This window comes from Macaca mulatta, chromosome 7, assembly GCF_049350105.2.
Source record: "Macaca mulatta isolate MMU2019108-1 chromosome 7, T2T-MMU8v2.0, whole genome shotgun sequence".
Classification (NCBI taxonomy): domain Eukaryota; kingdom Metazoa; phylum Chordata; class Mammalia; order Primates; family Cercopithecidae; genus Macaca; species Macaca mulatta.
The window spans coordinates 85,805,986-85,878,074 of NC_133412.1; the positions used below are offsets into that span (position 1 = coordinate 85,805,986).

At 37.7% G+C, this 72,089-nt stretch overlaps 1 long non-coding RNA gene across 1 annotated transcript; it reads right to left on the reverse strand.

Moving 5' to 3' along the window:
• Positions 1–4,933: 4,933 nt before the first annotated feature.
• Positions 4,934–56,084, reverse strand: LOC144329657 (uncharacterized). Its single transcript, XR_013395267.1, has 3 exons — positions 55,946–56,084; positions 54,771–54,853; positions 4,934–4,944 (listed from the first exon to the last, which is right to left on the reverse strand). It is a non-coding gene; the product is annotated as an uncharacterized LOC144329657 (long non-coding RNA).
• Positions 56,085–72,089: the final 16,005 nt, after the last annotated feature.

Consider the following 72,089-nt stretch of genomic DNA (forward strand, 5'->3'; position numbering starts at 1 on the left):
CCTGAGAGGCGGAGGTTGCAGTGAGCTGAGATCATGCCTTTGCACTCCAGCCTGGGCAACAAGAGCAAAACTCTGTTTAAAAACAAGCAAACAACAAAAACAATCCCATCAAATCACAAAGGCCTCACACTCCTGTAGCCCTAATTGTCTTCCAAAAGGTTCTAGCTCCAATCCCATCACACTGAAGGTTAGGTTAGGAATTTTTGAACATATGAATTTTTAAGGGGACGGGAGTCACAAACATCCAGTCCATAACAGTGTGATTGACATTTGTACCCGAGTATGCAGCACAAAGTACAGTGGCTGACACATGGCAGACATCTGGTAACTTATCATGGATAAACACAGGGACAAGTAAATAAGCAACATAATTCTAATGAAGAAGGTGAAGTAACAGAATCCTACAAAGGGGAGGGAAATGTCCCTATCATCTCAGTAGGCAATAGCATGGAGTATTAATTGGCAAATAAATCCATTTAAGAGGCCTGGAGCAGAAGGAGGTTCGAAGACCAAGTGCTGGGGAACCTGAAAGTGACCAGAAATATGTCTCTCTTGGATGTCAGAAGCGATGACAAAAAATGGCTTTATTGGACATCATGGATTTATCTATCAGTGCAGTGGGGTTGATATACTGTGTTGACTTTATATACTTTTAGAATATCAGTGCAAATATTTTTGGCTTTCTCTCTCTTAAAAGGAAACAAAAAGATGTTAGGCAGTGAGCAAATGTCTTCAAGGAAGACACTTTCTACCAATCCAGTTTTAGGACTGAAATTTACTAAGTCTATCTACTGGATAAATTCTTTCGAAAGAATTATTTGGGCTTGACAAATTCAAGAGATGTAGAAAATGAATTCCTTTAAAATCATTGGAGAAAAATATGTCTCCATAGGGCATCTAGAGAATGTGAGTTAAATGTCATTCATTTAATACATATTAGTTGAGTGTTTAAAATATGACACTCTCTTTGATACTAGGCACTGGGAACAGGGCAATGAGCAAAGTCTCTGCTGCAGAATAAGCTGTTTGTCTCTCAGTAACTCCAGAGATGATCCTTACCAATTAAAGAGGCTGGCGTCCATTTGTTACCTCCTTAAATGGCTGAAGGAGCTGTTGATTGCAGGCTACTTTGCTCAGGGAACCACCATATTTGCAAACACAAATGCATATTTACACTCTGATGAATAATGAAGGTTATGTATTGCATGTGCTTGAAATAATGGTTGATTTTAGAGTGCCATTCATAAAACCCACATCAAGAAGTGTGTCATGGACTGACGTTTTCATTGCAGTTCAAGTAAAATAGTCCTTGGAAATTGTCTTGCTACCAAATTGCAATCATAAAGGCAGGGGTTCAGACTGGGAGAATCACGTTATAGTATTGTGAACTTCTGGATAATATATACCATAACGAGTTTAATTGAATCATTCAGTTGGGTTTTTGCCCAGAAAAGTGAGAATTTAAATGCTGATACAGCTTCAGCTTCCAATGACACCAGTCAGCACTCCTTAGATTGGATGTAAATAATCCTATTTGCGGGTATGCAATATGGTAAGGGGATGGTTGTCTGTAAACTTGCTAGCAAAGGTAATTAAATAATTCCATCATGTCTTAATACATATGAAAAAAAATCATTGGTCTCAAAGATTTGAAATGCATTTTCCTTCTAACTACTACAAGAAGGAACACTGAAATTTTAGCAACCATTATCTTACCTTGGAACTGCAGAAGCAAGATAGAGAACATACCACATACACACATGCACACACACACACACACACACAGACTAAAAGCTCAGAAGTTACCATAGCAACAGTAGCATCTGCTCCTGACCCATGTTTGGAAAAGTTTGCAACAAACACAGTCCAATCTGATTGGGCTCTGTAATTCTTCTTTCCTGGGATTAGAGATTCAAATTTGGTTCAAATTATACACTTTAATAAAGTTCATCTTGATTTAAATTTTGAACTTCTCAAGTCCTATTTCCTGGGCTCCAGCCTTATCATAGCATTCACAGGAAAATAAATCAGCTACAGGGTCACTTAGACCATTGCAATGGAGTCCCACACAACAGGAATGAAATGCATCTCCAAACAAGGAGATTTTTGGTTAGCTATTTTTGGTTAGCTTGTGGAAAATAAGAGTTCTTGATGTGTTCACAATGGGCCCTGTACGTGTGGCTAAACACAAAATCAATTTACAGACAAAAAAATTCTCATGGAAAGAAAAGAAGAGTACCCTTTCCTCTGGAAATTCACCTCCCTGCTATGATACAGGATAGTAATATGAAGCATTGTATTTTGGTATCACAGCTGACCCTCACTCTTGATTCTTCACCTTCTCTTTGATTATTCCTTCTCAGTCTCTGTTTTTTCCTTCCTCATCTTTTCAAAATTTGTACATTGGTGTTCAAAGGAGCCCTATCCAGCCCCTTTCTCTTCTCACTGAGTATTCTTTTTCCCAAGTGAGGTTAGTCACTGTACAACTTACAATTCCCTGCCATCCATCTCACCCAAGACCTTATCTCTAGCCAAGACCTTATCATCTCTAGAGCATTCTCCCAAACCCCACACTGTTTCAGAGTTGATTACCTCCACCCAATGTCTGCTCAATACCTAAAACTTACCATTGTTCTCCTCAGATGGGCTTCTCCATCTCTATTAGTTGCTCCTTGTTCATTTCTGCAGTTCAGCTAAGATATTTGAAGTTACATAAAACTTTTCCTTACAGTGCAGTAGAAATTTGTATTTGTTCTACTTCAATAACATGTTCAGAACCCAGAACCTCTTCATTATCCGCTGATACTGCCTTTAGTCTATTCTTCATCACCCTTGAGGCTATTTTGAATGGTTTCTTAGCCAGACACCCTGTCCCCTCTGCTATGCTATTCCCGAGTTGTATCATGCTTAGTCCTTTAGGAGTTCCCTTTACCGGCACCGTGAGGGCTTTTACCTTGATCTGTCATCCACTCAACCCCCTCACTCAGCTCTATACTACCCTCAAACATGGGGTCTCCCTGTCCTTCCTTACCCCATGTCTTATAGCAAGGATCATAACCTAGACTGTCTCCTGGGTACTTGAGCAGTTTTAAGCTGATAGAGAGTCCTGGGGACTGTGATAAGCTAGAGAGCATGTACAATCTGAAGCAACTAAACATTGTTTTAAATACATTGTGCTAGGCAATTAGAACTCTTCTCTGGGCTGGATGCAGCTTTTGGGAAGCTGTGGCAACCTCTGTATGTACTCTGACCACACTCAAATATTCTGTGAATGAACAAAGATCTCTCAAGGCTCTGAGCTTTTTCACATGCAATTTCCTCTAGAGTCTTTGCTGAGTGTCTATAAAGGTACAATCTCCCTCCTATACAGGACTATTTCTCTCACCCTGTCCTTTAGATAAATTCATTAATACACGGGGCCAACCAAACTCTTTCCTACCCAAAGCCTCTGTCACTCTGGGGCCCTGACTATGCCAAGACAGAGATTAAGCAAGGTGGCGAAGGCAGTGTTTTGTTTCTTTATGAACTTGTAAATCATAACAATGAAGTTTAACATATGTATGGAACTTGGCAGCCTCCTAAGCACTTTCATACTTTTGATATGTCTGGAAAGAAGAACTTTAAAAGGCATGAAGAAAGCAACAAGGAGGGGAAGAAAACTTATTTCCAAGCCAGGGATGGATCATTGTGGTGTTGGTATGATTTTTCGAAAACAAAACTAAACAGAAATTAAACCATCGGTCTCTGTTATGGAGGCTTCTAGAATCACTTCCGACTTTCAAACATGTGAATGATTACCCAAAATCCACTTTATAGATCGACTGCAGGTACAATGTGCCCTCCATTTGGTTTTTCAAAAGCACATACTAAGTTTTCTTTAATTATAGCTATATCATGCTTCCATGAAGGTTTCATATTTGAATTTATGGAATGGTTATATTGAAACGGAATTGTGCTACACCTTTAAACCTCAAGTGGCTACTAATATTTTATTAAATACAGCTGCCACTAGGCAATAAAAATCTCTAAGGGGCAAAAAAAAAAAAAAAAAAAAAAGAGTACAGTGTTTTTCATATCTGCTTTCTTCTTGCAGAAGCCATATGCTAGTAATACATATATGCTGTCTGGTATTCAATATATACTCCAGCTTTGTATATAGTTAGCCTAGAGCATTACACACCACCTGCATAATTTCAAAACACTGAACACTAGATGTCACAAAACAAAAGCCCTGTGCTGTGCTCTCAAGCACAAATGCATTTACAGTTGGTTAATGAGATATACAGAAAGCTGCTGCAAAGCCAAAGAAGTTAATTTCATTATACAAGTTTAGGAAATAATGGTGAACTTTTGAGGACAGATATTCCACAGTCATAATTAGCTTTAAGATAAATCCATTTGGTATGCATTTGATTTTTCATTAGGACATGCCTTTTCCCTCCCATGTGCAATGTTTGAAAGGTTTACATTACATAAAATTAGGGCTGTATAAACTGTGTGCTTCATCTCTTTCTCTAATGTGATTGCGCCTTCCCTTGAACACAGTAGCCTGAGTGATAGCCCCCATGGTATGCAATGCACGTCAATAAATACCGAACATGAATGTGAATCAATATTGTGTTAGTATTGGGATTAAGCAAGCTCTTTTCTCCTCCTTTTTTTTTTTTCTTCTGGGGAGATGAATATGAGTAAATAAAATGAGTGTTTGTCTGAAACTGTGTTGGGGGATTAGGCTTTGTGTTTTCCTTTTGAGGAGCAGCATGCCAACTGGCAAGCCTTGGCTGGCTACCTGGGCCGAGCACAGAAAAAGAGATGCTCACCCTTGTGGCAGCGAGGCCTGCTGCTTTGAAGGACGCAGGGAGGCGAGCCTCCTCTCACCCCGAAAAGCCAGGTGCCGTTTCTGCTGCAGAGAAAGGTTATGCTTCATATGACTTCGTTTTCTCTCTGCAAATTAAGGGACAATTTATGAGTGTATAGACAGGAATTAATCGGAATAATATTGGCTGCTTTTGACCCGAGAGTGCTATTACAATAAAGTATATACAACACAAATATAGGACAAAATCATTTATATAGCCTATTATCATGCCAGCATCCAGAGGCACCTTACGATAATAAAATGATTTACAAAAGAAAACACTAACAAAAACATATCTCAGACGATAAATGGCTTTGAAAAGCAAACTTAATCTGTTCCTGAAGTTATAGTTAAGAGAGAGAGAGTCTCTGTAAGTGCTTATGCGATAAGGAGATTTTAAATGATGGTAAAATAATAAAACAAACGGCTGGTGGAGAACCACAGATCTAAGACAAGTAGTTTCTATGATTTATACAAAGTGAGTAAGTGAGAATCTTCCAAAATCCCTGTAAGTACTAAACCTGGAGAATATATGTTCAAATCTAAATGTACTAAATGCCTGTCAAATGGAAACAGAAATCTTGTACATAAAACAAAAACCAAGAAAATGCTAGCTTTCTCTGTGAAAAAAATATGAAATTCAGAAAAATTTAAAAGTTGCCATATCGATACAAATAAAAAGTATTATTTTTCAAAAATTTTTTAAAATCTTGTTTGTAAATTTGCTGACTGAACGTAGGAAACATTTACAGAATTAATTCTTAAAGACAACAATTTAAACCGTCTGATTCATGATACATCACCTGATCTCATTGTCTGTTTTCTGAATTTGGGTAGTTTATGGAATAAAAACAAACGGTTTTTCTTTAACCTTTTATTTGGTAGAATATAACTGTTTTTATTCAATATGAAAAAAATACTATGTTGTACATTTTGTTATTTTAAAATAACTTTTCTCAATTATCAGTTGTTTAACACAAATTCATTGCACAGAACTTTTAAAATACGTAAAAGTATCAGGAAGAAAACAAAAATCACACATAATCTCCATTTCCAGAAGTAACCACAGTTAATGTCTTGCTGTATCTTTCCTAAAATGATAGTTTTTCCAAATTAACTTGAAATTCATGCTAGTCACATTTTAAACTGGAAAAATGAGCTATTTCTATAAAAACACAACCACATCAAGTAGAGGTAAGAATTACGGCCACTCATGGACCAGTTTCATTCTCCCCAATGTTTTCTCTACCTTGATAATTGTTGCATGGCTATTTCAACTGGATTATCATAGTTTCCACATTGCAATTTAAAAAAGAAAACAAAGCTACCTTTTAAAAATCAAATGCCAGTATTATTTATATTTATAAAAAACTGTAACTCTTAATTTGAAGCAGTAAAATATTTATCCTGCTACTTTCTTTTTTGCTTTAGTAATAAGTAAATTAATACATTTAATCTCTTATTGATGCAAATATACATACATCTATACAGGTACATATTACAGGGATCACACATATAAATTGGCTTCTTCCTATTTCTTTTCCTTATGGTAAGAGCAGGAGTGTTTCTACTTTATCAAAAAAGACAAAACAGGACAGAAGACAGGGGGCTACATTTCTGTCTTTGTTCAGGTGGTCCAGCTCTGAATGGGTTTAATCAGTTCAGAGCATGATGTAAAGGCAGGGTGCCCTGGCTCGTGCCACTGAGGGTTGGCTCTCTGGCCTGGGTAGTGACACCCTGGGCCTTATTTTGATGTGGATTATTTCAAACAGTTCAACTGTGAATTGCTGTTCTAGCAAAAGAAATATCCAGGGCAAAATCTTCACAAAGAACATACAGCGCAAACATAATGTGACTACCGTCAGATAAAGGGCTCTTAATTTGAACTTTTATCTATCCCTTATTGTTTCCTTGCCCCTTAAACTTGTGAATCCATCCTTCATGATTGGACAAAATCTCATCTCTCCACCCCCAGCACAGTTTTCCCTCTGTCTCATCTCCTTGACTATATGACTGCCAGATTGAATTCAATAGGCCCTCAAAATCATCTTGCTTTTTCTTTTCCTGTCCCATACAGCCACAAACCCAAATTTAAGGGCAGTTTTATTTTATCATATATATTTTTGTTTATTTATTTCTTAATTTATTTTACTATTTCATTTCTCCTGATGGTGTTGATTTCCATTCCATGGGCCCTTTAAGAAAATTAAATATAGAATTTGGATCAGCATTTAAAGTCGTATTGGACAAATAGACATATTCACTCTTGTGATCATCTGAACCTTGATCTGGTTTTTTGAGGACTTTAGGACTAGAAAGAAAACCTCACATTAGCTCATTCTGCCGGTAATGTCAGCAGTTGTTCCACTTGAAGGAACTTCTAGCACTTCCTAGTGACTTGGAAAAAGTCATTTTATTTCTTCTTCCTGCAAACATGGCTAACCTTTCTTAAGTTTATGAATTATTGTAAGTTCCTTGTTACAGCTTCCTTGCCCCTCCCCAAATACAGCTAGAAATTACAGGAAGGGCCAGGCGTGGTGGCTCACGCTTATAATCCCGAAACTTTTGGAAGCCTGGACAGGAGAATAGCTTGAGGCCAGGAGTTGGAGAACAGACTGGTCAACACAGTGATATTCCCATCTGTACAAAAAAATAGTAATTAAAGAAATTAGCTGACTGTAAACTAGTTCAACCATTGTGGAAGACAGTGTGGCGATTCCTCAAGGATCTAGAACTAGAAATGCCATTTGACCCAGCCATCCCATTACTGGGTATATACCCAAAGGGTTATAAATCATGCTGCTATAAAGACACATGCACATGTATGTTTATTGTGGCACTATTCACAACAGCAAAGACTTGGAAGCAACCCAAATGTCCATCAATGACAGACTGGATTAAGAAAATGTGGCATATACACACCATGGAATACTATGCAGTCATAAAAAAGGATGAGTTCATGTCCTTTGTAGGGACATGGATGCAGCTGGAAACCATCATTCTCAGCAAACTATTGCAAGAACAGAAAACCAAACACAGCATGTTCTCACTCATAGGTGGGAATTGAACAATGAGAACACTTGGACACAGGAAGGGGAACATCACACACCGAGGCCTGTTGTGGGGTTGTGGGATGGAGGGAGGGATAGCATTAGGAGATATACCTAATGCAAATGACGAGTTAATGGGTGCAGCACACCAACATAGCACATGTATACATATGTAACAAACCTGCATGTTGTGCACATGTACCCTAGAACTTAAAGTATAATAAAAAGGATGAAAGAAATTAGCTGGGTATAGTGGCACACCAGTGGCTGGTGGTCCTAGCTACTTCGGAGGCTGAGTTGGGAGGATTGCTCTCATCCAGGGGTTCGAGGCTGCAGCGAGCTATGATCACACCATTGCATTCTAGCCTGAGTGACAGAGTGAGACCTTGTCTCCAAAAACAAGGAAAGAAAAGAAATATACCAGCTTCACACAGAATCCCAAAGAGTAATTGTGAGGAGACAGTTCTAGTTAAAAGCTCTTGGAACTGAACTTCAGTGAGAACCCTTAATACATCAAAACTAAAAAAAAAAAAAAAAGTGTCATTCTCTTCTTCCAACAGTTCTGGCTGTTGGCAATGAATTTTGAAAATGTATAAGTGATTATGTTTCCTACTAGATGAGATAATTTAATTGAAAGAATTCTGTGTTTGCTTATTTGTTTGTTCTAATGAACTATTAAATTGTTGGGGTTTTATGTAGTATTTTTCCCCCTCACTAACTTTTGTCTTTCTCAGCTTTTACTGATATGGGTTCTCATTTCCTAATATGGGTTATTTGCCAAAGGAGAGAGGCCGTCCTGCCCACATGCAGGTGCTATGGAGTCACTGTACACATGCTGGGGGTATATTCTAAATGGGCTCCCAGAACAGGTAGTTGAAGAGAACAGCCCAGAGCTCACAGTGATGACTCTTCAGAGGCAACATTGCATGCTGGTTAATGGGCTGAGCCCTAGAGTCAGATGGTAACCACTGAGTGGAGTGCACCAGCTATGTGAGCTTGGGCACATGGTTTAATGGTGCCTTAACCCATAAAATAGGGACGATGTATAGTAGCATCTATTATTAAGATGTCTACCTGTATTTAAGGAACTTCAGATTGCACCTGTAGTTTGGTGCTCAACAAATGCTAGTACATATTAGTAATTCTTTTTAAGTCATGTTCACACATTTCTTTACACAGGTTTTTCTATCATTGGGAAAAAGTGACTCTTTTCAGAAAAAAAAAAAAAAAAAGGAAAAAGGAAAAAGGCCAGGGGCAGTGGCTCATGCCTGTAATCCCAGCACTTTGGGAGGCTGAGGCAGGTGGCTCACCTGAGGTCAGGAGTTGGAGACTAGCCTGGCCAAATTGGTGAAACCTCGTCTCTACTAAAAATACAAAAAAGTTAACCAGGCATAGTGGTGCACTCCTGTAGTTCCAGCTACTCGGGAAGCTGAAGCAGGAGAATGGCTTGTACCTGGGAGGCAGAGATTGCAGTGAGCTGAGATCATGCCACTGCACTCCAGCCTGGACAAGAGCAAAACTCCATCTCAAACAAACAAAACCCTGGAATTATTGTCAGAACTACATAAATTGGAATTCCAATTATGCCCTTGACTGAATATGATGTGACCTTGAACCCAGGAACTTAGCTCTTTGAGACTAGGAGTTGGAGACTAGCATGGTCATCATAGTGACACCCCATCTCTACAAAAAATAACAAAAATTAGCTGGGCAGGGTGGCACACACATATGGTCCTAGTTACTTGGAAGACTGATGCAGGAGGATTACTTGAGCTAAGTTTTCTTGGAGCTAAGTTTTCTGATGTGTAGCAAAGCCTAATGCCTCCCTATCCAGGATTTTGAGAATTAAATGAGATGATATAAGAAAAGCTCCTGGTAATTAACAAATGTTGATTTGAATTGAAATCTGCTTCATGTTTGTCTGTATGTAAAGCTAAATGCTGTACTCGCTATTTACATGCACAGTTTTTTCAGGTTTATTTTTTGTTAACCTAGAAAATCAACCAAACATTGTGTCCTCAAATTATCTCTAAGCCATTGTTATACACATTGCTAATTACACAAGCAACATCCAACATTCACTTCCTCTCCTGATCACCTTTTCCAGTATTATGGCCATGGTACGTAGGCCATTGACAAGTTAACCTGACTGTATCACAACAATCTTGTTAATTTCTTTAATGTCACTGCAACTAGAGGTGGGCAAGTATTAATACACAAGGGAAACTCTGTTACAGTACTCATGGGAAAGATTTTGCCAACTGATAAAAGAAAAAGAAACTCTTTATATGTGGCCCTCACATTCTGCCTTGAATACACTTGGAAAAGGTTGAGCTGCCTGGATCTGCGGCAGCGACATTGCAAGCAAGAGGCAATACTGAGAAAGGTGGAACAAAGTACTGGAAAGTCCTTAATAACATCACAGAGCCACTGCACTAACAATAGAATCATTTCTCTAGACTTTCTGGATGGAAAGATTATTAAGCATTTTTATTGTTCAAGCCACTGTTAACCGACTCCTGTTTGCTTAATCTAGCTCTCTCACTTCTTATTCCTGCTGGCTAAATGATGCCACAAACATAGATATAGACATAGATACGGATATGGATACAAATATGGATATAGGTATACATATCTGCTGTGTATATATTTGCACAGGGATTCTACACAACCAGCAAAAGGAAATAAGAGGAATTAAGATATAGGAGGATGTTTCCAGGGTCGGGTGAGAGATTACATTTACATAAATATTCCTTCAGCTTCCTGGGTGAGTAGGAATAATGTTAATAACAATAAAAATGAAAGTTACCAGTTATTGCACTTTCTGTCTTGCCATACTTGTTATTAAACATTATATGCATTATTTCACTTCACCCTCAAATTAGTCCTCAGAGGTAGACATTTTTATCTCCATTTTACAGATGAAAACCCTGAGCTTTAAAAAATCAAAGCTGTCCAACTTATCCTACTAAATTCAAATATACCATTTCACCCTCTAACCTTCTTCATGTCAGCCTCACGAATCCTTTCCCATCCTGCAGGTCTGAACTGAAACCTCACTTTCTTGGAAAAGCCTTTCATGACCCCAGGCTAGATTAGATTATTGGAGATAAACATGCTGTTAGCATCGTGTACATCTTCCTCACAGTTTTTCACACATTTGCAATCATTTAATTGCCTGTAGTTATTACCTTCTTTTCCCCCTGCTTATGTTTCTTGGGAGGAGTGTCCATGTCTATCCTGCTCGTCACTGTAGCCGCGGGGTTTGGCCCTCTGCTTAGCTTATAAAACAAGTCGTTCACAATGTTTTTGTGCCCTTGGTACTGTTTAGAATTTTAGAACTTTTCACAGAACTTAAAAAGGAAAACAAAAGATTCAAAGACTCGTGAGAATGTCTGATCACATCCATAAAGCATTCAGCATCATCCCTGTAGTTGCTTGCGTAACCTTCCGTCTGTGTACTTAGCTGCTCCAGGAAGTTCCCATTGCTCCACTTACGGATTCACGAGGCGAAGTTCCACCATCAGCCTGACACATTAGTCCAAAGGTGGAGCAATTGTGCCCAGCACACCTTGCACCACATCAGCCATTCAGCTCAGTACTACACCCTGTAGGCATCACCGTAACAGTATCGTGATTAAGGCTGCTAATTGCCATCCAGTCACTAGGCTTCCATTTTTCTTTTTAATAATAGAACCCTGCCCCCTAGACCCTGAGCTTTAGCTAGGAAGTAGCCATCCAACTGAAAGCTGCATTTCTCAGACTTGCTTGCATCTTGTTTTGCTCATGTGCACCTTCTTGTCAATGCAATGGAAGCAAAATAATGTGATGTGTGTAATTCCCTCTTTACTTCCTTGCTCTCCACGACTTTGATTTCCTCCTTCCTGTGGAAAATGTGTAACACAGGCATGAATCTTGTGGGTCAAGTTTGGCCATGTATCCAACAAAGTTCAACTTTAGGGAATTGCTGAGTTGCAAGAGTTCACTGCAGAAGCAGCTAGGGTTCTACAGCCACTTGTAGCAGAGTCGACTACTGCCCCAGGCCTCCCACATACTTTGGACTATTCTGTGGCTGATAGTAACTTGTATCTCGTCATTGTGTTTTTGTTTTCTTTTTATTAGTAAAGCTTAGACCAAACACCAACAAATGCAGATATGTATATGCGGTTATAAAGAAGAGAAACTTTACAAATCTAAAAAGCCTGATGGAACTTCCTGAGAGTTTACAGTGTATCAGTGTGCTGTATGTCATGGCCTAGGGGTCTAGAGCCAGTACTTTGCATTACCTAATATCGTAGAATATGTTGATCTTATCAGCTATCCCTTGGAACTGTAACCCTCAAGGGACATGCCCACAGCTACTCCCAACCCTCCAAGGTAGTTGGATGAGAAAGCAACACAGTTGAGCAAAGAGAGAGTTGAGGCATCCCCTCTAGCATTGGGCTGTCTAAACATTGGTGAGAATGGGTGAATTTGACTGTCAATTCTGCAATGATGTTCATTTTGTCTTGTGTCTGGATTTTCTGATAGATTCTGCCAACTCCCAGGGAGAGGTGGCAGCATTCACTGAAAAAAAAAATTGTAAAATAAATCTGTTTTAAAGTAACAAAGAGACAAGGTCCCTGATTGTTCTACCTAATAGTAAAGGTTGTATTTTGCTTGGTATTTTTCTCTGCCAAAATGGTGATGGTCATATGGGTGACCAAGTGCATGAAGATGACAGTAATGAAAGAAATGATCTCATGAGACCATGACTAGCCTTAGATTCAACCATGTCCTCAGCAGAGACCAGGAGCAAATAGAAAGTGGAGGAGCAAAGTAGATAATATAGAGAACAAATGTGGCCCCTGGAAATGAAAGAGGGATGAACAGAACTAACCTGTAATAGACGAACGATTCCAATCATTATGGTTAAGGATTCTGAACCTGGCTAGGCCTCTGCCTGAATCAGGGAAGTGCTTGAATTAGGGGTGAGAAGCCCATACCGGTTGCTTTTGAGAGTCTTTCATTGACATTTTTATTGTTATCCTCACCCATTTGATTATATTTCATGCAGAATAGTATGAGCTGAGAAACCTGGACCACATTTCTAAAATATAAATATCTACATGCAAAGCGAGTCTTCTTTATTTATCATAGAGGTCTGCCTGGGAATCATAATAAACAATTATATAGTTTGCAGTGGGGGCAGGCTCAAGACTGTCCCCCTCCAGCAATGAAGAAAAACACTCTGGGGTCAGGTCAAGCTCCTCTGGGGATCTTTTTCAGAGAATAACTAACTAGACAGACATACTTTAGTCTCAAAGTGTATTTCAGAATTACACGACGGTCCAAGTCAATGTTTAGGGATTTCAAGTTGATACAAATATTCTGATGTTTGTGTTTCCAACCTAGCATATGTGGAACATCAAGAGCTGGCTGTTTACCAAAGAAATAATTCAAATTGGTGGACAAAAAATTGGGAAAAATGTCTCAGAATATGCAACGCTATTAACCAAATCTGAGTGTGAAGCAAATAAAAATCACGAAGTCTAAGGAATTTGGAGAGATAGGAACAGCTAGTCACAACGTTCCTTCAAAAGGCAAATTGAGTGAGGAACACACATACAATAGTTATTTTTAAAGTATGGAAAACAATGTTACGCCCATTTGTGTTCCTTTACTTGTGGTTTTATGCGTATGTTATCTTTATGTAAGTATCTTGTAAGCTCTTTGGAGACAGAGACATGACTTACACGTCTTTCACAGTTCATGGCCACTAGTAAGTGAAGCAGCATCTCAGAAGTGAGATGGACACCTAGAGGAACGTGTGGGGCATAAATGTGTATATGAGTTACACAGGAGAGTGAAGTAAGGCTGAAGGGTGAGGGATGGTGGTCAATTATGAGAGACTCAAAGCATCTTTTTTGTATAATTTTCTCAGTTTGTAGTTTGAGAATAGAAGGTTTGGCATGTCAGAATACTGAATGCATTGTTGTTTGTGTCCACTGTTCCTTAAATACTTGCCAATGGAGGTGTTTAATCATGATATGGGTAGCAACCAGGTGCAGTGGCTCATGCCTATAATCCCAGCACTTTGAGAGGTCAAGGCGGGCAGATCATCTGAGGTCAGGAGTTCAAGACCAGCCTGGTCAACGTGGTGAAACCCCGTCTCTACCAAAAATACAAAAATTAGCTGAGCTTGGCAGCGGGCACCTGTAATCCCAGCTACTTGGGAGGCTGAGGCAGGAGAATCTCTTGAACCCGGGAGGCAGAGGTTGCAGTGAGAAAAGATCGTGCCACTGCACTTCGGCCTGGGAAACAAGAGCGAAACTCCATCTCAAAAAAAAAAAAAATTATATGGGTAGCTTTTCCATGGAAATATGAAATATATACTTGGTTATGAAGAACAGAGTAAGGGTACATATAGTTTGTTACATATTAGGGGCTCAATAACTAGTAATAAAGAGAACCTACAGCCTTGGAATATAGAGGGCCTACCATCTGCCAGAGAACATTTACACATTGTCACAAGTTATCTCTGTTAGCCTTCACAATTATGCTGGGCAATAAAAGCTATATTAACCCCTGTCACAGATGAAGAAACTAACACACAGAGACTTGCCCAAGGTCACATGGATCATTAAGGGTCGGGCTGGAATTCAAACCAAGTCCAGTTCCAGAGTGTGGAACAGGATTCTATGTAGAGCAGCATCTGCCTAGACTCTTTCAGTGATCTTCTGAAATGTTAGCAGGCTTCAAACACAAATGATGAATAAATAATTTAAATTTAACGAAAGGCTAACATTCCAATAATATTCAACAATACTACAAAGTTTATTTATTTAAAAAAAATTTAAAAATCTTATTTTCTCATCTGAAAACAGAAGCTCATGCCATCTTTCAAAATTTTTCATGAGATGACTATAAATTTTGATGTCACATAAGGTGAAATGTTGAATTATTGAAAGAAATTCAGAAGCTTAGACTAACTTCCACAGTTTATAACAGTGAAAGGGAAGTTGAACTGTGGTTTAGTCATCCAGTTGATCTTAACTCGAAGGTGTAAAGGAAACACATCATTCAAACTCACGATGCATGAATTAACATCTCTCTGTCACCAACCTCTTCTTCCCTATTCATTGGGTCAAGGGCCCCATGGCCTCTCCTTTCCTCTCAGGGGAACATTGAAAAATACTTTTTTTGAAACATGGCTCCTGTGCTGCTAGTACCTGTATTTTGTCTCAATCAAAATACTGTTTGTTCAGAAAACAAATTTCTGTTTGTTCAGAAAATATTTCTTTAAGAAGTTGACTCAAGCCTGTAATCCCAGCACTTTGGGAGGCCGAGACGGGTGGATCACGAGGTCAGGAGATCGAGACCATCCTGGCTAACATGGTGAAACCCCGTCTCTACTAAAAAATACACACACAAAAAAAAAGGTGGCGTGCACCTGTAGTCCCAGTTACTCGGGAGGCTGAGACAGGAGAATGGCGTAAACCCGGGAGGCGGAGCTTAGAGTGAGGTGAGATCCGGCCACTGCACTCCAGCCTGGGCGACAGAGTGAGACTCAAAAAAAAAAAGAAGAAGTTGAGAATAATTTTGGTGCTCACCAGTTAAGAATCTAAACTTGATCAGGAGAAAACTGATCAGGTAATTTATTGTCCAAATCTAGATTCTTTTGAGAATGAAATGGGGTGCTAAAAAGAATTACACTGGGACAACAGGCATAAACCTGTTGCTGGAAAGTGAAAACTATAAGTCTTATGGGCCAAGTTAGGAATTTTTATCCTTATGTTCAGAACAATTGAAAGCCACTATAATTTTTAAGTGAAGTGAAATAATGAAACATGTGTTTGAAAATATAGAACAGAGACATCCCTAATGTGTGGAGAAGAGATATGAGAGGCCACGAGTGACTACAGATGAAAACAGGTAGGCCATAAGATATGATGATAGCCAAGACTGCAGGGGATAATGGAAATGGATAGAAGAGTTAAGATCTGAGGGATCCATTGAGAATATCAATCCAGTGAATATAGAGATGGTTTGAATGGGGCTAGTGGATCAGGACGAGAGATGACTCAAGGATCACTTTTTTTATGATTTATCAAACTAGGTTGGATAATAATGCCATTCATTGAATGCCAAGGGTTCAAGAGTGGCAGAGGGCTAAGATGGTGGGGGGGAATCTGCAAGACTGGCTCCTTCATTTTCTTCAGTTCTTTATGCAAATAACACCTTCTTAGGAAGCTTTTCCGGAGCACCCTTTGAAAATATTACCACTTCCTGCACCCTTTCTCACTCCCTTCCAACACCCCCTACCCACATTCCCTATCATCTTATCAAAGTGTTTTTTTAACACTTGCATCATCTAGTACACTTTACATCACACACACACACTCATGACCTGTATATACATATATAGATATTGACTTTAAAATGATCTTGCTTATACTCCTCACTAGAATATAAACTCCATTAGAAAGAGTTTTATTGTCATTCCTGTCAGAATCCCAGATTCTTTGAACTGCACCTCTACCTATAGTAGGAGCCTGGTAAGTATTTAATAAAATGAAAAAAATGTGGAGTGAATCAATAATCAACTAAAATACACCCTATTACCATGTCAGACATTTCAAGAATTTGTGTAATGCAGCTTTATGTTAAAAAACAAACCTGTTTAGTATTCCCAGATTGAGGGTTGGGCAGGGAATGGTGTTATAAACTTTCTCTGGTGGACCAATTTGAACCTACCCATGCATTATGGCTAAGAACTGATGTTGGATTCTCTTGGCCACTTAGTTTTCCAGGCTGTGTGCACTCTGCCTACCCCACTCATGTCTGGACACTCGCCTTGTACCACCATCCCTGTCCTGTGCTAGGTCTCACTAGTGATCACCATCCACAAATGTAATTTGGATGTGCAGCACACAGTAGACATCCCCTAGAGACATAGCTTAACCCAACAAGAACAGAAGGAGGGAAAAGAGAGAGAGACAACACAGGAACCACGGCTACTGAGAGTTCAAGCTTGAAAGAGGGAAGAGAGGATAACAACCAAAAGAGTGAAAGCAACCTCTGTCTCCTGGATTTTCCTCCAGGGAGTGTTACATACTCCTGTGGTCTCTATGAGTCTCTAAAAAACCCAACAAGAGTCTCCCCTGGGTAGGTTTTCTCCATGTGACTTCCTCTCTAGGTATTTTTAGTTACTCCACTTCTTTGGCAGAAATATTTTAAAAATTGGGACACCAGAGTTCAATCTGCTTATTCATTTACTTATAATTTCAGAAGTATATATGCAGCCCATACCACATAGTACCTATATGATTGGCGTGGTGGATTCACCAGTGAAAAACCTGGACGTGATGCTGTGGGCTTAGAGTTTATAGAGGTTTACATATGACCCGTAAGGAAGATGCCATCATTTTGAGCAAGACCCAAATGCTCCTTGCCTGATAGTCCCTTCACAGCTCAGCCTCCTCACTTTAAAGCAAAGAAGAAAGTTTCCCCCATTCCTCCCTGCCTTTTCAGGGACACCTTTTCCTCTCTGTCTAGACAAAGTATCTGCCCATTAAGAATACGGATGTTTCACACACACCCAAATTATTCGGGACAGTGGCCAAGCCAGAACATCATTTGTGAACTTGCTTGAAAGGGCATAAACCCTTTTAAGCTGCTTAGGATATTATCTCTTTCTCTTAAGTGGTAACCAGGTGACCTGAAAAGGCACATTGAGCTTCCAAAAGGTGCTTAACAAAGAATGAGGAAAGTACTTTGGCCCTTAGAAAGTCTGGATCATTAAATAATACTTGTCTTAAATGCATCAATAAAACATTGTACATTAAGGTTTGGCAATCGGAGGGCTGAGCCCAAAGACGGCTTCTTAAATTCCTTTTAGAGGAATTGGAACAGAGATTTACTTTGCTCATCTTCCTATCACAGGGGGTGATCTCCCCGAAGACTTTATTGGCAGCGCAGTTCTGCCAAAAGTGCTCACTGCCCTTGCTCTCCTCCCTGAGAACCAATGTCCCGTGAGAAAGCACGTTCCCACTGCTCCGCTGTGGGAAACACCAGGAGAAGGACTTTTCCCAAATCTGTGCGAATTGAGCAACTGGAAGCAACACTCACAAGCTTCCTTGTTTATGTTATTCTCTGTAAAAACATTGAAAACCCAAAACAAGTCAGAAGCGTGTTGGCACTGAATTATGTCAGCACAAACATTCAATTCAAAAGAATGGCTGGATTTATTTTAATAGCTGAGAAACCTGGAGGCATGTGCAGTCTATTCTGGCTGTCAATTTATGATCTTTAAAAACATTTTTTTAATTGACTGGTCCTTAAATATATCCCACCTCATCTTGTTCGAGCCAAGTTTTACAGATGCCATCTTAAAAATCAATTCAAAGAGCAGCCATAAACTCAAAAGCTTCCTCCTTGAAATGTATATGGCAGAATGCAATTTTGTTTAATTTTAATTGACAGAGATGTCAGCTTAGGAGAATATTTTAGAATATTAGTAAGAACAGTAAACTTGTGCCTTGACATTTTTATGGTATAATGGTATAATTCCCTGAAAAAAAAATCACCACTGTCAGGATTTACACTAAAGCAATGCATGGGTTATTCCCCGCCCCACTCCCCACCCCCGCCACTCAGTAAAGGAGTGACAAATGTATTACTAATTACACAATTGCTTTATTATGTGGAGCTGTAACTAAAATCTTTTCTGGATTTTCCAACAAAATTGAGCTTCTTCCAAAACAATTAATTCTAGCAAATGGACTTGGGTAGAAAAAACTGATTCCAGCTGAAAGAAAGACTAGCTCCTTCCTCCCCTCTAGTTGGAGGGTTAGGCATGGGTGACACAGACACTACTTAAGACAGACTTCCAAGACTGAAGACATACGGAATTTTGTCAGGGTAGAAGGCTTTCAACTAGACATGTGAGAAGCCAAACAATGATTTCCCCTAACTTTAGATAGGCCCATAGAAAAGAATTATTGGCTGTAAGTCCAAAAAATGTTAGAAACTAGTATTAATTGGGGCTTTTAAACCTTTATCTTAGGGCACATGCCCCTTTTAGGACTTCTATCACACCCAGAGCATATGTCAACCTTAGAAATTAATACATTCTGTTAAAATAAAGTCTTATCAATGTGTGTTACCCATTAATGCACACTGAGATGTCTTAATTAACTTTGTATCCACAATGTCTTGCACAAGTCTTGGCACACAATAGGTACTCAGGAAAAGTGTACTGAATGGAAGTAGGAATCTTAATTCAGCTAATATAAGCCAAGAGATGACATCTCTGCTCCTTTTGGATGGAACAAATAATGCCACTTTTTCAAAAACACGTTCATGTAGCCCCAGGAATAGCCCTTGTTCCAAAGAAAAAGAAATTATCCATGCTAGATCATGGGATATTATCAGTCAGCATTTCATGATTTCTAAGGACTAAGAAAGTGTCGAAGACAAAACAAAATGTCATCAAACATAGCAAACATAGCAACATACTAATGCAGGACATCTTTTGGCCGTTGACCAAGGCAAAAGAAACTTGGAAAAATGGCATACTTTCATCTGAGACATTTAGTCTTAGTCACCCAATTGAAATCAATTTTAGCACAATTCAGGGATTTCAAAAGAACTTCACTAAGTCCCCATCATTGTTAAAGAGATAGTGATTACATGGCGATGTGGGTAGAATACCTGTGTGGGGACAGATAGGTACTTATCATTGCACAGATTATACATTAATAAGATCATGTATGCAAAACTTAGCCCTATAACTGGCTCGGAATAAATGCATAGAGTGGGAATTAAAATAATAATAAGAGCTAAATATAATAGGAGGAAATGTGTGCCCAGTAACTAGCAGTAGTACAAATTGCTAAGTAAGAACTGAAGAAGAAAAGATTAGTTACAGGCAGATCAAAGGAAGCTTCTTAGGATTTGATGTGGTTCTTCAAGGATACAAAGAATTTAAAAAGTGGCCATGAGGGTGAAAGGATTTTTAGGTAGGAAACACTGTCTGAACCAAGGCAGGAGGGAAGAAAGTACGCGGTGGGCTTGATGTTACTAAAATTATATCACTTCGTCTCTGTGTAATGGGTGATCTTGTTTAAATGGCATATTGGGGTTTCCTTATAGCAGGCTATGAATACCACGTGGTGGCTCATGCTTGTAATCCCAGCACTTTGGGAGGTCGAGGCGGGCAGATCATGAGGTCAGGAGATCGAGACCATCCTGGCTAACACGGTGAAACCCTGTTTCTACTAAAAATACAAAAAATTAGCCGGGTGTGGTAGAGGGGGCCTGTAGTCCCAGCTACTCGGGAGGCTGAGGCAGGAGAATGGCATGAACCTGGGAGGCGGAGCTTGCAGTGAGCTGAGATCGTGTCACTGCACACCAGTCTGGGTAACAAAGTGAAACTCCATGTCCAAAAAAGGAAAAAAGAAAGAAAATTAAAACTTTTTAAAATTTAAGTCAAATAGCTAATAATGCATGCATCATCTTTACTTACCCCTTAAAACGGCTTATTAGTGAGGTTTTGGTCCTTTTCTACCAGGAAAGACAAGGATATGTAAAAGTAAGTAAGAGTAACCTAATAATCATTGTCCAAAATTTGTAAATGTTGTCTATTTAAAGTTATGTCTAGGAGTTACTGTTGAATCTCTACTTCTGTTTGTTTCCAACAGATTGGATTTATATCAGTGTTTAACAAATTGTGTTCTGAGATGCACTGGTTTAGTAAGGTATTAACTGGTATTTTCCTCCAGAGAGTTCTGTGGTCCTATAGGTTGTAAAGACAAATATGAAGGCCGTCTTTCTCTAGGAGATTCATGGTGCGCGTTTGCAGATAAAACGCTCAGCATCCTGCCATTGAAAAACCAGTTTAACTGTATTTCAGCCCAAATCTTACAAACTTTTTAATCATGAAAACTAACTCTGTGTGTGTAGACTAACCATTGACCTCTCACTGACATAGTGTTGGGGAAACAGGTAACACATTTTGGGAAATTTCCAGATCAATTCCTGAGCTGTCACAATTGTAAAATCTAAGTTGAACCGATCGACTTTGAACTCCCTGGAAAGCTTCATACAACAAGATACTTCTGAGTCTTTGATGATCATTTTATCCTTGAAGTGTACTGAAACAGATTGCTCCCACACAAATTACATTTAAAATAATTCTAGAATATTACTACTGAGTTTATCCAACCTTATCATCTAAAATATTTTAATGAGTTACATAGATTTTCTCTGCCCAAGTATTTCTACGTACTAACTCGACAAGAAATATCTTGTCATGTCCTGTTCTCAAGACTTTGTCAGATAAAATTAGTAAATCTTCCAGCCTCTTCATAATGTCTTCAGCTCAGTACTGCCTGGCTTGCTTACAGTCTTGATAATAGGATGTAAATGAATTATTATACGGGAGTTTAATAGCAGAACTCCCCAAAGGTAAGAGCGGTGAAGGTGAAGACTGCCTTAATCACTCCAAAGTTGCATATGGAGAGAGTGAGCTCGCAGTGAAGTTAAACGTCTTACAAAAGTCCTGCAGCTATAATATTCATGATAAAACACTGCACTGGAATCCATTCCAGTTTGCCTGTTTCCTTTCTTACCGTACTTTCCCAATACTGAAGGTCTCCTCACTCCCGGCAAGAAGAAATTTCCATTGACTTAGAGACGAACGCTTGAGCAAAACCATAGATGCTCCCTGTAAAAAATGTGTCTAAGAGGAATAATGAGGTCACAGCCAAGTCAAATTGTGATAAAGGCAACTTTGGAGAAGAGAGACAAGGTCTGTCTTCACTTAACATGCCCATCAGTGAATAGGTTTGCAGATGTGATAGTCAGGGAATGTAGCCAAACAGCAAGGTAGAGATGGACTATATACAAAGTGACTCAGTGTCGACGTGAAAAATTCAATGCCTTTTAAGGTTTATGTCTGATTTCGGAAGACATCAATGGTCTTTCTCTCTACATTCATTCTCTAGATTCCTCATTCATCATCAGCACATTTTCAATTGTTTTATCCAGCAAGAGAAATGTGGTGGAGGTGGGGGAGGGGCAGGGGTGAGTTGAGGGCCAAGAAGGGGAAACCAAGGGCAGTGCAGCCGATGCTCTGTGATCTGGGAGTGCATGAATTTTAGGTCAGCTAAATCAGGACACAAAGCTACAGCTGCGAAACCACAAAGGCCCACATATAGCTTCCCTGGCTCAGTTGCTTCCCAGCCTCCAATCTGCGGAAGAGAGACTTCCATAGGGGAACCTTCTTCTTCCCCAATTAGTGCCTTTTCACAGTGGCAGGATAGAAAAGGTTTTACTCGGCAACATTACTCAGTATCAGTAATATGCAAAAGATCTGTGAAATCAATTCCCATTATTTCAAAGGACGCTGCATAGTAAAAATAATGCATAGTAAAAACACTGTAATGAAACTACTGCTTAATCTGCTGTGATTATCTAAAACGAACCAGCAACTGTTTCATCCTTATTTTGCAGCATCTGCTCATTGGTACATAAACTGTGTGTGCTACAGCGAAGCTTCATGCGATGGCAGTTTAAACTGTGAATCTTGAGGTGTCATTGAGATAGAATTTTAGGGGGATTGAATATCTGGCTTAAGATCATTAAAGCTTTTCCAATCTCACCTCTCCTGTCTCATTTGTTTTCTGAATTCTTAGGTCTCTGAACTACCTTCTTCTTCTTCTTTTTTTTTTTTTTTTTTACATGAACATATAACTAAAAATCACAACAGAAACAAGCAAAGTTTTTTTTTTTTTAAAGCTAGTTCGATCATTATGCAAATGGCATACTGCCCACATTCTCTCCCTCACCCCACTTTGCCCTTCTGCCCCTTGCTAATAACAGTCAGCCTTGTTTGGCTGCAGCTTGGCAAAACTCTCCAACAATTTTGCCGCTCTATATTTCAGCCATGACTTTTGTCATATTTTGGAGAGAACCTTGCACCTGGCCAACCAACTTGCATGCCAAGTTCTAGCCCACTGAGATTTAAAATGGATTTGAATCGATTGCCCTATGAAATTGAGAATGTATAACAAAGACAGCAGTAAAAAGTCACAGTAGTTTTCTTGCAGAGTTGAAAATAAAATAAAGGGTACTGTGATAGGTAGCATTCACCTTCCAGTACCTTCAAAAACACAAGTAGTATTTTTTTGCCCCATGCACAGATAAGGAAAGAAAAGGCAGCTTACAAAATGCATGAAAAGAATAGAATGCATTTTTTCTCTTGACATAGCTAATGTACAAAAAAAGAATACCCATTTTTATTATTGTCATTGCAACTTAAAATTAACTTGGTGCATAGGTATTTGCTATTGGATGATCTATTATTGGTTACGTTTTGAGTCATACTTTTAGTGGGAAATGGAGACCTCCTTTTCTCTAGGGATTTCTGCTTCCACAAGAACTATCTTCCGACTTCTCTTTGATGCTTTCTGCTCAGCCAGGGGGAAGACAAGTAGAGAAAGGTTATGTGTTTGTTAACTCACCAAGGAAAACTATACTGTAGAGGTAGCAGGCATCTGAAATTGCCATGTAATTGAGAGCAGACTTGTCATCTGCTAAGGTACATGAAGCCCAAGAAAATGCCAAACTGCTTCTAGTTCAGTCCAGCTGGAATGTGCATAGGAATGACTTCAGATCTTGTGAAAATGCAGTTTTTGAGTGAGTGGGTCTGGGCTAAGACCAGAGCATCTGCACCAAGCTCCTGGTGTGCTGCTGGTCTGCCAGGGGACAGATGCTTCTGGTCCCGGGACCACAGCTTGAATACCAAGGTTTAAGTAGACTGAGTCCCTTCCATTCATGCAAGAGATACCAATATTTTAGGATAATTTTCTGAATGTTATATAAAACTTGGTGGAAATCTAGACAAATTGAATATCATGGCCCTAGAACCACAGACATAATCTTATCACAGGAATGTATTGAAGTCACACAACAAACTCCAAACATGAGGCAGTGAAGGCAAGGAAGTAGAGAGCTGAGGCAGGTAATAAAGATCAGATGGCCAGTAGGGAGCAATCCAGGGGCCGGTCTCACACTGTTAAAGTCACCAGCTCTAATGGCATCACTTTCAATATCTTCAATTCTATTTATAAATTTTTAAATCGATTTATACGTAATACGTTTACATCTTTTATTGGGAGCAGATTCAAACCTATTTTTTAAAGAAGAAACGCAAAGATTTTAAAGAAGCAAAGTAAAAAATATAAAATTTCATTATCACACATTGTATCACAAAAAGGTAGTTATTATTTGTAATATTCTGCATAGTTTAGATGTGACAGGGCAGTTGATGATATACTATGTCATTGGAAAATCCATCCTTAGGTCCGACAGACATCTTGGCCAATTATACAGATGCGTCTGGACAAAGGAGCTAGTGGGAAGCTGAACTTTGACTTTTTAAAGATTTGTTTGAATGAGACATGGATTTAATATTTTCTGATCAATATTGTGTAAAATACATTCCAAATGATACCCATACTTTAGCCTACAAATAATCGAAAGGATGATGTTTATTTAAAATTATCAAAAATAATTGTGCAATGATATTCCTATGGGCTCATCTCTCAGCACTTGTTCCAGCCTATGTGAAAAGTCAGCGTTGGTGCATCCAGGCATGTCAGCCACACTAGCAATAAGAGGCTCCCTCTCTCTCACTTTCTTCCTAGCTTCCGGGTCAAGATAGTCTAAGCCAGAGTGTCTAATCAATTTTAAACCTATCTTGTCTTCTGGCGAAAAAAGGAAAATGAAAACAAAAAATAAAGAAAAAGGAAAAATAAGAAATGCATGCTTGAGCGTAATATCTCTGGTGAACACTCTTTTACTGTATGTCCCAATGCTATTTTTATAGCAGGAGTCCAATTTTTAAACAATCAATATGAATATGAGCATGATAGAAAGGTAGTGATTTTATCTCAACTACACAGGGAGACACATGGGAGGTAAAAGCACAGATGTGGTCTTCAAATGTATATGGCAAAAGAGATGGGTCAGTTAAGTTATAATATATATACTGCATTTTTACTTCTATGTGGAATTGAGAAACGAAAATGGAATTTTTTCTTAGTTTATATGTGGCTTATCTGTTTGGGATAATGTTTCTGTGCATATGAGTTAGTAGACAGGACAGCAAGAAGCTTACGGAGATAAACTTTAAGAACCTGAGGAAAGTATAAAAAATGTCCTAGCAAATAAAAGAATATAAATCCAGGTTGAATACCATCCACTCGAATAGAAGTCTGCACATTTGGTAATAAGTCCATCTTACAGTGTCATGTTGACAATCAGGTTTTACTCCTTAAAAGAGAAATAAGCAAAATAAATATGAGGGGCATTATATAACATTTTCTTTCTTTCCAGATTTTAGAGAATTCCTTTCCAGGAAGGTAAAATTCTTAACTGATTTTGAGAACGTTTTTCTTATTCCACAGGTAAATTATTTTCAGTCTTCATTTTGCCAAGATTTTGTTTCTGTGCAATTTCAAATATATCTTCAACTTTACAAGTTGATGATTTTGTAAATGCTACGTTTTTCACGTTATAGTACTGCCAAAGAGTCAAAATCTGAAGAATGCTCCTTTTACAAACAGGGATAAACAACTAGATTTGGAAGTGTCGCTAGAAGCCTGCCTTGTAGCTTGTGAATTTTTCCAGTGTTATTTTTACAAGTGATATGTTTATTTTTGTGATCAGTTAGAGATTTGGTCTATGAGTCCCAGCTGAGAATCCCAAGTACTTCCTCAATTCCCAAGAAATGGAGAACACCTGGAAAAGGATTCGTCAAATGAAAAATTCAAACTCCCCACCCCCCGACCGCCACACACACACACACACACACGAACTAAATGCATGAGAATGGCCGCTCCATTCTCAGTTCAAAAACAAACAAAAATACATAACAAATAGAAAAAAAAATCTGTCTGATTATCCTTCACCTTGAGTCTTTGGTTTAAAGCAGGCAGATAAAGAAATAAACATTTCCCAAAAGCAGCCCTCACCCCATGCCATTAGGATCTCCAAAGTAAATAAAAAGTGGTACTGCCGAGAGTGAATTGCTGTGGCAATTCCAGGGAGAATCCTGATTTTAGCACCACTGTACCAAATTTGTCATTTAGGGAAGCTCTTGTTCCCTTTATTGAGTTTCACTGTAGCGAACAATTTCTGCCTGCATCCCTCGTGTGTCCTTTTGGTTTATTATCTTTCACTGTGAATTGAGCCTCTACAATCAGTTTCACGGGAAGCCTAATTTCACTCACTGCTTATACATATGAGGAGACACCCCTCCCTGCCTCCCTCTCTCCCAATGTTCTTATCAAATGAAGAATTGTGGATAAGGGTTAGGTGCAGATAAACATGAGTGTAGCACTTTCAGAAAGGTCGTGACCCCCCCCATAAGGTGCTTCTTGTTATGCCTGACCTTCAGATTTTCATCATCAGCCCGCCTGACAACTTAATAATGCAGAGGAGCAGGATTCATTTCGCCCCTCTGAGAAAGCCAGCACGGGACGCCCTTTTCCCTGATTATTTCCCTGCACTCCCGGCTGCCCTTTATAAGCCAACCAGAACTCCATCAATCATGCCCCTCTCTTCCCTCGCCTCCTCAGCCCCCAGTTCTGAAGACTCTAAAGCTGCCCTGTTCCTTTTGTCTGGGGCTGGATTGTGTATACAAAGATCCCCAAAACGGGGGTGGAGAGGCACACCTTTAGCAAATAACTGCTCCCCTTCCCAATCCCTGCATCTGGGTCTGAGGATGGTGCATTTAATTTTCTTTCTTTTTTTCTGCTTGTTTAAAGAAATGCTTTTAAAAGTTCTCATCCTTATTCGTTGGTAGCGTTGTCATGCACCATCTCTCTTAATGAACTCCTGTAAATGCTGGGGTTTAAACAACCTGAATGTGAGTTAGAGGTTTTCTAGGTTTTTTTGGCCCCGTTTCTTCGTTATGGTGAATATTGTTATTAGTGGTTTAGCATTCTAGAAGCAGCTAAAGGCAATGAAACCTGTTTCACATCTTCTTCCTCAGTCCTTTTTTCCTTCGGAATGTGAGGAAAGAGGGAGAGAAGGGGCAGAAAAACAGAGACAGGGATGAAAGCATACAGACAGATGATAGGGAGGGAGAAGACTCAGACTTGTGGGAGTAATCGGGCATTTATTTCACCCTGGTCAGAATAAAAGCGGCATGCGAAAGTTTTGAGGGAAAAACATGAGTGCTTTTTTAGAAGGTGATGATATAGATTGGAATTGAATTCTGATAGCTGTAATAAACCTGTTCTATAAAATATGCTTGGACTTCACTTTTTACCTTGCAAGTGCTTTCCTGCAAATAACAAAGTGGTTTTAGGGTACAGTATAGACAGGGTGCCACCAAGGGTGTCCATGTGTGCTCTTCTCCAGGCCCAGGTCTGTGGCCTCCAGCAGCTGCCTTTGCTGTCTTGAAAAAGGATAGCATCTTCCCTGGCTAGCAACTCAGCTGGCTGAGGGAACATGAGCCCAGCCAGCTAGTAGACTTGTATCCCAGGTTTCTGGGTGAGCAGAATGGAAATCTGTGCCCAATCGGATTGGATAGCAGGTCAGGCCAGCGCACATGAGGCTACTGCACTGATGTTGTTTTGTTTGGTTTGGTTTTTAAGAAAAAGAAAGGAAAAGACTACCGTGGAAAATACAATAGATTCATTTTATTGCCAAACAGTTGTTAAACAAATAAAACAGATCTCAAATCATCTTCGACAATAACAAAGCCAAGAGGTAAGGGCAGACAATGCCTCACGTAATGTTTAATCAAAGATATATGCGTATCCTTTACTTCGCAGCACAAATTCAAAACCTTTTGTTAAAATAGAAAACAAATTACTCAGTTTCATTTTCATTCTCATTGTTTTGTTTCATTCTCAGTAACTGGCCAGCAGCAGCCTCAAGACACAGGGTCTCTAAGCAAACACAAGAGATAACAGACACATGTTTATTAAGGGACTAGTGCAGTCCTAGTTTTTAGTGAGATGCCATGATGTTCAGAGCCTGATATTAACTGGAAACTTGTAACACAGATGTGTGGGGAAATAGAAATCAAGATTTCTGATGTTAATGTCTTATTGTACCTACCTATTTCCGGAAATGAATGGAATTAGTTGGGAACACCAGACTTAAACTTGACTTCCAAGGATTTTCATTGTGCATGCATGTCCCTGAGGTTGCATTTATTTATCTACAAATTTTAGAATAAAGAAGTCACTGTACTTATAATCTGGATTGTTCTGGAAGACCAGAGATGAAAATCAGTACTTGATTTTGGTACTCTGGGAGATTAGACATAGGAATGATGATCAATGGTTTGCATTTTCCATGAGTATATAGTAGGTTTTAGGCTAGGGTAGACTTTTCATCTGAGAAGATCCCTCCTGAAGAAGCAAGTTGAAAGAAGATAACAAATTTATCTTGACATTTCTTGAATTTGATGCTTGCCAGACAGCCAGGTGGAGATATCGGTGGATGGACAGTTGTATACATGAGTTCTGGGTGAGATCAAAACTAAACAGATTTGTTGAAACCATGAGAAAGGATAGAAAAGTGTGCATAATGAGAAGAGACAGTAAGAGGGAACCCCAAGAAACACTAAGATGAAATGATTGCTGCAAGAAAGAAGCCTATGTATGAAGTAGAGAAAGGTTAAGAAGCCTAAAATAAAATTGCTTTGTTTATGTATTTATCTGTTTCTTTAATATTCCTTTCACCACCCCCAACATGGAGGTTCATTCAGGGCAAGGACTTTACCGATCTTGCTCACAGGTGAATCTGGAATATAATAGAAAGCCAAATAAATATTAATTTACAAATAAAAAGGAGTGGATAGACAGAGAGGAAGACGGAGAGAGTGTAGTACACTTTCCTATTCAACAGGAATATGGAAGTAAACCCTAACAAAGGAGAATATTAAAAATGCAATATAGCAGAGAGAAGTCATAATTCAAGGACGGGAAAAATATAAGTAGGCTTACCAATTAAAAGGTCATTGGTGATTGACTAAGGGATCTTTAGACCCAACATTGGGAGCAGAAACTGGATTGCTAAACACTGAACAATGAAAGAAGGTGATAAATTTGGGCTGCTGAATGTAGAATTTATTATCAAGGAGTGTTTGGATAACAAGAGCTTAGGCCAGGCATGGTGGCTCATGCCTGTAATCCCAGCACTTTGGGAGGCTTAGTCAAGTGGATCACTTGAGGTCAGGAATTCATGACCAGCCTGGCCAACATGGTGAAACCCCATCTCCACTAAAACTACAAAAATTAGCCAGACGTGGGCACATGAGCCTGTAATCCCAGTTACTCAGAATGCTGAGACAGGAGAATAGCTTGAACCCGGGAGGTAGAAGTTGCAGTGAGCCGAGATCGTGCCACTACATACTCTAGCCTGAGCCACAGAGCAAGAGTCTGTCTCAAAACAAAAACAAAAACAATAACAGAAAACAAGGGCTCGCCAGGTTGGCATGTGGGTAGACCACAACGGACAGTTTCCTTCCTTTTTGGCTATTTACTGGTTATGGATGGAGTTGAGCACCCCAGGTGATCCAACATCTGAGCACCTAAGATGCCTTGACAGGCAAAGCACAGCAAATTACATTAAACTCATGGAACGATAACTTATTAATATCTATAATCCAACACATAAGAAATTAGGATTTTAATAGATACTCCCTATTATAACATGTGTGGTAATGATACAAAATACAGAAACATTAAAGAAGATAAAAACTACACCTTTTATCCATGTTTAATATTTTATGTTAACTTTGAAGTTCTTTTGCCTCACATGTCTTTAGAAAACAGAACCATTCTTTATAGTTTTGTATGTGTATATTGTCATATATATTTTTCTCATGTGCCACACTAGTAAATGTTCTTAAAGTAGGATTTTTAGTTGACCCCATACTAAACCATTCTTTGGATATAAATTTATGTAACTATTCTCCAATTTGGGTTTTTCATTCTTTCACTGACCTGCCACTTATTAACATTCTTCCTCTATCAGAGGAATTTCCCATACTCATGTCCTAGCTCCCCAGGTAAGAAACCTTAACTTCCTCTCCCAGCCTCCCTCGCAGTGAAGGTGGAGTCATGTGATTAGGCTCTATCAATCAGACACCCCCACAGGACCCTTCACCTAGAAAGAAAATGTGCTGGGAATGGGCAGATCCATATTTGTTAACAACAGCAAGGCTGGTGTCTGGGTTTTTGGGGTTGTGATGGCTGAAGTAACGGCAGTTAGAATCCAACCTAGGTCGTGTCAGCGGTGGGTTCTGTGACAAAAAATAGCAGCATAGGAGTCTTCACTGGAGTGGCCCCATCATATGCCTGTAGAGCCCCTAAGCCTGACTCTACGATCCCTGGAATTCTGTGAGCACTTGCAGTGCATTTCTTTTGTTGTTGTTAAATCAGTTAAAGTGAGTTCTGTTTTTGTTTGTTGTTTGTTTAATCTAAGAACCCTAAAGATTTAAAGTTGTTTTTCATGTTTGGCTGGAATGAATATCTTTGTATATCACTTTCTTCTTGCTTTCAAATTCCTTATATGATTTCTGAGTCAAATAATGTAAACACTTTTAAGTTTCTGATATAATTTAGCAGATTCTTGAAAGGCTTAGAATCACAGTGGCACTATATGAAGAGTCATCTGAATGTTTTCTCACTAGCATTGAATATTAACTCTAAAATGTTTTAATTATGTAGTCAAAAAAGCCTTTTGTTATGGTTAATTTGTCCTTTTTTATTACTGAGGATAGTTTCCTGTGTTTATCTGTTTTTTTTAAAATTTTTTGTGATATACCTGTCGATTACCTCATTTCTATTAGAATGATGTAATTTTCTTATTGCTGTATGAATGTACTTCATAATTTATGATATACGACCTTTTCATATATGTTGTCTTTTTTTTTTTTTTTTTTTTTTTTTCAAGACTGGGTCTCACTCTGTCATGCAGGCTGGAGTGCAGTGGCACAATCATGCTCACTGTAGCCTCAACCTCCTGAGCTCAAGCAGTCCTCCCACCTCAGCCTCCCGAGTTAGGTGGGACTACAGGAGTAACTGGGACTACAGGCACACACCACCATGCCTGGCTAATTTTTGTATTTTTTGTAGAGTAAGGTATCACCATGTTGCTCAGGCTGGTCTTGAACTCCTGAGCTCAAGCAATCCACCCACCTTGGCCTCCCAAAGTGCTGGGATTACAGGCATGAGCTGCTGCATCTGACCCTGTTGCCAAATATTTAATAATTTATTTTGGAATTTAACTCCACTTATATTGGTTTCTGATGTGTAAAACTTGACACACTTATGTGAGCAAATCTATTGAATTTTCAACTATTTTTTTTTTAATATTCTTGGACTTGCAAAGTTTTTCCTACCCAGAGACCAATTAGACATGTGTCTACATTTTCTTTTATATCGATTATTTACTTTATTCTTCCTTTATAAGAAAGATGTGTAAGAACATGTATGCAAAAGTTGTTGGATGCGGGGAAGGCCACCAGTGGGGCCTGGGGTCACTGAGTGTTAAAAAGATCATTCATTAGGACCTAGAAATGCTTTTATAGCCTTAAGTTAATCATAAAAAGAAACCTGTCAGCTTTGATATCCCTTCATTGAATTTCACTCCCAAGTATGTTTTCCAAAAACACCATTTTTTCATGCCCTTGACTTTCTCAAACACCTTCGGTCTTTCCCAAAACTCCTGCAGATAAGAAGGCCCCTAAATCTCAAGCATAGAGTAAAAAATCCTTCCATGATGACCCTATTTCATCTTCTCAACCTTCCATCCATTCCAACCTTCCTCAGCCCTCAGCAACGTTATTAAGCTATTGGTTGAGTCATATGAAATTGCTGGTATTAGGCCATTTTTTTAACCTAAAAATAGTCATTTCATTTGGTTCAATCTAAACATCTGAGGAAAACGCATTCATCTCCCAATGTGATTTCCTACATAGACTCAACACTGGAAAAGCTGTCTTTTTCTTCTTCATTCAGATAACTTACAGCTGTATTCCCACTCCTGTAAACGAACTTTGCTGATCAGTACTACCCTTGGCTCTTTCTTCACAAACCACCTCTTTAACATTGGATGTTAACTATTTTTTGACACCACTTGCATTGATGGATGTTATGGTTCCTGAAATCCTATAAAGAAACACCTTACTTTGTAATTACATATGTGAAAAGCCACCACTCTCCACTGCCCCCTCTGAAGTCCCTGTTATTGTTGCCAGATGAGCATTTTCCACTTTCCAGTGATGTGCTCCTACAAGCATGGGACTGATGAAAGGCATTTGGGTGAATGCCCTTAAGCTGTCATCTCTCTGGACCTATCCTGAGGCCAATTTCTACAAGGGAGAACTCAGGCAGGCTGTGGGGCAGGTATTGAGCACGACAGTTCTCTGAGAGCTCTCAAAAGTAAACAGATTTTAGAAAACAAGATAAAATATCTGTGGAATGAAATACAGAAAACTACATTGTGAGGCAGAATCTTTTGCCAAACCAGTGGCCTTAGGCTAGGGCACAAGTAAAGGCCAAGAAGCAGAAAGAAGAGCCAGGGAGTGCTAGGAATTAGAGGAGAAGGCCGTGCATGTGAGAGAGGGGATTCAGAACAAGGTAGTCTTTGAACACTAGGCACGATGTGCAAAGGTGCTTGTGGACAGAGCCCAGAGTAGACTTTTAGGGTTAGGACTGGGGATGTGGATAGGGGAGGTGGAGCACACACCAGGTATACCAGGTGTGCCAGATGGGCTGGGGATGCTAAGGGATTAATAGAGAAGCAAAATGGAAGATGATAACAAAAACAACAGCAGCAATAAAATGAGCATCATACTTTAATGGAAATTGTGGATTTAGAAAGACAAAAGGAAAACTAACAATGAAAAGAAGAAATTTTCTCAAGAGTCAATACCAGTGGCCAGTTTCTAGTAAGAGTTCATGTAACACTGACACTGTTCTTTTTTATTTTTATAACATTCCCCCACATAACCCATTTTTTAAAAACTAACTCAGTTAGCATGTTAATAATTCTATTATCTGCAGAATCATTATATTAACAAGAAGTCACTTGAAACAATTAAAGAATGTGCTACTATTGACTATCAGTCATTCACACCTTTATGGTTTAAGGAAATGCTTTTCTTCTCACATATATATGATTTTAAGCATTTAGGGTAATCTGTGCTGTTTTGGGGGATCCCTGGAAAGAAATGGCATATAGAAAGGAGATGAAACTCTGGTCAAATTTTAGAGCTTCATGAGAACTTCATCTTTCTGGGGAAAAAAATTACTGGAATTTTGAAAGAGAGGGCATAGAATGGGACCAAAGTGTTCAGTTCAACTTAGTTTCTCATATTTCTTTTTTTTTAATTTTGTGTTTATTTTGTTACTTGAAACTTAAAGCATTTTATTTTTTAATTTATTTTATAATTTTATTTTTCCATAAGTTATTGGCGTACAGAGGTATTTGGTTACATAAGTAAATTCTTTAGTGGTGATTTGTGAGATTTTGGTGCACCCATCACCCAAGCAGTATACACTGCACCATATTTGTAGTATGTTATCCTTCGCCGTCCTCCCAGTCTCCTGCCAAGCCCCCAAAGCCCATTGTATCATTCTTATCCCTTTGTGTCCTCATAGCTTAGCTCCCACATATCAGTGAGAACATATGATGTTTGGTTTTCCGTTCCTGAGTTACTTCACTTAGAATAATAGTCTCCAGTCTCATCCAGGTCACTGCAAATGCTGTTAATTCATTCTTTTTTTGTGGCTGAGTAGTATCCCATCACATGGAATACACAGTTTCTTTATCCACTTGTTGATTGATGGGCATTTCGGTTGGTTCCATGATTTTGCAATTGCAAATTGTGCTGCTATAAACATGCGTGTGCAAGTATCTTTTTCAAATAATGACTTCTTCTCCTCTGGGTAGATACTCAGTAGTGGGACTGCTGGATCAAATGGTAGTTCTACTTTTAGTTCTTTAAGGAATCTCCACACTGTTCTCCATAGCAGCTGTAGCAGTTTACATTCCCACCGACAGTGTACAAGTGTTCCCTGACCAGTGCATCCATGACAACATCTACTGTTTTTATTTTTTTATTATGGCCATTCTTGCAGGAGTAATGTAGTATCACATTGTGGTTTTGATTTGCACTTCCCTGATCATTAGTGATGTTGAGCATTTTTTCATATGTTTGTTGGCCATTTGTATATCTTCTTTTAAAAATTGTTTATTCATGTACTTAGCCCACTTTTTGATGGGATCGTTTGTTTTTTTCTTACTGATTTGTTTGAGTTCATTGTAGATTCTGGATACTAGTCCTTTGTCAGATGTATAGATCGTGAAGATTTTTCTCCCACTCTGTGGGTTGTCTGTTTACTCTGCTGACTATTCCATTTGCCATGAAAAAGCTCTTTAGTTTAATTAAGTCAAGGATTTCATGAGCAAGAACCCAAAAGCAAATGCAATAAAAACAAAGATAAATAGCTGGGACCTCGTTTCTCATATTTCCTTAGGCTCAGTTTGACCAATTTAGGGAATATATGGATAGAGACCAGGGAAGGATTTTTAAATTTTTTTCTTTATCAATCTTTCTCCAGAAAGAACTTAATCGCATTTGAGATGGGGAAGGAATTACAAAGTATTTTGGGAGTGAAATAGGACTTAGGACTTTATGGCCTAGCCAGGCAAATTAACCATGTCAGGAGCAGAGGATCTCAATAAGGAAGCTGCAACCTCCATGAGGCGTCCTTTGAAGGAGGTCTTCAATCTGGCTATTACCATTGTCCCTTTCCACATTTATTTTTGAGTCAAGCTCTCAGTCTTTTACCAGTGCTGGAGTGCTCATCGCGCACTACAGCCTTGACCTCCTAGGCTCAAGTGATCCTTCTGCCTCAGCCTCCCACCTTCTCACACTTTTACTTACCTCTAATCTTCTTGAATCCCTCCACTTATCTTTCTCTCTCCCCACACAGAGAACATATTCTCAATAGTTTACAATCTAATCAGATTATTAGAGATGAGATATATACTTTCCTGGAAACAAGACAGGAAGGTTGTATCCAAACAAAGAAGGCATCATACTCCAGCAGCCTAGATGTCCTGAGAGGACAAAGATTGAGAAAACATATTGAGAATATATTCTGTGTGTTTACAATCTAATCAGATTATTGGAGATGAGATATATACTTTCCTGGAAACAAGACAGGAAAAGATCCTCAAAAACACTTCTGACATCTAAGAAATTTACTTCCAGCACCCTCCAGCATCCTCATGGCTCTGTTTCAAGGAAGAAGTCTTAACTCCAGCAAAGCTTAGGAACTCTTAACCATTGTTTCCGTGAAAAACACATTTTCTTTTTTTGTTTGTTTGTTTTTTGAGGAGTCTCCCTCTGTTGCCCAGGCTGGAGGGCAGTGGCGTGATCTCTCTTCACAGTAACCTCCACTTCTTGGGTTCAAGCAATTCTCTGCCTCAGCCTCCCGAGTAGCTGGGATTCCAGGCACCGGCCACCACACCCAGCTAATTTTCATATTTTTAGTAGAGACAGGGTTTCCCCATCTTGGTCAGGCTGGTCTTGAACTCCTGACCTCATGATCCACCCACCTCAGCCTCCCAAAGTGCTGGAATTACAGGTGTGAGCCACCGCACCCAGCTGAAAAAACACACTTTCAAGGTAAAATTGTTGACTTACGTCTAGGCTGCTGGAGTATGATGCCTTCTTTGTTTGGATACAGCCTTCTTGTCTTGTTTCCAGGAAAGTATATATCTCATCTCCAACAATCTGTTTAGACTGTAAACTATTGAGAATATGTTTTCTGTGTGAGGACACAAATCCATCCCCTCCCTGGCTCCCTCGTGTATGAACTGCTCCTTGCACATAAATATGGAATCAGTAAATACCTGTGTGTATCTCTGAAGTGACTAGGATGGACCTAAAATCATGTGCAAATTGTACCTTAGCATTTTGGAAAGTATCATGAGCATTCCTTCTCTGAGTTTGCCTTGGTAAGGATAAGAAGTTAAAAAAAAAAACACAAACAAAAAAACAAACAAAAAACCCTCCATGAGGATAAAAAGCATCGTAACAACAAAGTATTAGTATAACTCAAAACTACTTCCTCCTGCCATTCTCAAAATTTGATTAAACCAAAAATCCCAAGCTTCAAAAAAATCCACTTGCTCTGCAAAGGCCTATTCCGTAAAAAAGGAAATCAAGGGTCAGGCGCAGTGGCTCAAGTCTGTAATCCCAGCACTTTGGGAGGCCAAGGCTGGCAGATCACCTGAGGTCGGGAATTTGAGACCAGTCTGACCAACATGGTGAAACCCCATCTCTACTAAAAATACGAAATTAGCCGGGCATGGAGGTGCATGCCTGTAATCCCAGCTACTCGGGAAGCTGAGGGAGGAGAATCACTTGAACCTGGGAGGCAGAGGTTGCAGTGAGCCAAGACCGCGCCTTTGCACTCCAGCCTGGGCAACAAGAGTGAAACTCTGCCCACCACTACCACCCCCCAAAAAGGAAATCAAAAATCTTCATCCTCTCATTTTGAGAAACACAGGGCTTGTGTAGCTCTTACTTTTGGATGCTGCCAAAAGTAAAACAGTGTTGAGGGTTTGTCCCCTTCCTATCTGATTGGATCTTGGCTAGAGGGAGAATTACAAGGAAGGAGAAGGTTGATCTCACTCTGGTTCCCCAAAGACTGGGTTACCAGTACTCTCTTGGGTGTGCAGGGGAGCCCTGACCCCAATATCTCCATTCCTTGCCTTGGCAGCAGCTTTTCTTGGCAAAGAATCAATCAGTAAGCCTGACTAGATTAGGATGCAAAATATCTAACTTGCATATATTACAGAGAAGAGTTCTTTCATATTCTGAAATCTAGAGATGAGCCATTGATATTCATTTCTAAATAAATCCCATTCTCATTATTGGGGAGAGTAGGTTATTTTGGTAACTCAAGCAGGATGACCTAATTAAAACTTGCTATAAAAATTCAGCATGCCATACAGTACTTTACCTGCCTAAAGTAAACACAGACAAGCACAATTTATTTTACTGGAGCATCCCTCATGCAAAATTACTGGTGAGTATATCACAACCAATTACAGGCCACTGTATATGCAAATTATTACTCTTTCAATTATTTATAGAGAACTATGTGTGTACACAGCCCTTTACAGAGCATCAAACACAGAAGATAAGGGCTCTGAATGAGGAAATCGGAATAGCAGGGACTTTTCATTGAATGACATGGTTGAGTGACAGAAAAATCAAATGAAATTCATTCGCAAACAGTTGAAGAAGCAAATGGAAAAAATATATATACTACAAATTTTGCTTTTCAGGAAAGTGAGTGGAAGCTAGTCACCAGAACAAGCATCAGCCCTATACAAATCTGGGACCCTAGCAAATGTTTTTATTATGTCCTCTAGCTACCATCCCCTACACTTATCCTCCTACATCATTTTACTGTAAGTGATGTTCTGGACTTTGTTTTTAATTTTATTTTCTTTTACTCAAACTTATATTCAATAAACACCCCATAAGCAAAGTTAAGAGAAATGAAACAAACTGAAATAGAGTATTTGCAACACAGCTGGCAGTCAAGGATAAATGTCTAGAATTTTGGAAACCCTGAAAATCAATGAGAAAATGACAAACTACCCACTTCCAACTCGTAGACAAGTTATCTAAAAAAGCAGTTACCATAAAAAGAAACACAAATGGTCAGTTCAGTCACACTGAACATGAAAAGATGTTCACCATCATCAGTAGCTGGTGGGAATGCCAATTGAAGTATGATATCCTTTTTAAATTTCAAAATTTGGTTACATGTTGGCAGTGGCAAAGGAAATTAGAAACTCTCAAGCAACTAAGTGTATATTGGTGTGGCCATTTTAGAGAAAATTGGCAGGTTTTATTTAAATCGTTTTTTGTTTACATGCATCTCCAGTGTCCCAGTCATTACATTTCTTGTTTACCACCCAAGAATTACACTTATACTTTACTCAGGAGATAGGTTTAACAATGCTTTTAAAAAGATATTTAGAGGCCGGGCAACACCTGTATTCCCAGCACTTTGGTCAGGCAAGATGGTTCATGCCTGTAATCTTAGCACTGGAGGTCATGAGTTTGAGATCAGCCTGGGCAACACAGGGAGGCCACATCGCTACCAAAATTTTAAAAATTAGCCAGGCATGGTGGGGTGCGAGATACTAGTAACTGGAAGAAGGAGGAAATGTTGTATATGGTAACTCTGTACTTTCTGCTCAGAGAGTACAGAGATTGCTTTCTCATCATGTGATGCCTGCTTCCCCTTCCCCTTCCACTGTGACTGGACATTCCCTCAAGCCCTCCCCAGATGCAGATGCTGGGGTCATACTTCTTGTGCAGCCTGCAGAACTGTGAGCCAAATAAACCTCTTTTCCATATAAATTATCCAGCGTCAGGTGTCCTTCATGGCAATGCAAATGGACTAAGAAAGTCATCGTAGGCCAGGCGCAGTGGCTCACACCTGTAATCCCAGGATTTTGGGAGACTGAGACGGGCAGATTGCCTGAGATCAGGAGTTCAAAACCAGCCTGGGCAACATGGTGAACCCCCATCTCTACTAAAAATACAAAAAAAATTAGCCAGGTGTGGTGGCATGCACCTGTAATCCCAGCTACTCAGGAGGCTGAGGCAGAGGAATTGCTTGAACTGGGGAGGTGGGGGTTGCAGTGAGCCGAGCACTCCAGCCTGGGTGACAGAGTGAGACTCCATCTCAAAAAGAAAGGAAGGAAGGAAGGAAGAAAGAAAAATCACCCTAAACAGAGAAATATTAATGCCATTAATGTTGTTATTATCCAGACAAATATTATAACTTACAATCAATTTCATTTTATGTAGAATAAACCAAATGTCTGTCAGAAAAAATAAAAATGACAGTAGCAAAGATTAACATAAAGATATTTTTCATTTGGGTTTCCCTAAAAAGAACTTACATGTTAAAAAAGAAAAATTAAAGACAGAGAAAAGACTTTTATAATTTATGAATTTTCTATAATAAATTTCTATTTTCTGTATTCCTAGAACCACTTCCTTCTGGTCTCCACATTTTGCTGCCCCACACACCACCACATGCACACATTTATAACCAACTCTTCTACATTCATTTAACAGTTGAACTACAACAAGAGATGTGTTTCACTGCTGTTGTGTCTCTTGTTTGTTTGTTGTTTTTTGTTCCTGGCATCATACCTCTCTTGCTTTCACCTCTTTCCTGCCTTCTCACTTATAAATCTTAATTGGACGTAGTAGCATTGCCAGCTCTCTTCTGCCTCTCAGCTTCCAAGTCCTTGTGTCTATAAGCTACAGGGCTATAAGCCAAAGCTTCCAGACAAATTGGATGGTACATTAGCAAGTTACCAAGTAATCCTTCCATGGAATCAAAGGATAGTAAGTAGACCCCCAAGATTAAAGTTCAAAAACTGAAAAACCTTCTTGGGTTTTAGGTTGAGTCTTTGAGATATTGACGTTTACACAAAGAGGTCATCATCATCTGATATTTGAGAAGGACTCTGGAGTCAGACCAAAGGACTATTGAAAGATCCAAGCCATTGCAAATTGACTTGGCACAGGAAGATCCTCCTGAATGGTAAAGAAAACCAGCGCAGTGTCACTTACAGCAGCAAACACCATATGCTTGACTCAGCATCCATTACTGGGGAGGTGACAGAGCCAGAGAAACACAAATCTGACAAGTAGGGCAATCCTTTGTCAATCGGAGCACAACATTTCTTTCTCTCAAATCAGTTTAAAGGACATATTCTTTGCCAAGAAGCTCCACAGAAACCTGAAAATGAATTCTTTTATTATGATGGGTTTTCATTTCAATTTTGAAATTCTGGGACAACTGCTTAAAAAAGAAAAGAAAAGACGTGATGGAAGGGAAAGTACATTCAGCTAAGACAGGTTTCTTGTCAAGATCTAAAATATGTCAAGACACACTTCTGTCTTTCTTGAGGATAGAAAGTAATTGGGAGGGGAAGGAATACACAGAACCCTTGAATGAGACTTGCTGTCCCTGGCTGCTTAGACTTTAGAGAATAATGAAAAATAAACTTACTGTTGGCTAAAATGTTTGTGAAAATGGGCATTGTATTTCAGGGGATTTCAAAGCTGTGATGAATAAATAAGATTAGTTTCATCATGAAAGCAGTAGTTTTTAAGGGGATTTTGAATAAATCACATGAGTAAGAAAATAGAAGTATGATTTGAGAATTTAATTCAGTTTATACATTTTTTGAATGAGTGCAGTAACAGAATAACACTGAAAAGGAGGAGAAAATTTCTCCTCCTTTTCATAGCCCCTGAACCAAATGATACAATAATAAATTAAAGTATACAGAAATAAAGTTAATAAGTGGAAGTGGTTTTATAAAGATAAGGGTATTTTAGAAAATGCAAGACACATTTATCAAGAGAATATATGCTGTATATGACTATAACATTGTATTTGGTACTTTTTTGATTGATTACATTTGTTAAGTTACAAAATACCTTTTCATTGAAATAAATCAAAGTTGTATATAGAAAATGACCATATTCCCCTCCTCACCTTTAATCCTACCCCTCTGGTAATCCGTACTAAAAACATGGAGTGTATCCCTTCACATTTCATCTTGATAACCAATAAAAATGTTTTAATTATTCTTAGACCAAACTTGGAATTCATTGCAAACATGAATCATGTATGATTGAACTATGTACCTCAGTAAATAAATAATAAACAAAATAAACAGATGAATTAATGAATGTTTACCACTGTTTGACAGTTAAATGTCTTGAGGCAGGATATTGCATCTTATTCATCTCTATATGCTAATTAACTGTAACATCACCATGCAGTAGTATGGAGTCTACTCGTTTTTCTTGAACTGTTGAATAAATGCATGAAGAGAGATCTTCAATCCTAAATTGGCTAATTACAAGGGGAAGTAAAGAAGAAAAAGAAACAATAAAATGAGTAAAGTGGCATAAGGAAAAGAGAAAAAGAAAGTATGAGAGAAATAGTGAGGAAAAAAGAAAGATGGAGGAGGGAGAAAAGAGAAGTAAATGAAGATAAAGAACAAAAGAGACCTGAATCTAAGCCCCAAGGTTAGAAAATGCACATGGTAGCAGGAAAGAGAGGAGAGCCCCGAAACAGAGTGCATTTTCCAAGTCTCAGTAATCTACTATCAAGAGCCATTGTTAACTCTTCTTACTTCCTTTTCCTCCAAATCTAACTAATCACTGAGAATATCTCTGATGTTTGGCCCATATTTTTCCTTTCTTAACCAGCCTTTTCACTCCATTTTCCTACTTAACCACAATTCATTATGTATATAGGCATTGAATTAATTCTCACTGCAATGCTATTTAAATCATAACATTTACTGCTAAAACTAGTTTTATGTATTTATCATGATTAATAAATTCAAACCCATTATCCCCAAGTTTAAGACACTCTATAAGTTGCCCTATTTGCCTTCTGAGTCTTTTCACGGGTCCAGCCAACATAGCTAGATTGTCATGTGTCTAACATGGTATATAAGTTCCCATTTCAACTGCATCTTACCCAACACAGACTGTTCTTGCTGCAATCCATTCAATGCAATGCCACCCATTATTCTGCAGCTGTTAGTGAGTGCTTCTTTTGAATGCCAAGAATGTTAATAACATAAATTTTGAAGTACAATGACATGTAGCTAGCTATTACGGATGCATTTTCTTAAAACTTCATGAGTGTGTGATTGCTCCCTTCATTACTTCAAAGATTATATGATGCACCTACACTGTGCCAAGGAATAATGTTTTTTTTTGTTTTTTTTGTTTTTTGTTTTTTTGTTTTTTTTTTTTGAGACGGAGTCTCACGCTGTTGCCCAGGCTGGAGTGCAGTGGCGCGATCTCGGCTCCCTGCAAGCTCCGCCTCCCGGGTTCCCGCCATTCTCCTGCCTCAGCCTCCTGAGTAGCTGGGACTACAGGCGCCCGCCACCGCGCCCGGCTAATTTTTTGTATTTTTAGTAGAGACGGGGTTTCACTGTGGTCTCGATCTCCTGACCTTGTGATCCGCCCGCCTCGGCCTCCCAAAGTGCTGGGATTACAGGCTTGAGCCACCGCGCCCGGCCAGGAATAATGTTTTAAAAAAAAAAAAAGTTCCTACCTTCACAGAGCCTCAAGTCTAGCGAAAATGATGAGTAAATACAATAATGCATTATGATGACTAACAACAAGAGAAAAAAGGTGTCCCCAGAGAGAGACCAATACATATGGCATAATGGTAATAAACTAAAACAAACTTTACAAATTTTATGATATTTTGAGAGGAATTTCTATTTGACTGTAAACCTAATTGAGTTGTATTGGGAAATATAACCAGTGACTAATTCATGTTATGTCTTATGATAGAGGTCTTGAAAGAGGTCAAAGAGATTTTTTATTACGCCACACCATCTACTTCTTATCTCAGGAACCCAGAATTTGTTTCTTTTCTGCACAAGGAGTACTTCCTGAGGCTACTAGAGTATGTTTTCTCTTTTATCTTTTGAAATTACCTTCAGAGTTCCAGAAAACAGCAGGCAAGGAAACAGCATTGCTGATTAAACATTAGATCATTGGAGCTACAGCACTCATGGTGCATGTCACTCTTTGCAAAAAACACCATGTACATGACTCAGCATCCCAGAGTAGCAAGGTGAGATAGCCAGAAAATATCCTGCCCCAGCGATCTTCTTTCCAACTATTTTAATATCCACTGGCTATTCTTTGAGGAATCTTTGATTACTATGGTTATTGTAAAATTATCAATCTTGTTAGTGTTGGCCTTTCTGAGGGATATAGACTCTTCATTTACTGTAATTTTCATTGGCATTTTCAGATTTCAGATTATATACAGCAAATTTTCATAGAATTATTGGTCATTTCAATAGCCTCTTCTTTGAAATGCCTGTTTGAGATTCATGTCCATTTCTTTAAAAATGTTACTTATTTATTTTTTATTTTGAGAGCTTTAGGTGGTTTTGGTTACATAGACGGCTTGTATAGTGGAGAAGTCAGGACTTTCAGTGTACCATCACCCAAATAGATTACACTGAACAAAATAGGTAATTTTTCATCTCTTAAGTCCTTTGTTTTGAGATGGAGTCTCACTCTGTCACCAGGCTGGAGTGCAGTGGCGCTATCTTGGCTCACTGCAACCTCTACCTCCTGGGTTCAAGCAATTCTCCTACCTCAGCCTCCCAAGTAGCTGGGACTACAGGCGTGGGCCACCACGCCCAGCTAATTTTTCTATTTTTAGTAGAGTCGGGGTTTCACCATGTTGATCAGGATGGTCTCAATCTCTTGACCTCATGATCTGCCCACCTCGGCTTCCCAAAGTTCTGGGATTACAGGCGTGAGCCAATATCAGATCATATGTCTCTAAAAATATGATTTTCTAGTGAGTGATGTTTATTTTGAACAGTTTCTTCCTTTCTGCACTTTTTCTTTCTAGTGCTTATAGTGATGAACAGAAATATACTGATATATTAACTTTTTTCATATCATTTTAAAAAAATTTTTGGTTAAGGCTTTTTTGTGTCCGTTTAGGAATCCCTTCCCATTATTCCTAATATTATATTTTTAAAGCTGTATTGTTTAATCTTTCATGTTAACATCTATAATCAATATACAATCCACAAGAAGGCTAAAAAAAAAAATGAGGTAAACATCCACCTCAAGAAAACAGAAAAACCATAAACAAACTCAAATAAAGTATAATAAAGGCTATAATAAAATAAAGAGATAGATTAGTTATATAGAAAGCTGAAATACAGTAGAGAAGATAAACAAACACAAAAATTGATTATTTGAAGACAATAAAATAGAAAAGACAAGATAGGAAATATCAAGAATAAAAATAAGAGCATCACCACAGATTCTGAGACATTAAAATGATTATAAAATGATATTATAAGCATGTCTATGTTAATAAATTTGAATTGACACAAGACAAAATAGACCATTGGCAAAGTCCTATAACTACTAAATTAAACAGATAATTAAAACTTTTCCTGGTCTTCTTGTGCTCATTGGAACACCTTCACCACCTAATGTGGAACTCCAATTATGCTAAATGCCCAATAAATATTTTATAACTGGCAAACTGGCTTTTTAGAACAATTGCATCTATAGTTATTGAGAGTATAAGCAGTATTGCAGAGGGGAATAGGACAATAAATAATGGAATATTCAAAAATGCTTGTATTATTTGATAAAGCAATTCCTTTTTCAGGAATTTATCCAAAAGAGGTTGCCAAAAATGTACAAAATATGTGTCCCTTTAAAAATACCACTGTAAAATGTAAGCGAGCTCAGTGTCCAAAAACAGGATACAATGTATTTTATATAATATTGATCAGAAAATATTAAATTTACGTCTCATTCAAACAATCTTTCGAGAGTCAAAGTTCAGCTTGCCTCTAGCTCCATTTGTCTGGATGCATCTGTATAATTGGCCAAGATGTCTGTTAGACTTAAGGGTGGATTTTCCAGTGACATAGTATATCATCAACAGCCCAGCCACATCTTAACTATATAGGTATTACAAATAATACCTACCTTTTTGTTACACGAGGAATGAGAATGAAATTTTATTTTATTTTTTAATTTTTCTAATTAAAATCTATACGTTTCTTTTTTAAAAAGTAGGTTTGAATCTGCTTCCAATAAAAGAAGTGTACATATTACGCAGAATTAGATGTAAAAATTTATAAATAGAATTGAATATGTTGAAAGTGATACCATTAGAGCTGGTGACTTTAACAGTGAGATCAGCCCCTGGATCTCTCCCCGCTGGACATTTGATTTTTATTACTTCCCTCAGCTCTCTACCTCCTTGCCTTCACTGCCTCATGTTTGGAGTGTGTTGTGTGGCCTCAATACATTCCTGTGATAAGATTATGTCACATAAGTATGCATATGATACTTGTATGATAGCAGTTCATATGCATATAATTGACATGTGCATATAATTTAATTATATGCATATAGGTATGGGAAAGATGCATTAAATACTTTTAGGCATTAAAATTCATCCTGTAGAATGCTTTGACAATAGAAAATACAAAATATTGTTGAATGAACAAAGACATTTACAAAACAGCAAATACAGCATGCTCTCAACTTTGTAATTTTGCCTAGAATTAGAGTAAATATATGTACAGGCAGAATATATGGCGGTACATATTGTGTGTTGTTAGCACAAAATATCTACTCCTTTGGCCTGCCTAAAATTTGTATTATTCAGATCAATATATTTTTTCAGAACACATTAGCACTGAAAGAGTTCCTCCATTTTCTACAGTTCCTCCATTTTCTACAGTTCCTCCATTTTCTACAGCAAACAGAGATTTTGAAATGAAGAGGACACATTTTCCAGAAATGAAGAGATGGTAAGGACAGACGTTTGCCTAATTCCTGCCCCTCTGCACATGATCTGCCTCACATTCTGAGTTGCTGTAAGTACAAAGCAGGTACTGAGTAATGAAAACATATGTAACAAAAGGAAGAAAGAGAAGGCCAGTTCCTAATCTGGGACAAGACAGATCCAGGATGAGACACTGAAGCTAAAATTAAGTCATTACAATTTTGCCTAGGATGGTCTTAAGTCAGAGCCAGCCACCCTGCCTCCATCTATGCCCCTCTCTTTCATGGGTAATTCATGTTTAAATGTATCAATTCACCCAGGTTCTGGAAAGAACATATCTCCAGCTTGTTTAGGTTTCCTCCAATGCCTCATTATATTATCACTACATCTAAGTACAACCATATATGAGGAATAACTAAAGGATTTTCAAGTTAGTAGTGCTGAGTAAGAAATAAGAGATTGTTGTAGAGCAAGGTCATGAAAAAGATCGAGCTACAGAAACTTAAAAATAGAGTATAACTAGATATAAAGATTGTACTGATGTTAGGGGCCCTAAATCCTGAAAGACACACACGATAAAAGATTAAAGGGCTACAAATCACTTACTTCTCTCATAACACATATATTTTAGTCTAATTGCCTATTTTTATGTGTCTCTTCATTAGTCGATGAATTTCCTGAATGCAGGGTCTATATCATCTTCATCTGTGTACCCCCAACCAACACAAACACACTTGGTGAAGTGTTTGGCATAGAGAAGAAATTTAATCAATGAAAGTTGAGAATATAATGTTATGAATGAGGGCTAATGAGAGAGAAAGAAATAATAATATGCCATCCAAAAGAAGTAAAAGCAATCAAGTTATCTTTTATACAAATACTAGAGACTTACAAGTTTCAGGGCTAAGGAGTTCAACCCCATGGGTAGAAATGGTATTCCCATCTCTGGGGAAAAATGAACTTAAAAGCATACTTCATCCATGATTTAATCAAGGTATTATTGAGATCTATAAGGAGCAGCAATTTTCATCATTGGAAATGAATAAGAAATAAGATATTTCTGCTGCAAGAGCAATTTCGATTAATGTTACTGAGAAAGAAAAGAATGAACAATTGTAATACTCAAATGCTGCCCAGTTTTTAAGAACACCAAAGTGGATTCACATTTTCATATGCCTGAGGTGATCAGGTGAAATCCTGCGTGAATATAGAGACAAATATGTGAGGTAGACTGTTATATTCATTAAAATTTTCAACCCTGATATTCTACAATTGCAACATAAATTCCTCATTTTAAAGGTAGTTGTATAATACATGCTACAGAATAGAAAATTAAAAATTGGAAAAAGATGAAGTCCAGAGATTCCAGAATAAAGTTTGGTTTTTATATGGAGTTGTATTTGCTTACCTTAGGATTGTAAGGACATGATATTAAAATAGTTCTATCCATAGTTCTAATAATAGCTCTATTTTGGGTATTTGAAACAAAAATTTGGAGGAAAACGTACCTTCAAAGAGTTAAATATACACACTCATGAGCTCATTAATATCTCTCAAAAATCTATCATGTAGGAACTTTACTAAACAAAATACATTTATACATTTTATAGAAGTAATTTAATAAATATTATATTTTCATTTACTCACTAAACATATTGAGTAATATGTCTTTCTCTGTGCTAACTCTGTCCTATCGGTTTTGGGATTACCTTGATGACAATATCTTATCTGGCATGCATAATGCCATTTCCTCCTTCCACATACAATTCTCAGATTTTTAAGCTCTTTCTCATCAAGCCCAGACATGCCCTCAGCATCCCTTTCATCACAGGACTTTAGGCAGCCACTACCATTTGGTGAAAAGTAGCATGCAAAATGCATCTAATTTGCCATTTCTCATATGTGACATCAAAGAACTCACAGTTTAGTTGAAGACAGGACATAACTCACAAATGTTTGTGTGTTTTGATAGGGCAGGATTTTAGTAATTAGTGTGGACTGTGTAAGTTTCAGTGGAGGAAGAGGTCACTCCAGGCCGGAGCAGGGACAGAGGTGAGTTCAGGTAATTGGTCTGCCACTTGGCAGTGTTGAAATGTGACTTCAAGTTTAAAGGGAGAGAATGATCAACAGAACAAAACAGGAGAAACAAAAATGTAGGTACAGGAATAATGTGCAATGTATTCATCATTATGCAAGGTAATATTTCTTTCTTAAAATGTGCACTAATGTAATTTCTTAAATCCCCAAGAAAATGTCCAATTCTAGCTTATTCTACTGGGTTTGTTAAATAAATATACCTTCTCCTATCCTTGTGTTCAGTGAATTTTAAACTTCTGACATGCTCCCCTTCAGCTTGTGTCTTTCTAGCTAGAGTTTAAATTTTCCAGTCTATCGCCTCTTATCCCCTTGAGCGTTTTATTTGTCATTCTCTGTACAAGTTGCAAGCACATGGACACTTTCATGAAAAGAATAAAGGGCTGTGGTGACAATAACTTCTCATGTGCAGACTCATGTGAGTTTATGAAGTGCTGGTGCAAACAGTCACTGTCCCAGGAAATCATCTTGCATGGGCTACTCCTTGAGTTTCCCTTTCACACATAATCTATCATTAATCTCCTTTTATTCAAAAAAATTATCAGATGCTGACCACTTTCAAGGTTTTGTCTAAAACACTAGGGTTAAAGGATTCATAAGAAATGGTCTTTGAGGGCAAAAAAAGAAAAAATATCCAATGAAGTCAACAGATGCGTAAAAAGATATTCGTTTTAAAAATTGAGCTAAATGCAATGATGCCTATGTTCACAGAGTGTCTTAAGAGCAATAAAAGGTGATCTATCGCTTAGCTTGAGGAAGGGATAAATCAAGGAAAATTTCCTGGAGGCCAAAGTACCCAGTTTGTTTCCTGAGGACTAAAATGATGTTGGTCAAAGAGAGAGGCTTCTGAGGAACAGAGGGCTTATCCCATAAGCAAATGACATAAGCCATTTGCTATTATTGTGTTTCTGACCACAATGCACAACTAAGTTTTGGTTTCTAATCAACAGCCACCGTGTGTCAAAACGGCAATACCATATCCTCAGTTCATAGCTGCGTGTTTCTGATTCAGCATGGAGAGTGTTATACTGGCCTAGTCTACGATGGCTCACAGGTGATACAGAAGGAACTCACTACCCAGTGATGAGAAAATAAAGAGGTTTACTCTAGATGAGTGCTTCTTAAAGTGTTGTCTCTAGACGTGCAGCATCAGCTTCACCTGAGACCATGTTAGAAATGCACATTCTCAAGCCTCACCTGGAACCTACTGAATCAGAAACTCTGTGGATAGGGCCCAGCGATGTGTGTTTTAACCAGCACTTGAGGTATTTCTGGTATGCTTAAAGTTTGAGAAAAGCTTCCCTAGTTAGGAACTGAATCACACCAAAACAGTAAGCATTGGTTTTTCCAAAAGAAAGTTGGAATGTTCTTATCTGAAAGGGAGAAAAATGAATGATGGCCAGCTGTTCAATGTTATTCAAGAATACAATATTTGGAAAAAATGTATAAGAAGACAGTCAAAGGTCCAATGTGGTGGCACATGCCTTTAATTCCCGTGCTTTGGGAGGCTGAACCAGGAGAATCACTTGAGGCCAGGAGTTGAGACCAGCCTAAGCAACATATCAAGGACCTCATTTCTAGAAAATATTTTAAAATTTACCAGCTGTGGTGGCACATGCCTGTAGTCCTAGCTACTCTGGAGACTGAGGTAGAAGGATCGAATAAGCCAAGGGATTCAAGGTTACAGTGAGCTATGATGGCACTACTATACTCCAGCCTGGGCAACAGAGTGAGACCCACTCTGTCTTTAAAAAAAAGAGAGAGAGAGAGAGAGAGAGAGAGAGAGAGAAAGATAGTAATAATATTTAGAAACTCTATTTATTTAGTCACTTTAATTAATGAAAGAGTTAAAGGAATTTAAGCTACATCTTTTTAAAACTACATGGCCCTCCTTTTAAATCAAAGACTTCAATCCAGGTCTTTCTATTGTATTCCATTTGTACTTCCACATTAGAATTTCTCTATGCCAAAGAATTATGAAAATCTATATTTTGCCATTGTACCACTTTAATATTCATTTTAATGACATAATATAAAAGTTCCACTTTAGTGAGAACACCCATAGCATAAATACCGTATAATAGGACATTTTAATTTTAGTAGCAAAGAAGCTGTGCTCCTGCATGGCTCTAACATGATGGATAAAAGCATCCAAATTCAGTTTTTAGAACAACTTTTGGTCTACATTAGCAAAAATAAATATTAACATAAGAAATATATGATGGAAAATCATTAGCACTGTATGAACAATTAATTCAAAATGGTACATTGATCTTTAAGCCCCCTAAAATAAAATTTATTAAGCAATTCTAAATGTTTCTCTAGCAAAAGCCTTCAGTATTTAACACATTTTTAGATAACTTAAGTAGAAAGAACACACTAAACATTGAAGCAAATCTTGATGGTTTGGATGGGAAATTCATGGGCCTCACTAGTAAGACAGAATTTCGTAGGCAGGAATATATTCTTATACTAGCTTTGAAGTCAGCTTCTTTTAAGATAGGTAAATATTATGCTTCTTGCATTTTGATTCCCTACTAAAAGAGAGTAAATATTCATGTAAATTACTCTCATGACCTCATGTTCACTTGAATGGAATAGCCGGTTTAGAGGGAACCTAAAACACTGGGAGGAAACCCACCAACTTGGATACAAAACCAGGAAAGGGGGTTGGGGATCCATGCTGTGTGGAGAACAAGGGGGAAATATACATTCCGTTTTTTCTTTCTTTTTATTGCTGCTTCTCCCCATTGATATCAGTGAAGGGGCTAAAATTTTGAGAGAAAAACTGACCTTGTAGCTAGAGACTGGGAAAGGGGACTTCTAAAACTAGACAATGTGTGAGAAACACTGAGAAGAAGAGAGGAAGTACTCTAACTATGTATATAAGTTAACTAAAATTCCTGCTTTTTCTCCCAAAGTGCATAAGCAAGAGCAAATCCAAGAAGCATAGCAAACATTTTGAGAGCTGAACTAACATATAACTACTACTCAAGTCCTAGCTGAAATTTTGATTGGTACATTCAGAATAGCAAAACCTTTGAAAACTAAACTGATAATGGAACAGTTAGCCAAAGAGGGTGAAACAGAATTTGTGGTCAAGGCAGAATGGGTTAATTCACTGGTAAAGAACAATTTAAAATTATCCAGAAGATCTTAATGGGTTCCAACGTCTCATAACATATTACTAAAAATTATTAAGATACTATCAAAGCTCTTCACTATACAAAGAACCAGGAAATCTGAGCAATTAACAAAAAAAAAAAAGATATGACACAGCTATTAAAGTTATAGTCTTACCTCAGAGATATTGCAGGCTCAGTTTAGACCAAAGAAATAAAGTGAATATCGCAAGACAGTGAGTTACACTTTTTTTGGTGTCCTAGTGCATACAAAAGTTGTTTATACTATACTATAGTCTGTTAAGTATGCAACAGCATTGTGTCTAAAAAATGCCTTAATTAAAAATACTTTATTGCTGAAAATGCTAAGAATAATCTGAGCTTTCAGCAAGTTGTAATATTTTTGCTGGAGGAGGTTCTTGCCTTGATGTTGATGACTGCTGACTGATCAGAGCAGTGGTTGCTGAAGTCTGGAGTGGCTGTGGAAATTTATCAGAATGACACAATGAAGTCTGCTGCATCAATTGACATTCTTCATTAAAGATTTCCCTGTAGCATGTGATGCTGTCTGATAGCATTTCACTCACAATAGAACTTCTTTTAAAATTGAAATCAATCCTCTCAAACCCTGTTGCTGCTTGATTCACTAAGTTTATCTGATAGTCTAATAGTTTTTGTTGTCATGTCAACAGTGTTTACAGCATTTGTACCAGTTGTATGTTCCATCTCAGAAACAATGTTCTTTGCTCATCTATAAGAAACAACTCATCATCCACTAAAGCTTTATCATGAGATTGCAGCAATTTAGTCATGTCTTCAGACTCACTTATATTCATATATATTTAGCATCATTTATATCATTTCTGGCATTTTTTGAATCCAAATATTCATGTAATATCTTGTCTATAAAACTTCCTTTAGCATTCCTTGTAGTGCAGGCCTTTGGCAATAAATTGATCCCTTCCCGGTGTAAAAAAAAAAAGTATTTAACTTGTTTTCATTTATGAAAAACATTATTACTGTACACAGGGTTCTAATTCAGTACTTTAAACATATGACTCCATTGCTTTCTGGCTTGCATAATTTATAATGAGAAGTCTGCTGCATTGCTTATATATGTGACTCTGTATGTTTTGTTTATTTTATCTCTAATTGGCTAAGATTTTTACTTCATTTTTGGTTTTCATCACTTTGGTTTAAATGTCTATTTTTTCTATTTTTTTCTTCTATATTTATACTTCTTGGGCTTTTCTGGGATTCTTCAATCTGTGATTTAAATCTCTTCATTAATTTGGGGAAATTCTAAGTTATCACCTTTTAAAATATTTTCTCTGACCAATATCTCCCTCATTTTCTTTCAGAAAGGTAATTATATGTATGTGAGATCATTTTATATTTTCTCACAGCTTTTGGATATTTTGCTTGTTTTTATTCTGTTTTCTTTTTGTAATCCTGTTGAATAATTTCTATTGACCTATCATTAAGTTAACTAATCTTTTCCTCAGATGTGTCTAGTAAACTGGTATATTTGTCAAAAAAGTCTTTATTTCTGATATCTATTTCTTTTTTCTAGGATTTTCATTTGATTTTAAATAGTGTTCTATTTCTATGAAAATACCACATCTCTTCATTCACATTGTCAACCATCATGCTAGACCCTTTAACATATAATTTACAGTTATTTTAAAGTATCTTCTAACTCTAAGTTCGTTTCTGTTAATGCTTTATCTTTTAAAAATGGGTAATTATAGTGTTTATTTGTTAATTTGGATGTATCATAGGTTTTATTGAAGAGGAGACATTCTCTATAACCAAAAAAATTTAGAGACTGAGGTAAGTAATAATTAAGACCATAATTTGGCACATCTTTTCTCTGGCTACTACTTTGAGATGCTGAGTAAATCTAGTAAGAAATTAAGCTAAATTTCACTTTTTCACTATAGTTACCCTCAAGGCACTACAGATTTAAAGCCCTGAAGTTGTGGAATGCTATTAGTAGTCTCCATATACAATTGTCACAGAGGAGTCTCTCTAAACTCTTGCCCCTCTTTCAGTAGTAGACAGCTGTTGCTGATGACTCCATTCTTGGCTCATTGTAGGGGACTAGAGGTGGTTATATATCCTCCTGCTTCAGATTCAGTCTTATGCAGGGCCAGTGTACCTTGAGGGTAAGCCTTTTTCAGCATTTTTGTCTTCTCCAATGGCAACCAAACTGTCCTGTATCTGTGGAGGTCTCAAGCCAGAGGATGTCCTGTCCATATCCAGTATTCTTCACACTCTAATTGTTATTTGCACAGATTTCTGGATTCAGGATGGCTTCTTGCCTTTTTCTCAGGGAAATATGGCTTTTATTTCTACTTCTCCACCAAAATCAATAGCTTTACGTGGGCTCAGGGGCTAGAAAGTAGGACTCCTGTTCCTCACTCAGTGACTTAAAAATTTTGCTTCATTTTAGATAATCATTCAAGGTATTGAAAGAGACTTTGTGCCTTCCATCAGCAGCAGTCAATAACCCCTAATGTACCAATAAGTGGGTTATTTCCAGTCTCCTATTCTGCCCCCAGTACATGTTGTGAGCACCCAGTACAGGCAGATGAAAAGGAACTTTAAGTGAATACAGACTCCCCTGTGTCCAGTGTTACTAGTTATTCTAAACTGTAACATTAGCCCACACTTGCTCTTTAATAATTTATAAAAATTTCAACTACTTTATTTTTACTTGCTTTTATGGAGGCTACTTCTTTAACCTGTGTTCATCCAAAGATAAGAGTAGTGTTTTCTCTCTCTTTGGAGAGTCTTCCTATTCTTTGGAATTCAATTCACTTGTTGGGCTAATGATCTTAGCTCTTTGATGGGATCAAAGTTGTGATTTTGAATACTTGTCAGCTATTTCTCATGGTTAAAATGGGAAGGAATTTCCAGTGTGTTGTTTTTATATCCTAAGTGGAAATAAAAACTCCATCTCCAAGTTAGTTTTTAATTGTTTTACTTTCCTTTCTGGAAACCACACAGAAAACAAACAAAAAAAATAACAAGAACAAGAACTAACAACTCAAACTCCATTATTGGGTGTATGTTAAGAATCTACAAAAAGAGAAATTCCACACATTAAAAAGTATAGGTAGTCCTCAATCCAAAACCAATTAAATATGCAAAAGTAAAATATTTAGATCATAAAACAAAATATATATCTATAAATATATATGCACGGGCATTCATAGATTGAAAATGAATAAGACACACAAAAGCAAAACTCAGCATCTGAATTTCGATTTTTAAAATGCTATAAAAGTTATTTTGGAGACAATTGAATATGGTCTGTGTTTAAAATAATATTGTTAATACTATTACCATAGTACTGTTACTACTGCTACATTTCTCCATTATTAGGGTGGTGCAAAAGTAATTGTGGTTTTTGTCATTGAAAGTAATGGCAATATTTAGTATACTAGGCATGTTTGCACCAACCTAATGTAAGGGTACTGTCCTTATTTAAGGATAACGTATTTATTTTTAGAAGATGCATTCGGCATAACTGTATTTTAGTTAATAATACATGTGACTTATTTTCAAATGCTTCATTTGACCAATTGTATAGAGAGGAAACATACATTATAATTTAAAACAGTAGATTAATCTATATAAAGGGTATTGAGGTGTTTATTGTACAAATTTGTATAGGTTTAAATTTGTTTGGATAAATGCTTAGAGAGGGATTTTTTTCTTAATTTTTTGTAGACATATTGTAGACAATCTAAAAGATTAATTATAATCTTTTATAATTAATATGAATGATTTCTAATGAACACAATAAAGTCATTTATTACCTTTTTTAAAAAAATGTGTAAAGCTTACAGGTGGCATAGTACAAGGGCTACAATCCAGCCCAGAGAAATGACAACTTTGGAGAAACATGGCTTAAAGAGGTTATGGATGGGAGTTCGGAGTTTAACACCGGGTTTTAGTAACTTCCATGAGAGTTAACACTGTGATTTTTTTTTTTTTTTTTTTTTTTGCTGAAATACCTATAAGCAAAAGATAGGAAAGGAGAGAGAACACAATTCAATTACTGGCTATAGTGGGTTTAAAATAATTCTAATCGCTGAGGCAAAAATTAGAATTTGTGTACTATATAGTCATGGTAAAGATAAAATCATGGAGAATCTAACAAACACACACTGACCTCTGAACGGGCTTTCATCGGAAGGCACATTATGTGGAAGAGATGTTTTCTGTAGAACCTTGAAGTGAAGGTAGATAAAGAACCTATGGGAAAAATAATCTGATCACATCATTACCCTACTTAAACTTCATTAGTGACTCTATACTGCCAGGATAGAGATATAAGTCCTTGAGCCTGCCTAACAGAATTTCCATAGCCTATTCCCATGATACCCTCCACCATCTTTCCTACTGATTTTCCCACTAGTATTTGCACTGCCTCCAACAAGCCAAACATTTGTGGACTTCGAGAAACTGCATAGGCTTCCTTTTCAATGTCATGGACAAATCTGTCTAGCTGTCCAAGTCCTTTTCAGCTTTCTGAGCTCTGCCCAATCACAATCATCCCTTCCATAAAACTTTCCATCATTCTCCCCTAACTAAGGCGACCACTTCACCCTCAGAATATTCCACATATTTATCTCCCCAATTTAGTTACTGCATTAAAATTAGGGACAATGTCTTATTTGTCCTGCCTTATTAATATCTGATAGTGAGGTGTTAACTCTGAAATCAACAAGTGCCTACTTGATCGAGCATCTTGTGTCTTCCTCTTGCATGTATAATAGTGGATGATAACATGTGAACTAAGGCAAAGTGAAGAAACAAAACTAAAAGAGATTCTTGCCAATACAGAAAACAATGATCATCCTTCTGACAAATACAGTAGATTGCTTTTGGTATCCCAAATTTGATTCCCTGGAAAAGGACTCAAAATAGAATGTATTACCCTCCAAAATACTCTGAGCCACCAAAATAGGTTTTATCTACATAGTATCTAAAGCCATCCAAATGTGATGTGAAAATGTAATTGTTAACTTTAGTACGTGTCTACATAGCCAAAAATGCCACTTAATATAAAGTAACAATTTATAACAATATATTATTAAGCTCCTCATGAATGCTTGGAGTGATGCTCTAACACCTTACTACTTAAATACTGTCCTCAGAAATGTATTCTCAAGATCACCTCAGAACTTGTTAGAAATGCAAATTATTGGACCCCAGTCCAGACCTTCTGATTTGTAACATGTATTTTAACGAGATCACTAGATGATCATACAGGTATTAAAGTTTGAAAAGCACTTATCTAAAAGATATCTAAAATATCCAGAAGAAAACCTGAGTTTGACTAACCTTCTTTATGGAAGAAAAAAATTTGTATTTGCTCTGGTGATGTCAACTTAGCTGTTGTGGCCACATTCCTAATACACGAGATTGCTGATAGCATTTGTATCCATCTTGTATCCGTGTTATCAGGCACACACACTTGTCTGCATCTGCTGTTCACAGACAAAGCTCGCATTTTTGAAATGAGTAGCTACATCACCCTATTTGTGCTCAAATAATCACCCAGTGTTTATTTTCTTTCTGTGGAGGAATGTGCATGAGTTCACAAACTACAACTTGACTTCATAATGCATTCAGTATTTTTAAATTCAAAAAGGAGAAATAGAAGTGTGCATTGTTGGACTACTTTGAGTCTAGGAGATTAAAAATTAATAGTAAAGAAACAGCTTAGATAAAACTATGCTTTTCATGTTAGTTTCTTTTAGTAGCTGTGCTTTCTGAAATTGACTTCAGTTTCTTCAGTTAAAATTTGAAATGCAAATAATAAAGTTATTTAAATTTCTAGGGATTATGCTGAGATTTCTTTTTAAAAGAAATAAAGCATCTTTTGCTAAAAGAAATGCTGGAAATGTAATGCCCTATTTAAAAGACAATAAGTATATTGAATAGCGTTATAAAAAACAGTACATTTCTGCATTGAAAAAACCTATGATTTGACACTTTTTGTTTCCCTTTAAAAATAAATAAGACTTACATTAGCGAAGGAGAATTTTGGTAGCTTGACTAGAGATAAATTCTCCCACAGGTTAACAGACAAAACCCGTAAGAGAAACACATCAATAGGATTCTGTATCTGCCATCTTTGTTTACTTAAAGACTTGATGAGTTGGTCTAAATAGGAACCATATGTTTCATTTGCATGCAATGGATTGAGGGCTGTTTCACTTCTGTTTGGAAGGAATTTTTTCAGGGATGATACCATAGTTCACTTACTCATGTTTTCTGGGAGAATCAGACCAAATGACAAAATTACACTTGCAATTCACTTAGATGTAATTAATGATTTAGGGAGGTCATTGTTCACATCAATAAAAAGATAAAATTTAGTATGGGGATGAAAGCACTTTTAGATATTTTATTTGGTTAACACTATAGTAATCACATTTCACACAGTACAGCGTTATAAATAAAATTTAAAATATTTAATGAACAGGGAGTAAGAGTCTAGGTTTTAATTTTTGTAGTGACTTAATCCTTAATGTTAAAGGTAAGATATTACTCCTAAATGCATTCATATATACTACATCTACTCACTTAAACCAATTTAATGGACGCTAGATGCTACAACTGATTGGTAGGTAGAGTTTAGGGAGACTGGCATTTGTGATTTTGATTTTTTTAATTTCCTGGCATACTAAGTGTAAAAATCTGAGACTGAACAATTTACAAAAGAAAGAGGTTTAATCGGACTTATAGTTCCACATGGCTGGGGAGGCCACACAATCATGGTGGAAGGCAAGGAGGAGCAAGACACATCTTGCAAGGATGGGAGCAGGCAAAGAAAGCTTGTGCTGGAAAACTCCTGTTTTTAAAACCATCAGATTTCATGATACCTATTCACTATCATGAAAATAGCACAGGAAAGACCCATCCCATAATTCAATCACCTCCCACTGGGTTCCTCCCATGACACATGGGAATTATGGGAGTTACAATTCAAGATGAGATTTGGTGAGAACACAGCCATACCATATCATTCCACCCCGACCCCTCCCAAATCTCATGCCCTCACATTTCTAAACAATTATGCCCTCACAACAGTCCCGCAAAGTCTTCACTCATTTCAGCATTATCTCAAAAGTCCACAGTCCAGTGTCTCATCTGAGACAAGGCAAGTCCCTTACGCTTATGAGCCTGTAAAATCCAAAGCAAGTTAGTTACTTCCCAGATACAGGTATTGGGTAAATACAGCCATTCCAAATGGGAGAAATTGGCCAAAACAAAGGGGCAACGAGCCCCATGCGAGTCTGAAATCCAGAGGGGCAGTCAAATCTTAAAGCTCCAGAATGATCTCCTTTGACTGCATGTCTCGCATCTGGGTCACGCTGATGCAAGAGGTGGGTTCCCATGTTCTTGGACAGTTCCATCACTTTGGCTTGGAAGGTACAACCTCCCTCTCTGCTGCTTTCATGGGCTGGCATTGAGTGTCTTTGGCTTTTCCAGGCATATGGTGCAAGCTGTCAGTGGATCTGCCATTCTGGGGTCTGGAGGACAGTGGCACTCTTCTCACAGCTCTACTAGGCAGTGGCTCAGTAGGGACACTGTGTGGGGGCTCTGACCCCATATTTCCCTTCTGCACTGCCCTAGCAGAGGTTCTCCATGACAGCCCCACCCCCACAGCAAACTTCTGCTTGGACATCCAGACATTTCCATACATCCTCTGAAATCTAGGTGGAGGTTCTCAAACTTCAATTCTTGATTTCTGTGCACTCACAGGCTTAACACCATGTGGAAGCTGCCAAGCCTTGAGGCTTGCACCCTCTGAAGCCTACGACCCAAGCTCTATGCTGGCCCCCTTCAGACACAGCTTGAGTGGCTGGGATACAGGGCACCAAGTCCCTAGGTTGCACACAGCATGGGGACCCTTGGCCTGGCCCATGAAACCACTTTTTCCTCTTAGTCCTCTGAGCCTGTGATGAGAGGGGTTGCTGCAAAGGTCTCTGACATGCCCTGGAGACATTTTCCCCATTTTCTTGGGGATTAACATTGTGCTTCTCATTACTTATGCAAATTTCTGCAGCCCGCTTGAATTTCTCCTCAGAAAATGGGATTTTCTTTTCTATCACATTGTTAAGCTGCAAATTTTCTGAACTTTTATGCTCTGCTTCCCTTATAAAACTGAATGCCTTTAACAATACCCAACTGCCTCCAACAAGCCAAAGTCACCTCTTGAATGCTTTGCTGCTTAGCAATTTCTCCTGCCAGATACCCTAAATCATCTCTTTCCAGTTCAAAGTTTCACAAATCTCTAGGGAAGGTGCAAAATGCCACCAGTCTGTTTGGTGAAACATAACAAGAGTCACCTTTCCTCCAGTTTCCCACAAGTTCCTCATCTCCATCTGAGACCACCTCAGCCTGGATTTCATTGTCCATATCATTATCAGCATTTTGGTCAAAGCCATTTAACAAGTCTCTAGGGAGTTCCAAACTTTCCCACATTTTCTGGTCTTCTTCTGAGCCCTCAAAACTGTTCCAGCCTCTGCCTGTTACCCAGTTCCAACATGGCTTCTACATTTTCAAGTATCTTTTCAGCAACACCCCACTTCTGGTACCAATTTACTATATTAGTCTGTTCTTGCACTGCTGATAAAGACATATCTGAGACTGAGCAACTTACAAAGGAAAGAGGTTTGATGAGACTTACAGTTCCACATGATGGGGGAAGCCTTATAATCATCATGGAAGGAAAGGAGGAGCAAGTCACATCTTACCTGTATGGCAGCAGGCAAAGAGAGCTTGTCAGGGAAACTCCCATTTTTAAAACTGTAAGATTTCATGAGACTCATTCACTATCATAAGAACAGTGCAGGAAAGACCTGCCCCCATGATTCAATCACCTCCCACTGGGTTCCTCCCATGACCTGTGAGAATTGTGGAAGTTACAATTAAAGATGAGATTCGGTGGGGACAGAGCCAAACCATATCAGTGCTCTATGCAAAATGCAAAGATTCTTCCCAAATTTCCAGTCTAAAAAGACTTTGATTTTGACCCAAAATTCTTGGTTGGCCATACTGGCTTCTGAGACTTAGCAACTTTCTTATGGAAAGGGAATAGGGAATTGCTCAAAACAAACATAATTTATGGTGTCATAAACGTAAATAAGTCATGCTTTGCTAATACTTTAATTGAAACATAACATTTAAAAGGCTATTCTAAGGCCAGGCACAGTTGCAAGTATCTATAATCCCAACACTTTGGGAGTCCAAGGTGGGAGAATCACTTGAGGGCAAGAGTTCAAGACCAGACTGGGCAACATAGCAAGACCACATCTCCACACAAAAAAAATAGTAAGAATTAAAAATTGCCTGGGCATGGTGGCATGCACTTGTAGTTCTAGCTAGTCCAGAGGCTTAGGCAGGAAGATTACTTGAGCCCAGAAATTTGTGGCTGAAGTGAGCTATTACTGCATAATTGCACTCCAGCCTAGGTGAAAGAACAAGTACCTGTCTCTAAAAAAAAAAAAAAAAAAAAAAAAAAAAGGATATCCTAGAGAGTTAAACTGTATTAAAGATTTTTTTACATTTCACATTAAAGTTTATTCAAAAGGTTAAGGAATGTAATGTCCATGTCCTTGCATGAATGTAACTTCACTCTAGAATTTTTAAGGATATAATTTTTTAGGAGTATAGCCGGTTTGTCCATGTAGAAAAATCACTAATGAAAACAAAGTAGACTTTCAGATATTGGAATGGGAGAATGTGAAGGAACAAAAACAAAAGTAAAATACACCCTTAAGGTGCTTATGGTCTAAAGTGAGACTATACTATATCTCAATACATACTCTAATATCCTTAAGGATATATTCAGTAAATAAATGAGAGAAGTGAGGTAGGAAAAAATATGATATATGCTGGAAATAGCAGGTGGTCTGGTTTTGATAAATTCAGTTGTAAATGAAGCAGAGAAAGACAAATCTTGGAAAAGAAATTTGTATAATTTCTATTCTATTTGCTGAATTTGTTTTTCATGCTACTGGATGTAGTTTAACTTTCTGAATGTTCCATTCAAACTGGAGAAGAATGGATAATCTGCTGCTGTTGGATGGGATACTCTATAAATGCCAATTAGATAAAGTTGATTTATAGTGCTGTTCAGATCATCTATATTCTTACCAATTTTCTACCTGCTGGATCTATCTGTTGCTGCCAGACAAGTATTCAAGTATCCAACACGATATTAGGGGATTTGTCTATTCCTTCTTTCAGTTCTATCAGTTTTTATCTCATTTATTCTAAGGCTCTGTTTTCAGTGCATACATGTTTAGAGCTGTTATATGTTTTTGCAATATTGGCCTGTTTATCATGTAATGTTTCTTTTTACCCTTGATCATTTACTTTGTTATGAAATCTGAAGTTAATATTCTCTGGCTTTCTCTTGATTAGTGTTAGCATGATATCTTTCTCTATCCCTCTAATTTTAACATTTCTGCATATAAATTTTATGTCTAGATATTAAATATAAATGATTAAAATTGGTTTCTTGTAGACAAAATACAGTTTGGTTTTTTAATCTATTCTGACAATTAAATGGCATATTTAGACCACACATATTTAAAGTGAGTATTAATATAATTGGAATATTATCTACCAGTAGCTAGTTTTCAGTTTGTTGAATTTACTCTTTGTTTCTTCCCCCCTGCCAACTTTTCCTTCTTTGGTCTTAATTGAGCATTTTATATGATTTCATTTTTATTTCTTGTCATATCATTTATCTCTTTTTAAGTTAATTAGTTATTATCCTAGAGTTTACAATATACATTTTAAAGTAAACTGTATCTATCCTCTGATAACACCATACCACTTAATATATTGTACAGGCACTTTATAGCAGAGCATTCTCAATTCCTCTTTCCTGTTTCTTGTGATATTGATGGATCTTATTATTGTTTATTTTCCTAACACTTTCTTTAGGTAGAGCCAAATTTCTGACCTCTATAGTTTTTTTCTTTTGCCTAAAAACGTCTTTAACATTTTGTGCAGGGGAAGGTGTGCTCACAAGGAACTCCTTCAGTTTTTATTTATCTGAGAAAGTCTATTTCTCCTTCAATGCTGAAGGATAATTTGAAGGATATAGGATTCCATGTTTGTAGTATTTTTCTTTCAACACTTAAATATTTACTGCACTCTCTTATGATTACATGTTTTCTGAAGAGAAGTCTGATATAATTCTTATCTTTATTCTGCTGTAAGAGAAATAATGTTTTCTTCTCTGACATTCTTCAAGATTTTCTATTTAATTATTTGAAATTTGGATATAATGTGCATGTGTGTGTGTGCATATGTGTGTGTGTGTGTATGTGTGTGTGTGTGGATTGGGTGTTTATTCTGTTTGGTGTTTTCTGAGTTCACCTGGACATGTAATTTGGTGTCTGTCATTAATTTAGAAAGGTCTTAGCCATTATTACTTCAAATAGTTCCACTCCATTTTTTCCCTCTTCTTCTGCTACTGCAATTGTGCACCTTTGGAAACTGTTCCTCAATTCTTAGATATTCTGTTGTTTTTTCATTTTTTTTCTCCTTATATTTCTGTTTCAGTTGTTTCTATTGTCACACCTTCTACTATATTAATTTTCTCCTTGGCTATATCCACAGAATGATTCTACTAAATACATTGTTCATTTATAGAATGTTATTCATGTTCCAAGACAGTTCTTCATTCTTCATTCTTTAGTAGAAGAATATTTTCAGTAAACAATGACAAACTTTATTCATTCTTTGATTTCTAGCATTTTAAAATGTTTTCTTATAGTTTTTAATCTTTGATTTTGTCCATTGTTGGTTTTTTCAGTTTTTTCTTTGCATGTTTTCTAATTTTTTCAAAACAGTTCTTAACATATTGATCAGAGATTTTAATTTTGCTGTCAGATAATGCCAACATCTGTGTCATATATGAATGTGTGTATATAATATAATTATATTATATTATATATAAAAATGATTATATTTTATTCAGACTGTTTTTCATTGCCTTTTAACATGACTTACCATTTTTGCCTGAAAGCTGGACATGTATTGGGAAATACAAACTGAGGTAAATAGAGCTTTAATGTGAGAATTTATGTGAATCTGGTTAGGAGTCAAGGCTTTGGATAATTTTTGTTATAGCTGTAGGGACTAGGAGTTTCAATTTCCCTATTCCTTGTGTTTGTCTGCCCTCTTGCCTTTGGGAATTTCCTATGTACTGCTCCTTGGAGAGAGTTTGTGTCTTTCAGTTCTTTCAGCTGTAACCCACTATTATTGTACTGCAGCCCTATTCGATGGTGGTAGATTGAAGAGGAGGGGGATATTCTATAATCTTCTATTTAAGTCTCAGTCTTTTCTTGGGCCTCTGTCAAAGGGATGTGGCCTTCCTTTCTCCTTCATGTTTCTGTCCCTCCTACATTGTATAGCCCCCTCTTCCCACCCCTTCTTACTGCAGGATTCCCGATCTGTTTTCCTTGAAACCCTGTTTCTCATTCATTGTGTTGCCCTCACCTCCATCCCCGAACTTAGGTCAAATAGGAAGATTATACAGGACTGGAATAGAGAGGAATTCTCTTCCTCCAGCTGGAATAAGTTTTCAGAATTACATTCTTGCAAAGTCATTTTCCCTGAAGAGCAAGACTTTGTTATGAAAAAGGTTCAGCACATGTATCAGAATGTTCATACCTCCCTTTTCCATGCCAAAGCCATGAAAGGGTCTTTCTTGGATCCCCACAGTGAGAACCTGGTGGATTCTTGGAAGGCAGGTCAAAACAGCAAGGGCCTTCTAAGACTGTAGCCTCCAGTAGCTTTTTCCCCCTCACACTGATGCATGCTCAGCCGCCAGCAATTTATCAACCATTCAAGTGTTCCCACCAGTTTACCGCTCCAGGGCCTTCTGCTCCTGGTGAATAGATCTCCAATGATGTAACTTTTTGGATGTCTCTGAGTCTTCAGGTTTCAGGATGGCAGCTTATTTTGCCACATCTCTTCTCTGATGAGTCTAAGATAAGTTATTGGTTTTTTACTTGTCCAGCTTTTTCTTATTATAAGTAATGGAGTGACTCTTTCCAATGTCTTTACATGTCAGAGCTAAAAGTAATAGTTCTTAAAAAAATAAGTGTGTTGGCTGGGCATGGTGGCTCACGCCTGTAATCCCAGCACTTTGGAAGGCAGAGGTGGGTGGATAATCTGAGGTCAGGAGTTCAAGACCCGCCTGGCCAACGTGGTGAAACCTTGTCTCTACTAAAAATACAAAAATTAGCCAGGCATGGTGGTGCACACCTGTAATCCCAGTTACTCAGGAGGCTGAGGCAGGAGAATCGCTTGAACCCAGGAGGTGGAGGTTGTGGTGAGTTGAGATCACACCACTACACTCTGGGTGACAGAGTGAGACTCCATCTCAAAAAAAAAAAACAGTGTGGAGACAAAATATAAAAGGGTTTATTTGAGAAGTTTGGATTTCAGGACAACTGAAGGTTTGAAACAAAGTTCTTACAGCAAAAATCTGCTAAAGGAAATCTTAATTTGGCAGTAGTTCCCAAATGGACTAAGGTCAGGAGAGATGGTAGATGGAAAGAGCAACTGAGAAGTTATTGATGTCTCTGCAGTAAATACTGATAGCTTAAATGCATGTCACAAGAGTGCAAAGAGAAAGAGAAAAATGGAAATAAGAACTGCAAGGCAGAACAGCCTCAGTGTGTAACTTATGACACATGTAAGAAAAAGAAAGCAAAGGAGAAATCAGTACCCAATTCAAGGATTTCAAGGGAATGGTGAAGGCTATGGTTGTAACTTTCACAAAAGTAAGACTCAGAAGACAAGCCAGAACCTTAGAACTTTGGAAAAGACATGTTTTGCTGGTCTAGGGCAGTTAAATTCAAACGACTCATTAAAAAGATGGCAGCTGGAGATTTATATTTAGAAGTCTGCTGCATAGAGACTCTAGTTGAAGTTATGTGGCTGATTACCTTAGTGGATAATGGCATTTTACAATATTTCGTTAACAATATTTAACAATATTTATAAAACATCTACTGAAAATGAGTTTATGCCAATATTCCTTGCTAGCTTTCTTGTTTGAGCATAGGCAAAAGAGATTTAAAACAAGATACACCAAGCTGTCAATGAATAAAGTATTATCTAATGGATGCATCTAATGTGGGCCACATTTTTAATGGACCTCCAATGGTGTCACATTTATCAGGCTCAAACCTATAGCCAGAGGTATTAGGGAAATGTAAATTTATGGACACAATCCATTGGATGTGAAGTTGACCATAACACAGGGCAATTTTCATCCTGACGTCACTATGGACCTGAAATGCATTTGGATCTTACCAGAAGCATCAAAGAAATTCCCATAAAATTGATATTCATAAATACTTTATATAGGAAAAGATATTTCTCTTGTGTTAGTGTATTTGGGTACATTTAGATTCTATGTATTAAAAATATAAACAAACAGCTAATAACAGTGATTAGGAAATAGGAGTAATCATATAGGGAAAACATCTCTCATGTTATATATTGAGGGGACTTACTGTTAGTTCTAAAGAAGAAACCGAAATATTGAACGTGCTGACACTATTGCATTTGAGCCCACAAATTAATTTGAAAAATCAAAGAAAAAGTTTGCTGGACAAAAGATTATTTACCAATTCTTTCCAAATCAACTAATTTCTGAATTATTAGCATTGTGTCATGTGTTTAAGTCAAATTACCCAGGAGTTTAGCCCAACATCAATTTATAAATAGACAAACAATGAAAGACAGATCTCCCAGCATGGCTCTGTTCTATTTCTGCAAATTCCTGCTTACCAGGTTTATAATTAGTGTCTAGATTCCTTTGAAAGCCATGCTGGCTTTGCGTATTCAGAGTTATTTCAGCTTTTGGAGATGTGCAGGTGTTGTCATGTAGAAGATAAACTACTTCCTTTGGAGTGATACAACACATTTCTGTATGAACTGATGCAGCCATAAGTCACAGGGGCTAAATCCAGGTGCTCTTGAAGAGAAGCTGAAAGTTAAAATCATTCCAGGTGGGATGCAAAGGCATAGAACATCAGCTATTCTCATAGGAGATTATGACTGCTGCATAATAGCAGTCTATATATAAATATTATAGATTTATATTTTAAAGCATACGGCCTTACTATAAAAATGCATTTACACTTATAATTTATTTTTAAATATTTCTTGAGTTAGTGATGTACCTATGCACTCGAGGATTTCCATGAAGCTGCCGACCAATCACAACTCGCTCACCGCAGGACTGGAAAATGAAGGAAAGAAATCTTGTGCCCATCTGGACAATGCTAGGAAGTGCTAAAGCTAAGAAACTTTCTTTTAAAGGAGAGCTACTTTGCACGAAGGCGAAGAGTGAACTTTTCTAACTTATCATGAATAGCTAAACAGATTAGACAATTTTAGATGGTACCTGAATTTTTCAGATTAGTTCTCTGTAGTTACAAGATAAACACATTTGTTGTCCACATCACTTTTTGTTATGCTAGCAAGAGTACAACTATCTTTTAAAAGTCAAGTGAAAGCAAGAGAGGGAGTTAAACCAGAGAGGTATGGCTAATATATTGCTTAAATTTACAGTAGAAACATCAGCACAAACGCTTTAAAGGAAGCTTGTCCAACCTGCTGCCTCCGGGCAACATGCTGTCCAGGATGGCTTTGAATGCAGTCGAATGCAAATTGTAAACTTTCTTAAAACGTGAGATTATTATCATTATTAATTTTTAGCTCATCAGCTATCGTTACTGTTAGTGTATTCTATGTGTGGCCCAAGACAATTCTTCTTCCAGTGTGACCCAGTGAAGCCAAAAGATTGGACACCCCTGCTTTAAAGAGTGTGAACAGATTGTATGTTGCTAAATGTATAATACTTTTAGTTACATGTATTAATAATATCTAGGATTTTTCTAACAGCTACTAAACTATAAATTTTATTTGGAATAATTTGAACCCATTTTTGAGTGATAAGTGCATTGCAGCTTACTGTACTGAGGACTGGTGAAGTTTCTAAATAAATCATGTATTTTGTCACTTGGCCATGAAAAACACTATATATTTTTCTAAATGGTGTCTGGGGCGAACTTTTGCAGGTCTGCTAGTAGTTTTTTTCGATATCGAACATGTTTAGAAGAGGCTTGCAAAGATGTTAAGTAGAATGTAGGATTGAAATAAAATTGGGAGCAATATGGTTCATACATATAAACAATGTTAATATAGCAAATATTTTTAAGAAGCACACATTTTCATGGTTATAAAATATACATGTTAATTTTAGAAATACAAAGTTAACTTATATTTAGCAATACCTAGGACAAAAATAGAAAGCACAAAATAGAAATCACATGAAATCTTCCGATCGAATGAACCACTTTCTTTCATCTTGGTTCATATTCTTCCAATCTGTTTTCAAGCACTGTAAAAAGAACAACAGTGACCATCAACAGTTTTTGTTTTGTATTAAAAAAATCAATTTGCTATGTACATAACAACAGTTTTATATTTTCATCACACTACAAATTCTAACTGAATATGAAAAGTCAATTAGAAATGTTGACTCTAAATGTTACTTTTTGGCTTTTGTTTTCTTTTTTTTTAATCAATGTTACTTTGATTTTCTTGACCTAAATAATTGGATCACTGTCTTTGTGGCCAACTTTCTCTCACGTATTTGAAATGTATTTAGCACATAATCTTTAATAAACCCCTTTCAATAACACCCATAAATAATTATGATAGAGAAAAAATACTATTAGAATAAAGAATAAGTAGTCAATGATTAGTGCAATGTAGAGGATAGATAATGCTTTTGTACAGTGTCTAACAGATAGTCCTGGTACTCATGGGTCTAAGAGATAGTCCTGGTACTCATCTGTCTGAGAATGCACAGGGAATTAGGGTGTTCTCTGTTTTAATGCATGTTAGAGCCATTGTTTAAGTAAGTTCTCATTTTTCCTTCCTCTACCCCAAAATACATGTCAACTAATATGAAAATTTTCATTTATAACTTAACTTACTTTTTTTATTATTGCAACCTCACTATTCACTCTTTTATCTCACCCCTTCCAGACAGCAGCCAAAATGTTTAGATTCTATTTATTTTACACTTCTTGCCAAATTATCACTAGATTTGTGCTTTAAAATTACATTCACAGACAGCTCACGTTGGGTGCATAAACATGTTTAATTCATTTGTCATTAGGCCATGTGACACCTTGTTCCTTTAACTTTGCAACCCTTGCAGGAGGCTAGCAAAAGTCCCTCTTTTCTGTGTGGGTTAGTTAAGATGTATCTGACTGTTTTGCACTATCTTTAGTATGCAGGGAGCACAGAGATGAAGATAAAAGGCGAAATGTCTATCTTTGAGTCCTCTGCAATACCGAATAAGTTATCAACCCACTAACATGCATGTCTGAATAGACTCCTTTGGCAACAGTGAGATGTTATCTTCCATGACATGCGAATTCCTCCCTCATGTCAAGCCATGAAAGTACTAAAGAATGAACGCGCTAGTAAAATGAATGTGGTAACACCACTGGGGCTGTGAGAGCATCATATTTCGCCCCCCCGCCCCCCGCTCCTTTAAAAAAAATTTCTCCAGTTGAATTCTTGATATACATACAAATTAGTTAGTCTGAAGAACTGCTTGAAAATCCATCTCTTTAATCTTGTAGAGTAGGTGGAGGGCGGCATATACTCTATTTAATGCTCAGAGTCCTTGTTTTTTCCCCTCAACGTTGCCAGCCTCCTTCACACCCAGCCTACACAGATGTTAACTAAGAAACAGGTAACTAAGAAACAGGTAGCCTTAGATGTAACTAAGAAACAGGATGCTGGTCAGTTGGCCAAATAAGCGTAAACTTGACTGTGTCTGGACCCAGAGTAGACTAACCCATAGCAAATGCAGACAGGCTGATTAATTCATAACCAATTCGTAAGAAATGAGAGCTAACAGTGTGGGTATAAAAGCCACCATCTGCCAGATGCTATACAAGCACATTACATCCCTATGTCCTGGGTTGTTTCCAAGAACCCTAACAGGCTGCATTTATTTCCATTTTACAGGTGAGGAAACTGAGGCATGGAGAGCCTGTGTAACAACAAAGTGGTGGGTTGGTATTGAAACCAAATATTGTGGCTACTCAGTCCATATCTCTAACTCTCTTCCCTGCTGCTTGTTCACAGCCATTCATCTGTGTTTTAAATATGCACTCTCCCCTTTCCTCACCATAATCCAGTAAGGCAGGCTTTGTCATACCTGTGCTCAGATGTGCGTACACGATGTACCCAGAATCAAAGAACACGTGATGCTACATAAATTATCCAACTGCATATTTTATTTAGAAGGGTGGAAATCAAGTCATTCATGTAAACAATGTGACTTAAACAATTTTTAATCTATAAAAAATATTAAAACTTTCAAGACTACAAATGAAGTGGTGTGCCTTCATTTTATTTCTTGAACCTGGATTGAGGTCTTGCTGGACCTGATACATGATACGACAAGGTTTACAGCACAAGAATGAAAGTGACAAAGAAGTGAAACTTGAAGTCCTGATAGTAAACTGCTCAAATTAGTTTAGTTTAATAATATGTTACTTTGGGTCTATATATGCCAGGATAATGAAACCCAAATTCTAGGAGCAAGGATTACAACAATTAAAAATTAACCTTTATTTCAAGGAGCACTGTAATTATATAATTAAAAATACAAACAGATGACTATAAATAATTACATTCAGATAAATCAACTGATCAATCTATCCAGAGAAGAAAGACAGGAAAAGTGGAATTTATACAAAAAGAGTAGTAGTAGCTAATAAAGAACCTGTATTAGCATTTAATTAATTATAATTTTATTCAAGAAGCAATTATTCAAAACTTTCATCATATATAAGGGACTCTGCTAGGTGTCATAATGGATACAAAATCCAACTTTCAACATATCGTCTCTTGAAGAGTTTCCACTCAAGGTAGAAAAGAGAGAAAAACTGTAAGAAGTGGTTAGAAGAAAGGAATGCCAAAGACAGGAGTTCACCCATTCTGCATAATAGTGGGAAAGCACAAAATGCTGCTGCAATTTAAAGAAGGTGATTTTAGTTTAGGAAGAGCTGTTGGATGAAGAAAGGGGAACTGAATCTTGAGGAAAATGGTGGGCCCAAGATGGAATGCCAACGCCAGAGAAAGGCCATATGTAAAGGTACGGAACTACCATGTGATTTGAAGGAGCTGGCAATAAAGCATGGAATGGTGGAATCATGCAATGACAGCACCGACAGATATTACAACAAATAAGATAATGGACACCAGATGATAATGAGATGGTATAAATGGCAAGGGAGGACGTTTATTGGCATCAAATAAGTGATAGGGAGTCAACATAGAGTCTGGAGTAGGCAATGCCTGTGATACGTTGCAGGGGTTGTTGGAGACATGGAGGTTTTGTAAAGAAACTTTCTTAGAAGGAAAGGAACTGCTATTAAAACTTACTGGGCCATGAGCCCAAGCCTAACAGAATTTCAGGGATTTGTCAGGCCCACCTTAGCCTGACTTAACAGAACTGAGCAAAGTCTGCAAGAGTTTCTCCATTCTTTATAAAATGTCTAATGTCTGTGGAGACGGCACTGGCCCTCAGAGAAGAAAGAAACGCTGTACAATTTCATTGCTAGTTTTACAGTTTGAGTAACTCTGTTATGATTTTCTAGGTGTGGAAAATAAGGTTCTAAAAAGTTAAAGGGAATCAGGTCATCCAGCTAGACAATAATGCAGATGACACTCAAATGCAGGTATGTTTCAATCCATTTTCACACCCTCAAGATGGTTATACTCCACATAAGAAGACAGGATTTCTAATTCTCCCTCTTTCCTTTTATTCTAAACATTTGCTTAAAGGGCTTTTCCGCTTGAAAATTATGTGCCAGGGCTCAAAAATTGGTAGATGATAAAATGAATTCCTGTCCTCCCCATTTCCCCGTGCCCTCTCTCCCTTTCTCTATTTGCATTGGCATGAGAACTTCTAGTTCCACTAAATGAGTCATTTGGGACAAGAAAATTAATTTATTTGAGCAGATGTATATAAACGTTACTCCGAATAGAATCACAAAACAGCCCAGTATTTACATAAGGTCCCTATAATTGATGACCTTTTATAGTTTTGTGTGAAGAATCCAAGGAGCTGACTAAGAAGCTACATGGGAAATATCAACATGATTAGAAACACAGGCTCATCTCTTGAATTCCAATTCTGTGGTGTGACATGCAGTGAACCTAGAGGAGAAAAACAGCCACAGAATTTCTCTGCAGAACAATACATTCTTCACCCTAGGGGAGCCAAAATCCAGCGAATATCATAGTCTGAGAGTGTCACAACTGTGGTATTGAACATTGTTAATTACAAATATTTAATTCCACTTTTTTGCCAGCAGTAGAAAATATCCAAGTTTTAAAACAAAACTGAGTTCTTGAGTTTGCCTTCAATGGCACCATTCTATTTGTATTAAAACGAATCATCTCTCTTGTATGACATTTTCAAACTTCTGACTGTAGATTTTTTGCACTAAACGAAGACTACTGTTTCAAAAAGCTCACGACTAAGCATAAGTCTTATTTTATGGATCAAAGGCTTTCCCTCAAGATTAAGACCTTTCATTTTGCAAGATTGCAGATTCTGTACTTCTCTCCCAAAACGGGGAAGAAAAGCCATGATTTGGATTTCGAATCCTTCCAGGCAGTGGGTGGAGTTTTCCAGGGGAAAAAAGAGACGTGCAAGGTCAAAAGCACCACAGATTTCTCCAAACACAGATGAGTACCCCTGATTGAATAGGAAAATACTTGAAAAAGCAAATAAAAGTACTTGGAACTACTTCAAACAGGAATTAATAATCTGAAACTTTAATGTGCACATCATTGTAGATGGTGCTTTATTTCGAAGAATTAAAAGTTGAAAGTACAATTTATTTCTCTAGAGAACTAAAGGCAAGAAGGACAACAAAGGCTAATAAAAATAAATTTAAAAAAAAAAAAGGTAGAGAAAGAGCAAATTCTATGTAGGAACCCCCAAACAGATAAGTTTCAGCAGAAAAAGATGGGAGCTTGGCAAGTTTTTATCAGTTCATTCCTGGCAAGAATTTTATGAACATTCAGAGGAATACATTTGTTTACTGCCAAGAGTGATAACAAAACAGAGCTCCATGACAAATAAATGGGAGGTTGTTTAAAGGTGCACAAATGAGTCCTTGAAAACAATAATGATGCTACTGACTAACAAATAGAAGCAGATACTTATTCACACATCTATAAATTCTTCAAAAGGATACTGAGTACCTCCTGTGCAAAGCAAAGACCTCCCTCCAGGACATATTAAAATGAGAACACTACCTGGAGAAAAAGACAAGTCCTGGCCCTCAAGGAGCTCACTGTTTAATGGGCAAAAGATAAGTAATTCCCA